This window comes from Limanda limanda, chromosome 13, assembly GCF_963576545.1.
Source record: "Limanda limanda chromosome 13, fLimLim1.1, whole genome shotgun sequence".
NCBI classification, from domain to species: Eukaryota; Metazoa; Chordata; class Actinopteri; order Pleuronectiformes; family Pleuronectidae; genus Limanda; species Limanda limanda.
In genome coordinates this window covers 4,373,163-4,445,251 of record NC_083648.1, presented here as the reverse complement: position 1 = coordinate 4,445,251, position 72,089 = coordinate 4,373,163, and the positions used below count along the sequence as shown (strand labels likewise).

The following is a 72,089-nucleotide window of genomic DNA, read 5'->3' as shown; positions in this document are numbered from 1 at the left end:
TCCCCTCCCCCCCAAGGTGAACACGCCCTCCTGCTCAGCGCAAGAGATCTCATTGGCCACGGCCCGACTCGACGCCCATCTGTACTGGTCCATCTCCAGCAGGCTGGATGAGGAGCCCACGCTGACCAACGAGGCGGCCAAGCAGCCGGACAGCGGCTCGGCCAGCAGCAGGGGGGGGGAGCCCACCTTCATTGTCGGGGAGATGACGGACATTCAGGAGCAATCAGGACTGGGCGAGCTGAACGGCAGCGTCGCCACCGACCAATCGGAATCAGAGGCCTAGAACAGAGAATGTTTACAAAGACCTTCAGTATATCGCCACCACAGTTAGTGTTCGCAGGTCTTTTATTTTGAAGGCAAAACCAGGAGTTTAGACTCAGTTCTGCAGTATACGCCATATCTTACGTCACCACATATGATTTTATTTCTCGATACTTTCGTCTTTTATTTCTATGTTGATCTTTGTTACAAGTGTACTGTACGTGTGCTCTTTTCAATTTGTTGTGTTAGCTAAAATCACCCTTGCCTATATAATACATTTAAACGACAATACTCTGCTTCAGGTGGGGTCAACAGTAGTAAATCCAGAGGACCATAATATTTTAAACAGACAGAGGTCAGACCAAAAAAACAAAATGGTTCATATGTGCAGAATTAAATACAAGGATATATAAATATAATCATATTTAAAGTAGGAACAGTGCAAAGACACGTTATTTTCACCTAAGCACAAATACCACCTGATAGTATTGAGATATAAAGTGGTATTGTAGAGAACTCAGCTTTGTTTAGATGCAACTGTTGTTCATAGTTTTATTCCATATATTGTATATAAAGATGGACGATGTGTCACGGAAATTAAGCCAAAAATATCTTGCAGACAAGTGCCGCCATTGTGCACTTTTCACGTCATTTGTCGTCCCGTCGATACACAAGCTCGACAGGTTGTGAGTCAGTCTCAGCTGTCAATCATCACCCTGTTTATAAAGCCTAAAATCAAAGCCTAAATATATAATAATAACTCTGATACAGCCTAAATGCACTCAACCGATTTAGAAACAAACACGTACAAAAATTCAGTGTGATAAGAACTACCTAAAATAATAGAAATCATTTTTGGGGAAAATGTATTTTACTTTTAGGTCCATGTCCTATATACTAACATGGAGGAGGCTGGGTCTATGACCTAAACTGCAGCCAGCCACCAGGGGGCGATCAAGAGTACTTGGCTTCACTTTACTGAGCTGTCATGTTGTCCATGTTTATATACAGTGTATGATTTATTCTCCATTAATCCGATGTTAAGATGTTGAAAAAAATATTTGACAAAACAGAAATAGAATCCAGTGAATTACGGTCGGTTCCCGGAGTATAAACACGTCTTATCATCAGGAGACACCGAGTATCATGTTTGTTAATAACACGTATATATATATTTAGATCTGCTGACACTCCTCCCTGCACACAGCACATTATGGCGAGTAGGATCTAAAACCTTTAACATAGAGACGAGTGTGTCTGTGGCTTTGTTTCACGTAGGATGTGTGTAGCACGAGGATTATCTCTCTTCTGTCCCCCAGCCAAGTAGAAACTAAAAGCACAACAGTGTCCCGCTCAAACGCCTGCTTCTGCTGCTGTGTATATATACATGTGGCCATTTTTACTTGATGTTTTTAATATTATAAATATAATACATTGATTAGAATTAATAAACTATAATATATTCCAGAGCAACTGTCTCAGATTGTGTGTGGTGTTCTGAGGGGAGGACAACGTGGATACAACCAGATTTATACATGTTTACACAATTGATAATTGTTACACATTCTGATTCCATTTGATGGGGAAGATATAAAAGTTTTATAGCCTGTAGATGAGCAGATAGGGAACCCCGGGCTTTTCCTGTTTATCATATCCAACGGATCCCAATTAAATATTCAGATCATGTATAAATACTAAATAAAAGTCTTAATTAAAACTTGAAATAGAACTACAGAGGTACTGATAACAGTGTTAAGATAAGAGTCCCTATATGGGGAAATGTTATAGCAGCGAAAGCTTCAGTAAACAAATCATAAATAAATAAACATGCATATATAAAAGAATGGCCATGTCAGCTTTATGGAATTGTATTGGATTATAGCTGCAATAACATATAAGCACAATTTTAATGCTGCTGTAACTATTGTATATAGGGTCCAGCTTTTATATTCCTGGGTAGTTTATAATGATCATTTACATGCAATATCTAAAAAATTAAAAGTAACTATCGTCAAGTGAATAGCAGAATATTTACTCCTGAGATGTTTTAGTATAAAGTAGCATGTACAAGTATCTGATAATTGTACTGTACAGGAGTAAATGTACTTGTGTAAATGTGCATCACTGGCAATTTGCACGCTCCATTAATCTCTCCCTCTCTTTTACCTGTAATAATCTGCCCGGGCACTTTCTTAATTGGCTTACACTGCATTTGAAAAACACACATTCACGATCATCCATCACTAACCATACATGTAAGCTCACAGTTTGACTTACAGCCCATATAAAACTTTTTATCTACACCAGGTCTGATGTAAAGCCACACGTCTAGTTATGAATTCATGGACCCTGGATCTCGGCACCAGCAGAAGTCAGCACATTGGGTTACCAGGCAGAATGTCGGCTTTCGAAAAAACCAAAAGGTCTTTCTCTGTTTCGGCTGCTAGATGGCGATAGAGAGCCTGCCTCCTCCAGCCAGTCACACGGCCCTGTTGGTGTGTAATGAGATGGGGTCCCCGGCTCAGCTGTCTCCTAGGCAACCAGGGCTGGGGACAGGGAGAGGGCAGAGTGTGTGTTGATGTGTGTGTGTGTGTGTGTGTGTGTGTGTGTGTGTGTGTGTGTGTGTGTGTGTGTATGCATGTGTGTTAATGTGTATTTGAACTGGACTTTCACGACTGATGGGGGAGTTTATGAGGATTGTCAGAGAGAGAGAGAGAGAGAGACATTTGAGTTTGATATCCGTGTGAGAGCAGGTGACGCTGGTGATGCACGGGTTGGGGGGGGCAGCTGGAGAAGAACCGATGCCCTTGACACTGAAACATCAGGCGCAATGGATTCTGACATTTTCGTTTTGTTTTTTTACCCGTCACAATAAAACTGGCCCAAATATCTCAAAGATCTACGAGTGGTATTGTCAAAATAAATCCTTTTTTGGTCAATAGAAAGGATGAAGAATAAAAGCGTATTTCTAGAGTTAACTAGAAATACGCTGACTCGAATAAGAAACTCAATCTAATGCTGGAAACATTCAGCTTCAGACATGCTTTTTTTGGGTTTGGGAGTTTCCAGCGATTTTTTTTCCGTTTGCCACAGAGTTGAACCCCATGTGCCATTTCCAAGTTCTAATTATGATTTTAATGAGAGGCTGTTTTTGCACGAATCCCCTGCTGAGTCGAAATCAATGCTTCTCCCGATGGAGGGAAGTCATGTCAGTTTAGTTTCAGTCTGGGAGGCAGGTGGAACGAAGAGGAGAAGAGGATGATTTTAAAAATAGAAGAAAGAAAGAAGAACGTGCACCAGACACAGCAGAAAGCAAAACTGATGGCACGGGCAGTTTAGAGAAACATCCGATCAATGGTGGGTCATTGGTGACTAGTGATGTTACAGTGGCTAGTCAACAATGCCCTTTAGTAGCTCAGGTATAAAACAAATGGAGAAGTCATTACCAAAACATTGTTAGTTACAGTTGCATTAATCAACATTTGCTGGTAAAGAAAATGATAAAATGCCAAATTACACACACTCATGAATATCAGTCCCCTAAACAAATCAGAATCAGAATCAGAAAGGATTTATTGCCAAGTAGGTTTACACCTACCTGGAAGTTTCTTTGGTGAAGAGGTGCATACATTTAACATAAAGCATAAAAACACAATAAGTACTTCCCATAAGAAAGAAATAACTGTATATAAACCAAATATGTATACAAGACATAAAAGTTAAATAAAGAGTAAAATGCAAAAACAGATATATACAAGATATAAAAAGTTAAATAAAAAGTAAAATGCAAAGCAGGAGAGAAATGGGGATGTGCAATATGCAATATACTGTTATGATATGTGTGTAACTGTAACACAGAATTGTCTAATTTATCATTTATTCTCTGAGAACTCAACCAAAATGTTGAAAATCGTCCTTCTCACGATGTTAAAAAGTGAAAAAACTATTCCTGGATCCACATCCTGATCCAGATCTGCACCAAAAATGAATGGAGTCTTCCCTGAATCCGTGGTTATCCCTCCAGCATTTTTCGTGCAATGCTGGTAACTAACCGACAAACCAACAAACGCAAACACACAATACCTCAAAGACTCCTGGTTGCTGTGGTTGTGGAATACTAATACTGTTTAGCCTTCTGTTAAGAAGTATGAGCTGAACATCCCGATGTGGAAACGAGTCAGACCTTCATCCAGCCTCAAACAACCGAACGTAAGATCTTTCCTCCTGCTGAACTGCTGATGTGAAAAACATGCAGCAACACCTTGTGTACGTGTAATTAGTTCAATCTACAGTGAGAGAGTCACCTCTGGGTAACAGCTGCTCCGAGAACAAGCACAACATGCAGACAATGTATAGATTGTTCGTCGTGAAAACCGTATTTCTATTAAAAGGTGGAAGCAGGACAGTGTTTAATCAAAGTTTACATCCTCTGCTGTCGTCCCGTGGCTTGTTCCTACACAAGCTCCTTAGTCCATCACTTTAAAAGCAGTGAATTAGAAGCAGACGCCTCTAATTTGAAAGTGAAAGTCAGCCTGCCATGGGAAGTGGAGCAGAGCTGATAAAGGTGTTAGACCTCCCACTGTAACACGCAGCAGGACATGAGAGGGGCTACAGAAATAAGAAAGTAGTTTCCCGTCTGTCGAATGGAACGATCCCACATCAGGCTTCCACAGAGGATCGATATAAACCACAGGTGATTTCTGAGTAAATCTCAAGACCACGGATCCAGATCAAGTCCTGAGCGGAGGTGAGAAAGTTAGAGTTCTGCTCCAGAGCAAGAAGGAGTTTTAAAGACACACAGATCTCATTTAAAACTTAATTTAGGTCTGCAGTTTTCAATCTTTGAACCTTTATACTGCTAAATACAGTGTAAAAGCTCATTCATGCTCAATGTTAGATACATATCCAAAAACCAACATGGCCGTCTGTACGTACGCTGCACTTTTCCCTCGACTATATCACAGATATATAAAGTTGAGTGTCTTCTTGCTCGTGCCTCTCAAGTCACGTGCACACTTCCTGCTCAGCTCCAGCAGCTCTGGTTTCATCCAATCACAACTTTTAAACTGTCAAAGTTTAAAAAATGTCTCAAGTAAAACCCACCTGCATCGACTGAGTCCGGCCTCCACCTCCCTTAGTGCAGCTCTAAAGTCGGCATGTGCTCAGGTACTGGGACTTATGAGCTTTCACCAAATAGTTCCCATGTTACCATGGAGACAGTTCTGGTGGTGTCTTGACAGGATGACAGGCAGCAGGAGAAGAGCTGATACACAGGTTTGTGTTCAGCACAACTTCTTGACTGACAGCCTCTAAAATGACCAGACCTCCCTCACCAGTTTATATATATATCAATATACAATCAAATAAAACACTTTTCTACCGTATGCATCATTATATAAATGTATTTCCCTTTAAAAAGCAAGTGAGCATTGCACAGTATAAGTGTAAGAGACAACAGACTGTAGGAATCTAATGAAAGACACTGAAACATAACTTATAACTGTCATATCTCCACGGTTCTGCTCAGGAAAGAAATCATTTTTTCCAGAGTGTGAAGCTGTGATCTTCCACTCGACACTTGAACTGTCAACAGAGACTTACGGTCTACAAGAATAAACACAGATCCATGGAAACCGCTGACGCATGAAGGATTCTCACCACCTTTTGTGTTTTACGTTTAGAACATGTTGTATTTAACATTAAATAACTGCTAAACATGTAGATTGAGCTTTATTTCTTGATAATTCTTGGAATAACCTCAGCTCAAGATCCACTTACTACTTTTCAAAGCTTCCACTCACATCTCAGGTTCATCTTCATCAATTTGCTTTGCTGAAAATAGCCTAAATAAGCTTGTAAACTAACCTTATTTCTCCTACAATTATTACTTATAACATGACATGAGTTCAGACAACTCCACTGGCACAGTGAAGTCATTATTGGCTGCAGTTTTTAGTTGATATAAAACAAAATTAAAATGTGTGGGCATTTCAAAGTTGTAGTGAAAACAATATCCTGCTCAACTAACTCGTCTGTTGTGTTTATGTATCATTTTGAAATCCTGCTAACCCAAATGTTCTATATCTTAATCACATGATCACCGGTTAGTCCTTTTAGGCTAATTGTATTTTTAGCAATTATTTGGTTTGACCAGAATAAGAATAAAAAGGGCATCGGCTTTTTAAATAAATGTTTCTTTCCTCCTGCCAGGGAATCCTGTTTAAACCGCGGAGAAGACAACGTGCAGTCGGCTGAACATAATGTACATTGCTGAGTTTGATGTTAATGATGTGCAGTGTCTTCTGCCTGGTCAGCAGATTTGTTGCTTCGCACCGAAGACGCGGACTCGGACAAATCAGGTGCAGTTGTCTGCAGTCGGGTTCTAGCTCCAGGCCATGTGTCAAGCAGGTGCATCACTTATCCTCAGTGTGACAAGGTGTCCTGGAATAAGGCCGATGATGAGGAGGTGTGACAGAGCAACGGTGAGCTCTGTGCACCGATCAGCAAGAAGGTTGTTGGTTTGAATCACAATGCGGTCAGGGCCTCTCTTTTTTAGAGATATATTAGGGGTATTTTTACATTTATTGATTGGAAAGTAAAAGAGTGAAAGAGGGAGAGAGAAAGGAGGAAGACACCCGGCAAAGGGCGAGGTCTGAATCGAACCCTGGGCCGCTGCAGGAGGAGTAAACCCTCTGTGTGCAGGCTGCCTGGGCCCGTTGGATTAGATAGATAGATAGATAGATAGATAGATAGATAGATAGATAGATAGATAGATAGATAGATAGATAGATAGATAGATAGATAGATAGATAGATAGATAGATAGATAGATAGATAGATAGATAGATAGATAGATAGATAGATAGATAGATAGATAGATAGATAGATAGATAGATAGATAGATAGATAGATAGATAGATAGATAGATAGATAGATAGATAGATAGATAGATAGATAGATAGATAGATAGATAGATAGATAGATAGATAGATAGATAGATAGATAGATAGATAGATAGATAGATAGATAGATAGATAGATAGATAGATAGATAGATAGATAGATAGATAGATAGATAGATAGATAGATAGATAGATAGATAGATAGATAGATAGATTACTTGATTCATCCCCGAAGGGAAATTAAGTCGTCATAGCAGCCGGTATATTTGAATACAATAAAATACAATACAATAGAATAAAATAAAAAATATTGAGGTAGAAAGAATAAAAACAGAAACACAAGATAAATAGGTAGATAAGGTGCAGTGGCAAGATGATGGTAATAGTACTGATGATATGATGGTAATGTTATTGTTAGACAGTATATACAAATAGTACAGTATATATAGTATACAATATAACATAATATATATATATTTATATATGATAGTAATTATACCAATATAATAGCAGTATATAGTAATAATGGCAGCAACAGTATATATAATAATAATAGTAAATATAATAATAATAATTATAACATGTACACATGTATAAATATGTGTATATAGACTTATATATACAAAGAATATACAGAGAGTATGATATAATATATGATATATAGTAGAGGTATCAATATAAGTATTTGACTATACAATAGATAATATAATATACTATGAGTGTAAGAATATGTAGACAGAGGGTGCAAAAGACAATATTATTGTATAGAATGATATATAATATCAATATGGTTTATATTAACAGACGTAGTGACCTGTCCTGGGTCATTTCCCCAATCATCACTTCTTATCTGTTTTTATAATATTCCCAATAACAACAATAAACTCTTCATAAATCCATGACAGGCAACATCTTACGCCTGTTGACCCACAGGCCACATGGCACTGGTTGTACTGGGCAGCTTTCAGACGTCAATGAATCCTCCTTTCCTGGGTTAGTGAAAACAGGGAGAGGATTGTATGGTGTCCGAGTCCCCCCCCACCCCCCCACCCAACGCTTCCTCCTCAATGAGTGGATCTCTGTGAAGTGCATGTTCCCGGTGGCTCCTCTGAACGAGGCTTCCCTCAGAGTGCAGCATGTCACAGTTGGCACGGAGAGGCCTGAGTCCAGCACATTTAATTAGCCAGGCTGTCTTGGCATTGGACGGGAGTTGGGGGACACACACACACACACGGTGACGAGTCATCAACATCACCCGGGGTGCGGTTCTGCTGCTCACAACCCGTACACACACACAATGCACATCCACGACAAACTTAGGAGGATGGGAAATCGATCAAATCAATCAATCAAATTTTATTTGTATAGCCCATATTCACAAATCACAATTCGTCTCACAGAGCTTTAACATGGTGAGACATCCTCTGTCCTTAACACTCAGCAAGAGTCAGGACAAACTACTAAAAACACTTTTAACAGGTAAAAATACGTAGAAACCTCAGAGAGACACATGTGAGGATCCGTCTCCCAGGACGGAGAGAAGTTCAACAGATGTCAAGTGTAGGAAAACATCATCGGGATTAAAGTTATTAGCAGCATCGATAGGGTAAACATTTTTGAAGGATAACTTCAATACTATATGTCCATATCCACATTTGTGGACATATGTTGGATCCACTATAGTCCACAGTCATTGTCCACTGGCACCAGTTAGGATCAATCATCAGTCGTGGTCCACTTCCAACCGGAAAGAGAGGAGATTTGTAAACAGGGATATTAAAGCTTTTTAATATTTCGAGGTCGTAGTGAGAGCAGGAGCACAAACAGCCGCTGACCTTTCCTGAGCAAACACAAACCTGCTCTGTGCTCCTGTCAGCTTCTTATCAATCAATCAATCAAACTTTATTTGTATAGCCCATATTCACAAATCACAATTCGTCTCATAGAGCTTTAACATGGTGAGACATCCTCTGTCCTTAACCCTCAACAAGAGTCAGGACAAACTACTAAAAACACTTTTAACAGGTAAAAATATGTAGAAACCTCAGAGAGACACATGTGAGGATCCGTCTCCCAGGACAATAGATGTCAAGTGTAGGAAAACATCAAGATAAAGTTATTAGCAGCATTGATGAGGGTAAACATTTTGAAGGATAACTTCAATACTATATGTCAAGCAGTCCTGCAGCAGCAAGATCAAGATCCAGCATCAGGATGGGATCCACTAGTCCACAGTCATTGTCCACTGCCGCCAGTTAGGATCCATCATCAGCCGCCACCTCGGTCCTGGTCCACTTCCATCCGGAAAGAGACGAGATTTGTAAACAGGGATATTAAAGCTTTGTAATATTTGGAGGGCGTAACGAGAGCAGGAGCACAAACAGCCGCTGACCTTTCCTGAGCAAACACAAACCTGCTCTGTGCTCCTGTCAGCTTCTTATCAATCAATCAATCAATCAAACTTTATTTGTATAGCCCATATTCACAAATCACAATTCGTCTCATAGGGCTTTAACATGGTGTGACATCCTCTGTCCTTAACCCTCAGCAAGAGTCAGGGCAAACTACTAAAAACACTTTTAACAGGTGAAGACACGTAGAAACCTCAGAGAGACACATGTGAGGATCCGTCTCCCAGGACGGACAGAAGTGCAAAAGATGTCAAGTGTAGGAAAACATCATCGGGATTAAAGTTTTTAGCAGCATTGATGAGGGTAAACATTTTGAAGGATAACTTCAATACTATATGTCCATATCCACAAATGTGGACATATGTCGGATCCACTATAGTCCACAGTCATTGTCCACTGGCACCAGTTAGGATCCATCATCAGTCCTGGTCCACTTCCATCCGGAATATTAAAGCTTTTTAATATTTGGAGGGCGTAACGAGAGCAGGAGCACAAACAGCCGCTGACCTTTCCTGAGCAAACACAAACCTGCTCTGCTCTCCTGTCAGCTTCTCATCAGAGACACCGAGACCTCGCCACTGTATTTATCATTCAAGTCAATATGCCACATTGAGATGGGGAGGAGGGGGGGAGGAAGAGGAGGGGAGGAGGAGGAAGAGGAGGGGAGGAGGAGGAAGGGGGATGACTGTTGCTATGAAAAAAAAGCAAAGTTAGGAGAAACAGTTTGGAAGAAACCATTTTGACACATCCCCTCCTCTCTCTCTCTCTATGTGGCTCGGAGAGGAGCCCACCCCACCTCCTCAGCTGGGGAGAGGGAGGGGAGCCCAGTGAGTCCAGGCAGCCAGCAACCAGCTCGTCTCTCTCTCCATCCTACCAATGGGCAGGCTGGGATCCGTGCAGCAGTCTCAGCAGCTGGAGCTGGGCGCAGGGGAAGTGCGACGGCCGATCCGAGCTTCATCCACCAGGTATGCAGCTCCGCGGCGCCTCGCCCTTATCCGCTTTTGCATGGCTCTTCCATCCTCCTGGCTGGCCCGGCGGCGTGGGGGGCTGCTGCTTCCCAGGGAGGGGTCGCCAGGGCTGGGTGTTGCTATTATTTTTATTTATTTATTAATTTTTTTTCTTGGGGTTCGGCTCACGTAGCGTGCACGGTAGCGCAGGAGAGGAGCAGCGGATCTTTGGGGTAAACACTCAGGATCTTCGACGGAGGATGCGAGCGCTTAAAAATATTTGGAATAGAAATCCAGATTTGGGCAAAAACACACAACCCGCTGACTACGTCTTCAACTTAGGGTGCGTGCAGGTGGAGAAGGGCTTTTTTTTTTTCTGGTACTTGCAGCAAAGGGCGAAGCAGGTATATACTCGGGAGCATGATTATAGAAAAAAATCATTTTTCATATAGCAGTGAATTCCATGCAGGCTGAGCCATATCACATATAACACTGCAGCAGGCTACAGTAGGTCACTCTGTATCCATGCATGCACCCATATCCCTTCAACTGGAGGATTCATTATTGATGGATGTGTGTTGTGATACAAGGGGATCTATTTCCACATCATTATTCATTCATTCATTCATTCATTCGGAGAGTTATCATTCAGGAGGGGGATGATTTTAAGGGTGAACTCGTCCTGGAGATGAGTTTTTCCTGCGCACCTCTCTCTGGTCCTGATGAGCCTGGTCTCTCCGGTGCTCTTCTTGTTTTTCCCTGTCACTAGGTAAAGATGTAGGTGCAGTTAGGGTGGTGCTGCCTGCCACTGCTGCTGTGTTACAGTGGCCACTACCTGTGCAGGAGGCCTGGCTGCACCTTGCCACCCCCCACTTCAGCTCCTGGGTGGGTGGTGGTCAGCAAAACTCCATTTTTAAAAGTACATTTAGAAAATAAAGTTGTGTTTTGTAGGGCTGCATCAGTCACAGCTTCCTAGTTCAATAACTGATGTGTCAAAAATAAACGCAGTGATTCATAATGAATAACACCAACTGCAACTTTCCCACCCGCATCACACTGTCGTATCCTATTGCATATCCATAATGTGCATGGAAAATATACGTGTGTTGAAATAAGGGATGGGAGTTTTGTTGTTGCTATGCAAAAAAAGGGCTCATGTGCCATATTTCCACTGCAATCACTTGAAGCTGTGACCTTGTCAGGAAGGGCCAGTGAGTGTCGGGGTCACTCTGGTTCTCGTTCACACTCTGTCAGAGGAAGGGACTTCTTCTCCTCCACCGGGTCGTTACTGTACTTCTAGATCTGGCTCGTTCGGGGAGTAGTTTGCTGCATTCACCAGGATGTAGACTCGGCCCCATGAGGAGAGGAGGGAGAGTTGGAGGACTCACACATCAGACGCTCGCCGCTTTGTTTCATGTTGTTTTCAGCCTCGGCTTCAGCTCGTCTAGTCAGGAAAGTTCCTATGACAGTCGTGTGTTGGCTGGTCCATTTTTCACATGTGGTGTCCTTGAAAGTATGAGTGTTGGTCTTGAGGTGGAGATGTTCAGCTTGAGGCTTGATACGTCTGGATGGTATTAATTGTCTCCAGGCTATAGACTGATCCGAGGGGTTACAGCCAATCAGAAGGTTTGAAACGAGCTCCCAGGACAGAGACGACCCCGAGATGCAAAGGCACAAAGTTGTGGAGGGAGAAATGTTAAGGTCACATTAAGGTCAAGAGGAGGGAAGGGGATTTTTTTAACACCATTTAAATGGAATTATATTTTATACAATGAATATTTTAAATGTATTACAAAATAAGCAAATTAAGTGATTCATTAAACTAAACATTGTTGTTTAGGTAAGTTTTTTAAAACTATTTTCTTACAGTCTGTTTTAAAGCTGCAGAGTTTTTTAATAACTTGATTAGTCAACTGAAAGAAAATTAATAATCAACTAATCTGATGATATTGTTTAAAACAAATATTTCCTTTCATATACAGTGTTTTTTTTCTACTATTTTTTACTTATATGATTATGTGATTATTGATTGAACAAAACAAGTAGATGATATCTTGGGACATTTTATATACTCTTCATTTCCATAATGATTAATCCATAAATCGTTAACTGATAGCAAGTTACTATTAAGGTTATTGTAAAACTTTATTTGTATTATCAGATTTCTGAATGATTTAAGACATTCTGTTGAAGTTATTATGTGAAATGCAAAGCCATTTTTACATGATCACTTTCATCAAAATTTAAAATCTTTGGAAAGTAATTAATAGTTTTTTTTAAATGTATGGATTTGTTACTCACATTGTTGTTCAATATGAAAACCTGTGTTGTACATATACACACACTGCGTTGGAAACTTCCTGGAAACTCCTGGAGAACACGTAGTTAATGCAGCCTGGTACATGTTCTCACTCTGTTGTCTTACTTGATGAGTTTACATTTGTTTGGATGACCACATGACACATAACTTCCATTTGGAAACAGAGGTGGAGTAGTTTGAATAATAATAAATACATAAATAATAATTTTAATGTGTTTAGAGGTGACACCTTCATAAGGGAAAGTGAGTAGAGATCCACGATTAGAGTTGAAATACGAGGAGCTGAAATGCTAATGTGTGCAAAGCCTTTGATCGCCGTGCTACTGTTTAACAACCGGGCAGGACAGACTGTTATAGACACTAATTAATACAGGAGACAGGCAGTGGTGCATTCACACACGTGCACACACATGTAAACACAAAAAGTAGTGGAACTCTGCAGAATGTGCTTCATATTTACGTTTTCGTCTGTTATCAAGGAGTAATTTATTCTTTTTTACAGGATATATTAGTTGCCTTATGTTTACACCTGAATGAACAGTTGATTGAATGATCAAATAATTGACTGAACTATTTTCAACAATCCCTTGATTCTGTTCTTCATTTGCGATGATTTGCTTTGTCTCATGTGAGAAGAACCAGAATAATCCTGTTGACCATTGGTTGAACAAAACAAGTGATTTGAATGACGTCTCCTCGGCTTTCAGAAATGTTCAAGGCTCTTTTTATTCACTTTCTGACTTTACGCAGACAAAACAATCAATTGCTTATTACAAACCAAAATTAGTTTTTGCCAAACACCGACAGTAAGTGTGATAAATCTTTTGAGTTTTACAGACACTGACTAAGGTCTCAGAGAAATGCTGTAAACCTTCATTTGTGTTTTGTTGTTGAACCAATTTCTGTGGAGGTCTACTAAGTTTGAGGTTTGGTTGAAAAAGTTTTAAGTAAATGAGGTAATACAGTACATATAATATGATGAACCCATCATTCTGTGCTTTTACAGAACTTTAAAAACATGATTTTCATTAAGATATGTATGATTTCTACATTTTAGATCATGTTACAGTTAAACGTGAAATTTTCAACTAAAGAAGAAAATTAAATGAGATTCATGTCAAATTTATACTTTAAATTTGTAATATTAACTAACACAGGTTTTTGTCAGACTTTGAACTGGTTAATGTGAATCAGGGGCTCAGTCACTTTAATTACATGTAATAAACGTACCATATTTTCCTTGATGCCGTTAAGACACAAAAAATATTGGCAACTTACCAACTTTCCCCACACATGCTGACACAGCACACAGACAAAGGGCAGTGTACATTATATTTAGTGATTTATATTGAATATTCAATTCCCTGTATGTGGGATCTCTGCAGAGTCGGACACAGATTGATAGTATGCTGAGGTATTTAATCTTTTATTTCTTTACTTAATGGAGGAGAATCTCCTTGCGGTGTCTTTTAGCATGCGCAGTTATTTTTGTGTATTGAAAGTACAGCATTTAATATCCGCATGCGTAGAATAGGGGCGATGTCCAGATGCTGCTCTGAGGTTCTGGAGAAGAACAAAGGTGATTATATTGACTGATGACAAATGTTCCTATAGAACCTGGAGGAGACATTCATCACTGTATAGATCCCAAACAATGTGTAGAGAAATCAGTATTTAGCCAGTGATTTAATTTCTTATGATATAGATATGTTTTTGACACTTATGTCTGTAGGAAGAATGAAGGGTGTGGTTATATGTTCTGTTATTCTTATTGGGAGAGACTTAGAAACTGTTCTTAAAATTAAAGTGAACCGTGCAGAGCAAGAATATTTAAAATGGATTTTAAATTTGTCCGTGTGCACCTTTAGGTCTTTATTTATACATTTCAAAGTTTCCTTTCGAGACAATAATGTGTGCACAAACTATTGAGTTATGTTTAGTGTTTTTAACTTGGGAAAGCTCTCGGTGATTGTTACCACACACGTAGCGCATGGTGAGAAAAGAAAAGAAAAGAAAAATGGCACATCCTCGTTTTAGGTGCGTCCAGAAATAATGTGTTCACACTCTCCTGTCCTCTCCTCAGTGATGGCCTCTGCTGAGCAAACCTGCTCCGGCTTCCACCAGCAGCAGCACTGCGCATAAGGCAACACACCCACCTTTGCCCTCCCACCCAGAAGTGAGACACCACCATGTACAGCGTGGAGGACCTGCTCATTTCGCACGGATATAAACTGCCCAAGAGCGGCCCTCCTTCTGCCACGCCTTACGACAAGCGTCCTGCTGACTGCCAGCGTGAACTTGTGGACAACCGGGCCGGCCGGGGGACGCTGAACGGGTACGAGGCGGAGCGGGGGGCTTCCTTCACCGGCATCTACGCCAGCAGGCAGGCGCTGGTGAAGTGCTACCCGGCCACAGACAACGAGGGCGGGGAAAGGTTCCAACGGAGGAAAGAAGCCGGCATCGGTATCCTAGGTGACGCTCAGCCCTTGGGTGATTCTCTCGCCACGGATAGTGGGTGAGTGCTTTTTTTTTCTCCCCCTCCCTCCCTTTTGCAATCCCCCACACCCTTTTCCCCTTTTTCCCTCTCTCCCCTCTCTTACCGGGGCCCTTCGGTATTGCATGCAAAACTGAGTCTGCACTGCGCAGGTTTTTTTTTTCCCTCCTCCTTCTTCCACAGCTGCAGAACAGTGTGGCTGCAGCAGCGCCACCGACATATAGATATAAAGGAATTATGAAAGGTGCCTTTGCCGCTCGGAGTTGTTTACATGGCTGCACAGAGAGGTGGCTTGTGTCTCTGTGGAGCCCGAACATCCGCTGGTATCTTCTCCACGAAGGCAGGCAGATGTAAACAGCAGCACCAGACAGCGAGCGGACTGAGGAGGAGCGAACATGCCTCAAGACAGGCGCGTAATCACTCCACTGTAAACACTGGCACACTGAATCACGCCCAGCACGTGCTCTGTGATGTAAGCATGTTGCTGGGCAAGTGTGCACAGCGTGGCTCCCCTCAGCCATACAGTAGCATGTGCTGCTGAGGAGGATCCATTGACTTTGCTGCTCGAACGTATGAGAACAGTGAGCTCGGGGGTTTAGTGCAGTGCAGATATGAGACGGAGCTCCTAAAAGGCTGATTGTTATTCATCCAGTTTTGGACTCCCTTGTTTTTATACACTGTAATATGTATGTATTATATAGATGTATGGTTATATTTCTGTTTATTTAAAGGAGCTAACTCCAAATCATGGTTGTATGTAGATATTTAATAAACTATCCTGAGGGATTAATCAATTATTGATTTATTTCATTTGAAGTTATATTCTAATTTCAAGAATTTCAAAATCTAAACTCGTTCCTTATTACTGACAAACATGCACGGATGTGACTGATGACCTGAGGATATTCAAGGATTCCAGTGCTGCTCCACGACAGCAAGACAATTACCACAACTGCTTGAGGAAATTAGAAATTACAGCGTATTTGAACAAATGACCATATTTAACACAGAGAAGTGAAGCTCGGATTTTTAGACTTAATCCGTTATGATATATAATGCTACTTCTGAGATAATTGTTTCAGCAGTGCAGCTATATCCTGCACTTAGGTAAATATGGATCTGTGACTAAAATTGTATCCAGGCAGCCGCGGAACCACAGTATTGAACCGTCACTCGTCACACAGTCGCCATTCCATGTTAGTTTAATAATGCATAATGATATATAGGGACAATATAAAATACCCACTTCTTCTTGTTTTGCATTGATTGGCCTGCCATTAAAGTTGTTAGCTGTATTTCCTAAAAAGGTACAGTTTGATATTATTAATTGATCAATTGAACAGATGGGGAAAAGTATTTTTTTGTCAGATCAGGTAATGGGCCACAGTCACTCTCCAAAATGACAAGCTTCTTAGAAAAGGTCAGCACAATTTAATATACAGATCATATTGCAGTAGCATCACCATTTCATGGCGTCTTCCAGGGACCAGAGAGCTGCTGACTCAAGCACTTTTTGTCTAGCTCCTCGATTGAGTTGCGATGGCACGGATAAAGCCAAACACATGCATGGACATCTTACTTCTAATATTTAGTAATCATCAAATCTCAAATGGCTTTTTTAAAGATTCAATGTTAACCTAAAGTCAGAGTCACCTCACTTCCTGTCTCTGACACTGTGGCGGTCCTAGTAACACTGAACGTTTCTGTCTCTGCAGGTTCTACGATGTTCCCAGTTTGACTTATTCCGAGCCGCTGAGCCATGACGAAAGGGACGTGTCCTACTGGCGGAGGCGAGGCCAGGACTTCAGCATCCTCCTGGACTACGCTGATGGCCGGGAGCTGAGGGCCTCTGCTGGAGCATGGAGGCCACAGGCCCTGATCGCAGCCGAGGAGCACCGGGCCGAGAGGCGAGCGCAGCAGCTATGGGAGGATATTTCCTGGCTACGGGATCCAGATGCAGCCCCTTGTCAGCTAAGGGTGACTGGGGAGAGGAAGTGCCAGAGCCTTGGTACAGAGGAGTGGAGACCTGCTGTGGGCCTGGGACGGCAGCTGTCAGATGGGGATGGGGACAGATGGGCTCAGGACCACTATCGTTTGAGGACACCTGAGGGTTTTTTTCACCCTAGAACTAAAGCAAAGTCTCAATCTCTCCCACGAGTTTTGTCCCCTGATAGGATTGATGGCCGAGAGCTAATTCCAGCCAGACCTAGCCTACCCGATAGACAGCAGAGGATAAACAGCACTGTCTTCTCTGGGCCCTATAGTAGGTATATCTATAGTGGTGGTCTTGGCAGGGAGCGTTGGGGTAGGAGTGCTGGGCCAAGCAGCCATGTTGCACTTTTACCAAAGCCCAGGTTCAGCCGGCCGTTAAAGCCGCCGTCATATGAGATTCACCAGCAGACTAGGGGTAGCGCAGAAATGCTTGCTATAGAGCAGGGTGCCAAACAAAAAGATAGGTCTCTCTATTTTCCAAGGGGCGGGGATCTCAGACAAGACTATTTCGCACAACACTCTGCCATCACTGGAATGGAGCCCCCTGGCTACATCCCACCCCCATCTTATAGAAGACCCCCACTCCCAAGAGCAGTTTCAATCAACCGCAATGAAATGGCAAACCTAAGATGGAGGGCGGAAGCTCTGCAGATGCATAGTTCAGATCCCGGAAGGTGGTTTTCCAGACAGGCAGGTGGTTCATGGCTGGAGTATTATGGAGATCGTGGGGCAACCTATCGAAAACTGGTGCATTCTGGACATGAAGAGCAACCAGGTCCTGCCCGTCAAATACCCACTGAAGACCCAAGAGCGAAGCAAGTCTCAGGAGCGTCTGGGGGAAATTCTCTCACTGACTCAGACAAGATCCGTAACATCAGCAAAGAGATTCCACCCGCGATTCCTGCAGCGACTCCTTCAGCGATTCCTGCAGCGATTCCTGCAGCGATTCCAGCGACGTTTCTAACCGCGATTCCACCCCCAATTCCACCCAAGATTTTAGGACAATCTACACATGATAGTGCCTTTCCTCCCCAACAGGGGCCAGCTCTCAATACGGATGGCCGCAAAACATCTCTTATAGAAAATGACAGCATTAATCGATGGTCTAGCAGGGGATTAATCAAAAAAAGTGACAGTGTAGGTCCTGAACAAAACCGTACTCAGTTCTTTCCTTCATCTATTCTGGGTAAACCACCACCTCCCCCATGCAAGCCGGTTGATCAGGGTGTCTCTGAAATTGTGGCAGAGGTAAAAAAGGTGGAGGTACCTGATCCACCAGAAAAAGACAAAAACAAAAATCTAAAAAAGAGACTTAGTGAGACAATTTTTTGTTTGGTGTCTGTCCCTCCTACTCCACAACTCTGTGGGACGATCCGTGATCAGAATAACAACAATGAGAAGTCACCAGACCCAGCAGACAGTCCAAGTGAGAATAAAACGGGCCACTTAACAAACCAAAGTCTCCAAAGCACATCTTCAGCTGAAGCTGAGCTGCAAGCACTTACTGGTAGCATAGCAAGCAGCAAAACAAGCAGTAGAGCAAGCAGCAAAATGTTTAAAAGAGTACCCTGTAGACCCCCTAAAATAAACCATTACAAGGAGCTGAAACTGTCTGGATCCTGGCCTTCAAACCAGTATCGAGACCAGGAGACACAAACAAGTCCAGAGGCCCAAAAACCTGCCCCTGAAAACAAGGAAGCACAACAAGAACCTGTCCCTCCAGACACTGAGGACCCTCCTGACAGCAGCTGTGTAGCGGGCTCTTCCTTCACTTTTCCTATTAAGGGAGTGAAGAGCCTGAAACTGTCGAGCAACAGCGCCTTCTCCCTGACATCCACCTTCTCCAACACGCTGAACAAGAGCACAGCTCAGCAGCCAGCAGTACCACCCTCAGGAAATGTGGAGGAGAACAAACCAGCAGCAATCACTGGGCCAGAGGCTTTGCCACCGTTGCTACTGAAACCGATTGTCCAGCGGCCATGGGATGCTGTCAAAGAGCTTGAGACCATCAAAAAGGAAGTCCAGGATCAGCAGCAGCCGCAGACCAGCAAACAGCCCAGCGTAGACAAGTGCATAGAGGACCTCAATGAGGCTTACAAAGACATCTTGGAGCTAGGCACTGCCAGCAATAAAGTCCCAGATGGTTCCGTACAAATCCCTGAGCGTATCAAAATCCGGTTGACATCAGAACCTCTCAACAAGCCCAGCAGCCTTAGGCGCAGTGCAGTAAGCTGGTCAGTTGACCCAGAATACAGGGAAGTCAAGAGCGCCTTCTCCAGGCCTGCAACAAAATCAGTGACTTTCAGCAAGCAGCTTCGGGAGGAACTGCCCGTCCCCCCCAGGGAGACAGGCTTCCGAGAATACAGGGTTCTTTCGCACCTTTCGCGCAGGCGGAGCACTGATGGCAGGACAGTCAAACTAGATCTGCCAGATGAGCCCATCGAGACACCACTTTGTGACTTCAGTCCAACAACGCACAGCACATCAGCTGAGGTACCGTGGGCAGACAGACAGCCCATGCAGGATGCCTCTACACTCACTAGTCCTCCAGATTACGAGGACATATGCCTGACTCTGCGTCATTCTAAAGACCCATCGGATGGCAATAAAGCATCAGCAGGCAATTCAAACCCCAATGACCCTGAGACTCTTCAAGATCTCAGCGCTGAATCAGAGGAAGACTGCCCTATTTGTAAAAGAGAGCTTGAGAATCAGATGAGACAGGGTCCATTGCCTCCACTTCACGAGGAGAACAGCTCGGACAGCTCGGCCACTCAAAATGGCAGTCCACCACAATGTGCTGCCTTGGAAAGTCCAGCAGATGATTCCCTAACTGAGGAGCCAAATGACTCGAGTTTGAATCAGTCTGGGTCTGAAACAAGGGAACAGAGTACTTTGACACAGGGAGGGAATGAAATAACAGACAATGCTCAAGCAGACAACTTGGACAATAAGGGTGCAGTTAATCCTGCCGAGAGCTTATTAACGAATGACGCTACAAAGGAGAGCGCATCCATAATGTTAGCAAATGATGTGCCTGCAGACCCCCAAGTCACAGAGGATCAGAGAGCTAAGGAAGCAAAAGCTAAGGAAGTAGAAGTGAAGGAAGCCAGTACAGGAGAAAAACCTGAAGGCAGTGCAGACAAACAGTCAGCTGAAGGGAAATCTGAGAATGAGATACAAGACAGTGCTGCACCTGAAGACAAGCAGGCGCAGGAGAAGAATCCTTTCGCCGCCCCAGAGCAGAGAGTGGTTCTACGGACTCATTTGGGTCGAGACCACACAGGGTTACCTGAGTTTCCACCAGATAGACTTCCCCTTTCAGTTCCCCTTAATCCGGACCGCAGGCTGTCCCTCAGCTTGGAGGGGGAGAGGAGGAGCAGGGGACCAGCTCACCGAATGGAGGCGCTGCAGAACAAGCTCGCTATTTCCCCAGGACGGGTGGCGGTCGAGCGTCTGGCCCGGATGAGGGACGTGGACGTTATGTATCGCATGAGGCGCCTGAGCATCAGGAGCAATGACTCTGGGGAAGGGGACGCAGAGGGGGAGGGGGAGGGAAAGGAGGAGCAAGTGGAGGAGAGCCACCCTTTGCCTCAGAGAAAGAAGGAGAATGACCAAGAGGTCGACAATTCACAGCAGGTCTCTGATGAGACAGTGTTACACAACGAGGAGGAGTCATCTCTCTCAGGTAAGATACAAACAATGAGAGGGAAATAAGGATCTTTCTGGTTGTGGAGTTTTGAGGACTGAAGAGAAATCATAGTCCTGTGTTAGCAAATGTTGAAAACAATACTGTTTATTGAACTCAAGTTATCGAAGTTGAAGAATCTGTCAGTGGACTTTGCTGTTAAAGACAACTTCTGCTTTTCTGCTTTAGATAATTTAGTAGAAAAATTATACAATATAGATAACATTGATATACAAATTTGATAAAGACAAAAATACACATTTTCTAAATTCACATTTCTCTTCTTTATATCTTAGAACCCCTTGATCCCAGCCGAGTGGAGACATTGTAGAGAGACTACGACCATCATGTCCATCTGAGGTTATTAGCTCCAACACTGTGACCTGGCTGCCTACTAGAATGCCTTCATCTCATTTTGACACTGAAATGGCCTTCTTGTCCGACAAGAGCATTGTGTACACCCTCACCCTCGGCGCTGCGTTGACTTCTGAGTGCTGTTCCACTGCCAAAGGGAGGTGCCCCCTTAACATTAGGGGCAACTTCTACCCCCAGAATCCTTCCCCAGCCTTCCCAGACTGACTTCTCCCCTACCCCACTTATCCTCCATCCCCCAAGCCCATCCTCTTATAGGGTTTCTACTAGTTAGTCTTCTTGTAGCGGCTTGTCCTTTCTATTCTATCCTCCCTACGCTTTTCTCATTGGCAGACATTATGCAATTCTGTCGCACATACTACAACTTCTGAAATGTCCATAGTGAATACAGTCGAGACATTTTTCGCATTCTGAACAATTCTGTTAGTTTACAGGCGAGTCGTTAAGGATATGAATGTAAGCATTTATGTTTAACCTAATGTAGAGATAGAAGGGTTACTGTCACAAACCTGTTCTGTTGCATTTACACCAAAATAAACTGCTCATCTGATTGTTGTGGTGAGGAGAACAGCTGTTTTAGAACTGGACATCACTGTCTCTGGCTCAAGAACTGTTTTGATTTTCAGATGAGATAAATCAGCCTTCGGTTTTTAGAATTTTCATCGACATTGAACCCTTTTTTCATTGCTTTTGTACACACTACAACCATAACCATAACACAAAGAGCTCTTCAATGAAGAGTGAGTCTATACCACATGACATGATAGATCAGTGACCTATTATACGATACACTGGTTCTACACTGGAGAGGGAGAGTTGCCTTCTTTTACCAGATGAGTGTTCCCTTGTTGGATCAGGTGAAGTCTCTGGTTATTTGCCTGGTCAATCTGGCCTGATCTGATTTATAACTCCCATTTCCAGGTAATTTCAGGAAGCAATAAAGGCACAGATAGAGATAAAATGGTGGTCAGCAAAATTGATAAGCATTAAAGATGGATATAGGGAAAAAGAACAAAAATCAAGGTCCATAGAGCAATACTGTTGTCCTATTGGCTCTAGTGGAGCGATGTGTAGGAACCATGGTCAGGAGTTTTAATGTGAACGTGTCATTCAAATTATACTACAGGGATATGGAATCGTGTCAGGGTATATGGGCAATTAACAGGGGGTGGGTGTTACTTCATGATATATAGTATATCTATGTTCATACATCTGTAAGCAAGACGACATTTCACGGAATATTTATTTTTTTTATCATCAAATTGTTAATGAGTTTGCATAATGTACAAAATAAAGTATATTTTAAATATTTTAAGAGATATTTTGTATTCAACCATGAAATTTTTATTTCTCCGCGCTTATATCAAGTTGAAAGTATCATGTGTCTGTAAAGTATCATATTTAGAGTACACATCATTTTCTAGTGCTTTAAAAGAGAGTGGTAGAGGAAGGGATGAGCCTGTGGTGTGCCTTGATCACACGATGTGGGTCTCAGTGAGCGATCGGGTTCATCCATGCGAGTGTTGACGTGAGGGAAGCTTTTTGATTGTGCCATGATTTCCTATTTGATAGAGCTTTTTCACACGCTAACAGAGTCAATGTTGGACGCTCCACGCGATGTTTGATACATAAATCCATCTCCATTTTGTTTCCGATGTTGAACTGTGTCTTGTTTATTTCCTTTGTGTGTCTTCCGGTTCAGATCATGTATTGTTCTGTTATTGGTTCTTGGAAATATGTTTAGAAATAAAAGTGGGATGTTTTTTCTTTTCTCTTCCTTCTGTCTTTCTCTCCTCCGCCCAATTCCCTCTTTATCTTAATGTGTTTCTTTCACTCAACAGCGTGTTCATTTTGTGTAAATTGTTCTGCTGTCTCTAACATTTATTGCACTAAAGGATACAATGTGCTCTGCTCTTCTTGGCTTAAAACCATGTATTTGCGAAAAGTATGACAATTGTTTTTTAAATACAGGAATTTTTGATAAAAATTTTAAATCGTACCTTAAAATCTAAATCTATTTGATGTAAACAGTTTTGCTCTTACATGGTTTTTCCACGCCAGCAGTGTTGCATTGCTGTAATGTATCAACAACAGATCTGTAGGAAACCATCACTGTTTAATCATTCATTCAAGTATCACTTAATTGTTATGTAGCATTTTACAGTTGTAGCATTTTATCAACTCAGAACTTTGTCTTGGTATTTCAAACATTTCTTGTAAATCTGGATCATGTCGCCTTATTACGTGTGCATTACATTATACTCCAGGCAATGCCAAATATTAATGTACGAAGCACTGTTTCATACCTTAGGTTTTTACAAACAACTTGCTGTTCTGCCATCCCTCTAGCTGGAGAGGTACAGTAGCATTGTGGATAGTTTCTGCTCTTCATGCTGTTTATCCGTAGGAACATTGAATCAAAGCTGTGAACTTCAAATAAGACAAAAGTGCATAATCATAAAAAGTACAGGATGAGATTCAGTGTTTCAAGACAAGCCCATTGTCGGCATCACAGGGAGGACAAGCTGACACGCCCCTAATTACTAACATCTCATTTTCAATTCATTTTGAAGACTGAAAGGCTTTGCCTCTGTCTTGTGTGTAAACTGCCCCTAACAACATTTAAATAACTATTTCAGTACATATGCCCCCCCCCCCCTAATAATTGGCATGTCAGGTACACTTGAACATAGTGTCATTAGACTCTTTGTACGGCAGGTTATGTGCAACATGAAGTAATTATGCACACTTGTAATATTTTATATTTTCATATGAGATTTAAGTGCTTTTTGTACTCACTGACATCTTTTTTTCTTCCTTGCATGAAATGCAAGAGAGAGGAGGAAAAAAAAGTTTTTCATAAAGTATATTTACATTTGGTACTCCAACCGTAAAAACCAGTGGGCAAGACATTTCGTTTCATAATTTAATTTACAAAACTATGCCAAGTATTTAGAAGCTATTTTTAGAGTAAATCAAAAGAGAACTCATTCATTTTCTTTCCTTTAACACATGCCTTTATCTTTGTATCTATAAATATGAGCATAATCCATAGTCATATGATTGTGCTACTGTTGTATGATACTGCAGTCTGATTCATAAATAAACTCTTTGCATGAACGTTGTTTGTGATCAATTGCTCAAAAGGGACCAACACAGGAATTCACATCTACAGGAAATGTTTCATGTCCTACAAACTTCCACTGGAGAAAATGTGTTGTTATTTACAGAATATTCTGGAAATATAACTTCCTTTTTATCTAAATTGTATATTAATATATGGGAACAACACAAGGAAGAAATACAAACATAAATGGCATTCAAAAGAAAGCTGTCAAAACAGGTCTCAAATTTTTCAAATCACAGATATTTCATTTCTGAAAAGGCTCACTTCTTCCCTTAAAGTAAAATTAAGGCAATCGAAACACAATGAAAGTGTACGTCCTCAAGTATGTGTTTCTTTTCACATATGTAGATTTGTATACCAGCAATTTCAGCCCAATTACTCTGCCAGGCTGTCACACTGAGCTCCACTTGCTGGATTAAAGCGTTGGCAAAGACTATACTTAGGCTGGACCTTGTAAAAACCTCTCAGCACGCTCCCTGGGACTTGGAGGGCGTCCATCCTCCGACACCGCACTGTTCCATCTTTCTAAAAGGAAAGTGTAAAGTCTGATCAGTGCTTCCTCTTTATGTGATACCTCATTTATTACAGTGTGCCCTGGTTTCACTTTCATCCCATTGCTTTGTGAGGTGACAAAGAGAAGTGGGATAACAATCTAGATCTGGACTTTGTTCAAAAAACATTTGTCAGTGCAAGTGAAGCAGTATTTTAAAAACGTAGGTCTACATACAGTGTTTCCGCAGTGATCATCCAACTTAATTTAAGAAGTTTAACACATTTTTAATACCATAAGGCTACTGGTCAGAGAATGCACAACAGTTTTTGCTCATAATGAGGTGATTACTTTTCTAGATGCAAGCAGCTGTACTAGTAAAATAAATAATACTGAATACCTTAAAAATAATGTGATTTAAAGCTTCCAAAGCCAATATCAAGCTATATCAAGCTATATCAAGCACATACTTGTACTTAAGTTACATTTACATACTTTTAGGCTAATTGTCTTGAATCTTACAAACTTTAACCTTTGTAATATTTTCAACACATACTTATACTTCAAGTTACATCAAGATACTTTTTGGCTAATTTCCTTGAATCCTGCAAACTTAAAAATAATGTGATTTAAAGCTTCCAAAGCCAAAACTTACATCCGAAAGAATAATAATAAGACTTTTAAACCCTTTTAACTGAATTTTCAAGACCCTGCAGATATAATGTTCATTACAGTGACAAGGCAAATAAAAGTATATACACGGATGAATTCACAATATTACGCTTGTGCTTTTTCAGTTGAGTTGTTTTAATAATAGTTCATTTAGTGTTGGTGAAGTCAAGGCCATAAACACACACATTGATTTAAAGAATAATCAAAGATGTATTAACAAACCTGGACCACTTTACATTGGTGACATTAGGACCCCTGCTGTGATTATAACATCTAATAATTCTGCTTTTACAGAACTATAGAGTATTTCTCAGTAGAATAAATCTAACAGATGATTTCCTCAGGATTATTATTATTGAACTGAACTAATATCAAATAGTAAAACGTGAAATTACTCAGATCTTCCACTCAGGTGTGTTGACTCCTCAGCACCTGTTAGCTAAACTCACTGTTAGCTGTTAGCTCCCTGGTAGCCTGTAGCATTCACTTATTGTTAACATAATAAGTAAACAAAATAACTAAAGTAAACTTGGTAAACAGCTTCCTCAGGTGTACACGTGTAGTGGTGTAATTTTTACTTTTGAACAAACCAACAGATAAAAGGGAAATAACTTCTAAATGCAGGTGTTAATATTTTCCATATAATATATAGCATATCAAGCACATACTTGTACTTAAGTTACATCAATATACTTTTAGGCTCATTGTCTTGAATCTTACAAACTTTAACCTTTGTAATATTTTCAACACATACTTATACTTCAAGTTAGATCAAGATACTTTTAGCTAATTTCCTTGAATCCTTCAAACTTTTACTTCTTATATTGTAATATTGTTACATTGTGGTATAAGTACTTTAATCCAAAATAATGGTCCACCACAGTTACACCTGCACTAACCTCTATGAAGTGATCATGAATTATTTGTGAATACAGTTGTCCTATCACATATGAGGACATGTGTTTTCTTTGTTTTCTGCATATCATATCATATTTCATATTTCATTGTGGACATGCAGTGTTCTCTAAAGGAAACAATATGCCACTCTCTGGCATCAATCTCTCCAGCTGCCCCCCCCACAGCAGCTGCCTCTGAGTGAGTACACTACATGTCTGTCGTTACTGTACGCCTGTCCAGCAAGCTGCTGCTCGGGGGGGGGGGGGAAATAAGTGAGTCCATTAATGTCTTAGTGTCAGTTGTCCTCCTTCTCTCCTCCAGTCCTCACGCACGGGCCACATTCCCCCCCCCCCCCCCCCCCCCCGTACCACACCCCAACTGGGATGGAGAAGGTCCAACTGTGTGAATGAGCATCTGCAGCAGCAGAGAGGTGGATACAGCACAGGAATGAAAACACTGGGATTAGTTCATACAGCAGGTGATGGGGGTGCATGAACCTGGTCAATGGAACTAGAAGAATCAGATGCTTGATAAGATCCTTTATTAGTCCTTTAACAAGGAATTACTCCATGCTAGAGCAGGGTAGTATGTCTTTACTAATGGATAGTATAAATAGGAAGCACCAGTATAAAGTAAATGAGTAGACAAACATGAACAACAATGCTAATACTGTATACAATGTAAACAATGTATAAAATACTCAAATCCAGAACTAAATATATAAGTAGTTATGTTAAATTACGGCAAATGTACAAATTGAGTAAATACTAACGGATATGGATTCATACATGTAAAAGCTCTGTAGCTTTTGTTGTGAGATAAAATATTTATTGCAATTATAAACTGTAAAGTAAGATTCATTCAGTTAGATTCAAGATAAGATAAAATAATACGATCCTTTTTTAATCCCATAACCGCTGAGGGGTAATTGTCACATTTCCCGACTGGGTATCAACATGCAGTAGCACCACTCTCGTAAATAATGTTTCTTACTTTTACCCCAGTTTCTCCTCAGTCTCTCTCCTGTCTACCCTACTCCTTCTCTCTCTCCTTCTCTCTCTCTCTCCCTGCTTCTCTGTCTTCTTTACTGAGCTGCTGTAGCGAGCCAAGTCCACAAGATGGAGACAAACAACAGATAAACAGAAATAGGAACCAATACTCAGTTCCTTCTCTTTCATTCGAGGACCTGAGGAGAGTGAAACCTGTGACCTGTTTATTATAACAGATAAAGCATATATCCAGTAACCTGATAAGTGCTTGTCATGGATATGCTCGCATGAAAGTGCAAAACTGATTTTACTGTTGTCGTCGTTGTGTTATGTTAAAGCAACTTTGGAAATCCATTTGTGGTTTTTGTGTAATCCTGCTGACAAACTAACAAAAAACAAACAAAAGTAAAAAAAAATGTGTATGCATGCTGATCTCTCTTCCCTTTCTGATGATAAGGACAATAGCTGCATAACTTTTAATAAATATTAACACTATGCCTCTCATGTGTGTTTGTGAAGGTGAAGACATCGACATGAGCGCCGTGCAGGAGACACCATGTTGTGTGCAACTCACAGATGTCCTGTCGTAAGGACTTTGGCAACAATCACGGTCATGTGGCATTAAATCACGAGCGCTGATATGTTATATGGAGGCTCCACGCTTTGTCTTTAATTTTAGATTCAATGAAGCACCTGTTGCTCGTGGCCTTTTAGAACCACGAAGCGTGACACTCGGATGATGCTCGACTTTAAATGTCTGAATTTGTGTAGATGCAGATGTAGTAAATATGACATTGCTGTTTTAAGGAAGAATGCCTCACTACTAAAGGCTCTATAACCGAGGTCCCTCTCTGTGCTGTCAGACCCTGTGTTGTGGTGTCGGACCCCCGGCAGCGTCTGGATCCCACCATGCTGCTGGATTGTAGTTTTAACAGCTGATTCGATCCCTGTGCACCGGGAGCCTGACGCTTCCTGTCTATTTATGGCCGATGCCCCTCTATCCAGGCTGCTCTCTTCAGTCCTTACATGGCTGCTCTGGGATGAGGTTACCACGCCGGTTTTGGCCCGCACGCCCCAAACCCTTTGGAAGCTGTGTTGTGTCGCCTCTCAGCGTCAGACCACACTCTGTCAGACAAGGATCCCAAACCTCTTCATCAAGAAATGGACGTTCAGGGGGAAACCACAGTCCTGACTCATGGAATAGTTTGAAGAAGCACTTGCTGTAGAGGTATTAGGAGAATCAGCCTGCAGTAGCACACCTCTTCTCCATTTTTTTTCTGACTTTCACCCCAGTTTCACCTCAGTCTCTCCTGCATACCCTACTCCCTCTCCCTCTCTCGCCCTCTCTCTCTCTCCCTGCTTCTCTTTCTTCTTTACTCGGCTGTTCTTGGACTCATTTATTTGACCCTGGTGCAGGGGAGCTGGTGGGAAAGCACCAGGCTATATCTGTCGGCTGCTGAGGTTGGACCTGCTTCATGGTGGATGACTTTGGATCATTTGTTGGGTTTACCTAACCCCCCCCCGAACAAGGTTCCAGTGAAACCTTTTGTTTGGTTTCATTCGCCTGAGCTCTCAACAAAAAGAAACATGGACTTCACCTGCAGAACGACTCTTTCAGTCCTGTATTATTGGACTTAAAGAATTGTAAGTATTGTTTTTCTGTTGCCCAGTTTAACCTCATTCATGATAATATATATATTATGTCAGCAATAAAGCATAAATGCTGTGTATTCTAAACTAAGAGACTGTTTTAGCTTCACACGTTAGCAATATGATATAATTTGATATCTGCCACGATGGAAATATAATAAGGGATTTAATAGCCTCACTGATTTGGTAGCCTTGGCCTTAAAACCATTGCATAGGTTCCTTGGAACACAATTGCCTTTATCCTTGTTCAGTAACATTGCTGCAGAATCTCAGAAAAGGTATTTTCTCCTGTGCAACTCTCCTTCTGGATTTCTCAGTGTAGAGATCAAATCCTCTCAGGTGTCATTGTTTTCATCTTTTGGCAAACTTCCTGGTAGAAGAAGGCAAAACGTTGAAACTCAGCAGTACCTCACTGAATGTAAAGTCCCAGCTGAGACCCCCCCCCACTCCCCCTTCATGTTCTGTGCCGTCTCAAGTAACCACATGGGTATTAGCATTCCAAGCTCCAGATTATGGCTGTATGTTGGCATGTGTGTGCAGCTGATCTATCGGCTGTGTGTCTGGAGCTGGTGTGTTGTTCCAGCTCGGGACAGGCGTCGTTTCTCCACAGTTTTGTTTTACCAGTGTGTGTGTGTGTGTGTGTTTGTGTGTGTGTGTGTGTGTGTATGTGTGTGTGAGAGAGGGAGACAGGGTTGTGTGTGTGAATACGCGCAGCAGTTGCTTGGTGGTCAGCACCTGCTGCACCCGTCAGTTTGAACAGACAGGTTTACTGACTGGCCTCATTGTTGAGCCGCTGCCACTTGATTCTATTCATCTGCATATCTACAGTCTTACTCACATTATCACCCATGTGACAAGTCTATTCAATTGATGGTTGTGATTTAAATGCAGAAATGCACGTTTTGCTTTGTCCTCTTCGTTGCACCTCTACGTTTTTATACAAAATAGTTTAAGTTCTGATTCCCTTGTAGAAGATAAGAGCACTTTTTGACTGTAGCCAAAACTGAAACATAGAGTTACTGCTCTCTCTTTTAGTCCTTCTATTATCAGAGATCATAATGATTTTTTTGTAGGTGGAGGGGCAGAGATTTAGTTCAAAGAACCGGCTGTGTGTCTTGTGGATGTGTCATGCACTTGTTATTCCTAGAGCACCATCTTTTATTGTCTCCACCATCTGTTTCCGTCAGCACCTTGTATGTCAGAAGGCAGAACTCAGGCTCCCACTGGCCTGGAAACATGCTGCCTTCTTTTTCAATATGTGATTGCTGTTTGGATTATATGTGGCACAAATCACTGATGATACTGAAATCACAGATTGGACCTAACCTCTAGAATGTTCACAGTTACTCACTATAACATAAATCTATATAACTCCACAAATCCAAACACCCTGTGCAATGTTAAAGAGGGTGAAAGAATATGTGGTTGAGTAATTGTTTGCGTAATCCTGCAAACTAACCAGCAGCACACAAGGAAAACATTGGTTTTGATGGGATTCTGCATCAGTGGGCCAGTGGACCCGTAATTACTGTGGTTATTTCACCATCTTTGCTTTCCACTACCTGGGTAAAGCCACGATAGCTTCTTGGTTGCACTGTGACAGACGCTTTTCCTTTCAGGATGTTTCGGCTCCAGGATGTTAGCTTGCTACGTCTAGGGGGGGAGTAGGGGAACCATAACACATGTTACTGTTAGGCTGACTCGGAGAACAACAAAACAGGGCACAACAGCAAACTGGATCAGTAAGTGTGTTTTATTTAGCCAGCGATCCGCCAAGGGGAATAGGGAACTATAAGCGGAGCCAAAGCAAAGAAAACAAGATAAAGTGACAACTAACTAGTGCACACATACAACCTAGCTAATACATACAGAGGGTGGCCCCGCTCCTAACCTGATGTGATAACAGAGTATGGTCTACGTGATGGCAGTGTAAACCCAAGGGTGTCTTACCTATTCACCTAAACCCCGGTGGCATCTCACAAACAAAAGGCAACAGCTCCACACAGCCCACACACAGGCAGACAATGGCCTCTCTCAATGGAGACAAAACAGGTGCAAGTTATCAAGGCCTGACGACACTAATTGGCCAACAGACAGCTCCCAGATTGGACAGGGGGTTGGACGATGGTGGAGGAACAGCCAATGGTGTGAGACCTGCAGAGAATGAGAGGGGAGACACAGGAAAACAACCACACACGTAACACCCCCACCCATAAGAGCAAACATCACACACGAGAAAGGGCATCCGCACACATATTCTCGGAGCCCTTCTTGTGACGAATCACCAGGTTGTACCCCTGCACAATCAGCGCCCACCGCATGAGGCGCTGGTTCTGATTATACATCCGGTGGAGAAAAACCAGCGGATTGTGATCCGTGTAGACCACAATTGGCCTAGAACTCGATCCCAAATAAACTTCAAAAAACTGGAGTGCCATCAGCAAAGCCAGAGCTTCCTGCTCAATAGTAGAGTACCGTGTCTGGCACTCATTGAACTTCCGTGAGAAGTAGCAGACCGGATGGTCCAGCCCGTTGGAATCCTCCTGGATAAGAACGGCACCGGCACCTACATTGCATGCGTCTACCTCCATCTTGAATGGCTTCTCAAAGTCAGGAGCCACCAGAACAGGGGTACTACATAGCAGAGTCTTAACAGAAACAAAAGCGTGTTGGCAATCTGGAGACCACGCAAACGGGACCAAGGGGCTCAGCAGACTAGTCAGAGGGGCGACAACAGAGGAAAAATTCCTACAGAACCCACGATAATACCCAGCCATACCCAAGAAGCGGCGCAGCTCACGCCGGGTGATGGGCACTGGGAAGGCAGTGATAGCAGTCACCCTAGCCTCCACGGGGCGCACCTCACCACCCCCAACCTGTTTACCAAGGTAAGTAACGGTAGCCCTACCAAACTCACATTTTGCCAAATTCAGCGTCAAGGAAGCCCTCGCCAAACGCTGGAACACTGTTGTCAAGGTATCTACATGAGCAGCCCAATCAGACGAATACACAACTACATCATCGAGGTAAGCAGCACAGTGTGGGACGTCAGCTAAAACACTATTCACTAAGCGCTGGAAAGTGGCAGGTGCATTCCGCATCCCAAACGCCATCACTGAGTACTGCTGAAACTTGTCTGGAGTGACAAATGCGGAGATCTCCGAAGCACGAGCAGTAAGTGGGACTTGCCAATATCCCTTTAACAGATCCAGCTTTGTCACATACCGGGCAGACCCAATGGTGTCCACACAATCATCAATACGCGGCAACGGGTACGAGTCAGGAACCGTGACTGCGTTCACCTTCCTATAATCCGTACAGAAACGGAACGTGCCATCAGGCTTGGGTACCAAGAGGCATGGTGAACTCCAAGGACTAGAGCTCGAAGACGCCAGACTATTCTCTACTAAATAAGACACCTCCTGCAACATGATCAACCTTTTCGTAGCGTTAATGCGGTATGGATGCTGCTTGATAGGTGCTGCACCTCCCACATCTATATCATGCTTCAAAACGTTGGTCAGGGAAGGAACATCACCGAACAGACAAGGGAACCCACGTATTAGGGCTACCATGTCAGCCCTACGTTCCTCATCCAGATAGGCCAGATGCGAGTCCAGAGATGACAGCATCCGAGAGTTCAACAACCGAGGGGTCTGTTGAGGAGCACTCCGCAACTCCAATCCATCCTCGTCACCCTCAGGAACCTGGTAGGAGCCTGGAACCAATACAGCTGGAACGGCAGACTTGACTGTGGGACCCGTAGACCCTTCTACGGAGTCCTCAGGAGGAGTAACTTTTGCATGATACAACTTAAGCATGTTAACATGGCAAACTCTTGTCTTGCGCCTCCGATCTGGGGTCTGTATAACATAATCTGTGTCACTCAACTTCCGTCCCACACAATAAGGACCGGAGAAACGGGCAGAGAGGGAGGATCCGGGAATGGGAAGCAGAACTAGAACCTGGTCACCCGTCTGCAGTGAACGTGGGACAGCCTTCTCATCAAAGTGACGCTTCATCCGCTTCTGTGAGGCGGACAGAGCTTCCCTAGCGAGGGCACAGGCACTGTGCAACCGTTCACGGAACCGGCTCACATAAGTTAACACATTTTGAGAAGAAGCACTACCCGAGATAAGCTGGTCTTTCAGAACTCTGAGAGGGCCGCGTACCGTATGTCCAAAAACAAGGTCAGCCGGACTAAACCCTAAGGACTCCTGAACGATCTCACGAACCGCAAACAAGGCAAAAGGAACACCCTCATCCCAGTCTCTCCCGGTCTCGAGACAGTACTTTCGCAGTATGGATTTAAGCGTTTGGTGCCAACGTTCGAGAGCACCCTGAGACTCAGGGTGGTAGGCACTGGAAACTCTGTGTGTAATAGACAAAGATGTCAGCACCTGCTCAAAAAGGTTAGAAAGGAAATTACTTCCTTGATCAGTTTGCACCACTTTCGGGAGCCCAAACGTCGAGAAAACTTAACCAAAGCCTTGACCACTGCCTGAGCAGTGATTTTCCGAAGGGGAATAGCCTCAGGATACCGTGTAGCAACACACATAATCGTCAATAAAAACTGGTTACCAGTCTTAGACTTAGGCAATGGGCCAACACAATCAACTAACACGTGCTCAAAAGGCTCACCTAACGCGGGTATCGGACAGAGAGGAGCGGGTGGAATAACCTGGTTTGGTTTTCCTGTGACCTGACAGGTATGACAAGTACGACAGAATGCAGCTACATCACGTTTCAGTCCAGGCCAAAAGAAGTGCCTTAGAATCCTGTCATAGGTTTTCGTGATACCTAAATGACCAGACCATACGTGACTATGAGCAAGTGATAGAATATCCTGTCGATATGCAACAGGCACTACAATCTGATAGATCACACTCCAGTCACGTTCTGAATCAAGAGATGAAGTCCACTTACGCATGAGAAGAGCATTATCTAGGAAGTAACCCACCTTACCGTCGATATCCCCACCCGGAGTAACAGCCTTCCCATAACACTGCTCCAGTGTAGAATCTATCTTTTGCATAGCAACCAGCTTATCACGAGTTATCGGTAGAGGCAATGGGTCGAGACTAAGGCCAGCACTCTCAACGGCACTGTTCTTATCAGGCTGTGGAGGGGGCACAGAGGTAGAACCAGTAACCTCATTTACGTCCCCCACTGGGACAAGAAAGGAGTCAGACAGGTCAACCACATTACTCAATGGTCGGGACTGCGCCCGTGTAACAGCCCCCACCGGAAAAATCCCAGGGAATCTCTCGGCTAACTCATCCTCAGCGTTAGCTTCGGGACAGTCCAATACCTCCAACATAGGCAGCACTCTGCCTCCAGCAATATCATTGCCCATGATAAACTGAACGCCTTTTACCGGCAGGTTATGACATACCCCGACTTTGAAAATTCCACTGACTAAATCACATTTTAAATGTATCAGGTGCAAGGGGACTGGCACAAATCCCATCTCTATGCCCTGAACCAAAACACTGGAACCACAGAATGAATCACCTGACAATGGCACTGCATCAGAGAGGATAAACGACTGGGCCGCCCCAGTGTCACGGAGAATCTGAACCTTTTGCTGTTCCTTTGGATCACCGGTCAGTGACACAAGACCACTCAAAATGAATGGTTTGTAGCTGGGGTCAGGAAGGTCAGAAATGCACACATTCGGCATAACTGCCACAGAGCGAGAAACTGTACTTATCAACCCAACCCCCTTTTGTTGTTGAACGGGCGGTGGATGATTTCTCATACGAAGCTGACAGTCAGCAATTAAATGGCCAAATTCATGACAATAATAACACTCCCGTTCCTCCCTAGAACGTAAAGGTAGCGAAACTGACCTGCGAAACTGAGTGGTTGGAGAGGTAGAGAACGAATGAGCGGGCTTGTGGGTGAGTACAAACTCGTCCGCTAATACAGCTGCCTGGGACATTGACACCACTTTTTGCTCATTCAAGTATGTTACTATACGTTCTGATACACTATTCTTGAATTCCTCCAGCAGGACTAATTCTCGAAGAGAGGAAAAATCTGTAGTTTTAGTGGCGGTGCACCACCGATCAAACAAGGTGGCCTTCTCTCGAGCAAACTCCATGAAAGTACGATCAGGAGACTTTTTGCAACTCCTAAATTTTTGTCTATATGCCTCAGGTACTAACTCATACGCACGAAGAACAGTGGTTTTAACAATTTCGTAATCTAGACTGTCCGCCAACGAAATGGACGCCAACACCTCCTGAGCTTTACCAGTTAGTTTACACTGAAGCAAGAGGGGCCACACCTCTTTAGGCCACTGCATAGAAACTGCGATGCGTTCAAACACACCAAAATAAGAATCGATTTCCGATTCCCGGAACTGCGGAACCAACGCCATTTGTTTAGTCACATCCAATGTGCAAAATGAGCTAGCTAGTGGAGAAGAGAGGGTGGTTTGGGGTGAACGTGCTGCACTTGCAGCCTCCAATTCCAACCTCCGTAGTTTCACCTCCTTCTCTGCCTCAATCCGTCGGATCTCCAGATGGTGCTCACGCTCAGCTTGCCTCTCTCCACGCTCAGCCTCCATTTGCAAGCGGGCCAACCTTACTTTCAGACGGGCGTCCTGAGACGACATTAATAAAGTAGGTGACAACGGATTAAAGCGTGGTAAGGTAGCGGGTGGCTTAGCCTCTGCCCCAGCCTGCATGTCCTCCCTATCATCACTACAAGGAGAAGCCGCATTCACACCAAGCACCTCCTTGCCCACCAGCATATCCACGACACACTCCTTAAGTCTCGCTTTGAGCAGGGTCCCCTGAACTGGAAACTCAAAATGAGCCGCTATGGCATATAAATCAGCCTTCCGGCATCTGTCAATTCGATCCATAGACGGATCAGCCAAAAAGACACCCAAATCAAAAGCCTCCATAACGAGCCCTACAAAAACAACTACTGCCTATCTTATACACACAAACCAGCTACACTATGTGCACACCTGCATCGAACACCTCTAAGCCAGCCCGACGTGGAGTCCTACAATGAGGATCCCGGATGAGCCCCCAAATATGTTACGGCTCCAGGATGTTAGCTTGCTACGTCTAGGGGGGGAGTAGGGGAACCATAACACATGTTACTGTTAGGCTGACTCGGAGAACAACAAAACAGGGCACAACAGCAAACTGGATCAGTAAGTGTGTTTTATTTAGCCAGCGATCCGCCAAGGGGAATAGGGAACTATAAGCGGAGCCAAAGCAAAGAAAACAAGATAAAGTGACAACTAACTAGTGCACACATACAACCTAGCTAATACATACAGAGGGTGGCCCCGCTCCTAACCTGATGTGATAACAGAGTATGGTCTACGTGATGGCAGTGTAAACCCAAGGGTGTCTTACCTATTCACCTAAACCCCGGTGGCATCTCACAAACAAAAGGCAACAGCTCCACACAGCCCACACACAGGCAGACAATGGCCTCTCTCAATGGAGACAAAACAGGTGCAAGTTATCAAGGCCTGACGACACTAATTGGCCAACAGACAGCTCCCAGATTGGACAGGGGGTTGGACGATGGTGGAGGAACAGCCAATGGTGTGAGACCTGCAGAGAATGAGAGGGGAGACACAGGAAAACAACCACACACGTAACACAGGACTAAATGGAACCCATATTCTTTTTCTACGAATGCTTAGTTTAATGGTGCTGGATAGAATGCTATTGTGAAATTGATGCTTGTAAGGAACCAATCTAAATGTAGATGGGGGCGTTTTTCAGTAGCCATTACTTTTGCAATCAACATTTGCTTCATAGCGTGTTTGTAGTATTTTCGTTATTGGCAATGTTTCTGGATTTTTTTTTGATATTTCAGAAGAAATGAAATAGAGTCAGTTCAAGTTACATCATAAACGGTTAACATTGTACATGTATAGCACAGTATGAAGTGATGTGGTTGCAGGAGGATTCAGCTGAGTCATAATGGTGATAATGTCCCAAGCACACATGTGATAAGACATTTAAAGAAAGTGCTCGGTTTGGTGATATTAGTTCTTTGGAAAAAACGTGTAGAAATGACCTCTGCTCCACTGGGACACAGTTAACTTATACTTTTGTCTGGTCTTGAGTCCAGTTACATAACCTGAAGATGTTCCTGGACGATGTAGCTTTTCAGAAAGTGCAGCCAAATCCTCCAGCTCCCAATCTGTCTTTGTCTCTCACCCCCATTTCCCTCCCTGTCTCCTGCTCTGGCCTAAGAGCTGGAGAACTTCTTCAGTGACTCCCCTCGGTGGCTCGGTGCTCATCGATATCCATATAAGAGCAGAGGAGGCAGGTTTCTGTGCCGAGTGTCCGGCAGAGTTGATGCAAGGCAACGGAGAGGAATGCAGATGCGGATCTAAAGATGGAATGCCAGAGTAAATGTTTAAGAAAAGGAGGGAGGATGAAGGTTCCTGGTCTGCTGTGTGTGAGTGAGAGAGAGAGAGAGAGGGAGTTTCAATCATACACTTCTTCTGCATGTGTTGACACCAGTGCATGTGTGTCTGTGGCTCCTTCATCACTGAGACAAATCTACTGTTTGCATGTGGTTAGCAAGTTCAGCACCAAGGATGGTCGGGAGTTTTGTGAGTTAACATCACGGCTGTGGAGCTTGTGAAATTGAAACAGACGTTCGTGGCTGAACTTCAGTTATTCTACTCAACCCAGTAAATCTCAGTATGTATAAAGACGACAAACTGAAACAAGCGATGTCCTCCACAGAGAATGAAGTTTGATTCTGAGCTTCACATCTTAGAGATTTGCTGCGAGATGCTCTGATGCTGAGTCACCCGGCGGTTTGTTGAGGCCTCATCTCGTGGTGTTTACATGTTTTCCTGGGTGTTGAGTTTTGTGGCCTGTTTTGTACACTGACTGTGTTGCAAGATTATACCGTTGCGTTGAGTTTCACATTTCTATAAATCACCTCTCTCTGACCTCATGAAATCAGAGAGCAGGTGGTCCCAGATATCTACTGGGTGGAAACATTGAAATCAGAAAAACCAATTCATCCTCTCACAGAGAGATTCACTGGGTTCAGGAGATGAGGCTGCAGGCGTGGTTCATTAACAGATCAACTAATAGAAAAATACTTATCCTACATTCTAAAGGTGTCTGTTTTATCAAGATATTTTTCCTATTTAATAATTTAAAGACTGATGAAGGGGTTTAAATTAAACTGCTTAATTGCAAATGACTTTTACATTAAGGAGGTAGGCTGCAACTTGTTGTCAACGACTCTGTGTTCAGAGTCCACCTCAGTGTTCTGACTTGGAAGTGTTATTTGTGATGCCAGTAAAGTTTTCAACTAAGAAAACCTTCAGGGCGACAGAGATCAGATGGAGAGCAAGTGACTGAGGATGTATCATGAGTTGTTGTTGTTGTTGTTGTTGTTTTTGAATTGGCAAACAAGAGAAGAGGAAACATGATAGGAAACATGGAGATAAAGAAAAACAAGCAATAAGAGAAAGTGAAAAGGAGTTGAGGAATGAGGAGGACTGATCGGAAGGAGCAGGAAGGGTCAGAGGAGAGAGAAGGAGACGGATGGTGAGGGTGACAAATCTGGGGAAGGAGAGGGAGTGAGAAGGAAAACAAGAGACGGTCCCTGGTAAACAGGCCGGCGGCTGACAGGGTGACCTCGCTCCCTCAGGCAGCCACTCACAACACATGTTGCCTTATTAGGGGCGTCTACAGGCAATGTGGGCAGACCAGGGAAGGTGCTGGGGGGGGTTTGTGTGTGAAAGGGAGAATAAGCATCACACAGAGGAGGTGAGTTAACGTGCAGGCAAGACAGTTTGTAACGAGATTAAAGAGCCGGAGTTACTTCTGCAATGCAGTTCACTAAATACTTTATCCTGCAACAAAATGCACTTTGCACATCCATGCATATTATATATAATCTAATATTATATTTAGAAATATAACCTGTTTCCTTTCATTGTGGACTGAAATATCTCCTTTTGTTGTCAATCTCTTAAGAGCTTGTTTGTGTTGGGGTGTGTGCACTCAAGTTTCATTACCGCTGTCATGAACAGAAGAGGAGGCTATGTTACTGTGAATATTTTGACCAGCAGTGTCTTTGTGATTTCAGGTTATTTTTTTAATATTTGTAGTTGTCAATCTCCAATTTGAAGTTGAAGATTTCAGAGGGACATGAACAGAAGACCCACAGGAGTGGAATGTGCTCTTCTCACAGAGGAATATTGGGGTCATGCAAAAGAATGAAAATTAGAGGAAGACTTTGCTTCGCCTTTTGCATTTCGAGCATAAAATTAAAATGTACAAACAAAAATTCACCATTTTCTCAGTAGGTTTTAATTGTTTTCCACCTGCTCAGATGTGGAGCAGAAAAAGACTTGCTCATGATGTGATATTTAACCGTTGAACAGAGTATTCTATCTAAACTGGCATCAAGTCAAGGATGTAAGTTAAATCCTTACAACTATAAAGAATTGTATTTCCAGGGGTAACCTGAATTTTTACAATCTTCGGACCCCCATGCTTCCAGAGCTAGAAGGTTCCTGGTTTGGATTCCAGTTGGTGATGTTTCTCCCCGTGTCTCCATGGGTTTTCTCCTGGAACTCGGACTTCTCCCCAAAGTCCAAAACCATGCAGATTGGGATTAGGTTGATTTGAGACTCCAAATTGACTGTAGGTGTAAACGTGATTGTGAAAGGTTGTTTGCTCTTGTGATCCCCTGATGACCTGTCCAGGATGTTCCGCCTCTTGCTCACTGTCGGCTCGGTTTGGCTCCAGCCCCCCGCGACCCTCAAATGAAGGGCTGTAAAGATAATAGATTGATGGATGGACACATTAAAAAAACAGAAAAAGTAAGATTTCACAGCCAAACTATCCGAAAACTCCATAGTAATATTTTGATTAAATACAGTTTTTGGACTTTTCCTTGCACTCTTGACTGAAGCCCACCTGACGGCTTGCGTGCTTTAAGGATCCCGTCTGACTCCCAGTCGCCCTGGACCCCATACCAGCCCTGCTGCCCTGCTGGCACCCTCCTCCAATCCGGTTCCAGAGTTTTTATCATCAAGGCTAATTTCTGCCTGTAATCTGATTAGGGCTCTGAGCTGCTTTAGCACCCTGCTGTGCTGTCTCTCTCTCTCTCTCTCTCTCTACCGTCCACTCCACTGACACACACACACTGTCTGACAGCCAGTCTGTGCAGGCTGTAGCTCGCTGTGTAGCCGGGGCAGTCACTGCACTGTGGCTGTGTGTGTGTGCTCGTGTGTGTGTGTGTGCTTGTGTCACCACTTTCATCCCAGCCTGTCTTCTTGCCGTTAGCAGCCCTCGCCTCCGCCGGTGAAACTCCTGCTGTCCAACGCCGTCACCACTGCTGTGACACCGGAGGGGAGTCGAGCAGAGAGCCTGTCTGCTGTGCACCTCCTTAAACATGTTTCGAAACCCATGGATCTCTAGTTACCATGTGAACCATGTCCAGCCCTGTGGCCAAGGTAAGGCCTGTAGAAGGGGAAGGCTTGGTTATAGGATGACTTTCCTATCTGCCCCTATCTCTATAGACTCCCTGGTCCATGCTGTTACTGAGCTAAAAGACCCATTATTGGTGGATTTCAGTCATATTGCAGAGGGAGACTTACTAGGAGGCTGTGGACATGTCTCATTCTGATCATACCTGACTAATTCACCTGAGGATTTTGCATTTTAATGAGTTGGGACAGAAGGTTTGATTGTATTTCGGTTGCTGAGTTTAGATGTTAGCATAGAGGCTGCTTGGAATGAATGTAGCCTATGGGTTAGTAGTGATACCACTTATCTGGTGCTGTATTTTCAACAGGTGAATGCTACTGTGTGTGTCTCTCTGTGCTGTTTTACCTTGACTATGTTTAGTGTGCTTGAAATCCTCCTCAAGGTGTATCTCTGCCCCCTGAGGTGGAAGACGGCCGGTCCTGTTCCCCCATCAACCCTTTCCACACAGATTGTGTGCAAGCAAGGGGCCTGTTGACTCAGGGCGTCTATTTTGCACCTCTTGAATATTTATAGAAATCCTTCTCCTCAGTGCGCTCGCTTTGGGACGTCTGGCACTGCCCCCCCACCCACCCCTGAGCCTGGTGCTGCTTGTTATGTTGACAACCTGCAGGCGTTTCCTAGGAAGAGCCGGGTTGACTTCTGCACGAGGGGCTTTCCAACCGAGGAGTCAGACTTGTGAGGTCATTAACAGACAGATACGTGAACGCACTCCTCCACAAGGGTCCCGTTGGCTTTTAAAAGAGATGCTGCTTTTAAAGGTTATGAAATTTATTGATTTAGAGTATGAAAAGAGAGTTATCATTGCCATGTCTTCTTCTGGGATGTGATCGTTACCAACATAAGACAAACGTGTGATGGGGAATCACACCCATGGTGCAGAGACTTCCAACTCAGATGTCTGACCTCTCGGATGTCTAATCCTGACTTGACTTGTCCTAACATGTCCTTCAATTTCACCAGGTCAGTCACTGAAGCCTTGACCTTGATGTCTCACTGATCACATGGGACTTTTACATCCTACACTCTCAGTCGTGTGGATGGTTCTGTGCTGTTGACACATCGTCTTTAGTGGCCAAAATAAGTCCGAGGTGTCTGGAGCAGTAACAAGATCCGTCTCATATACTGGAATCCAACTTTACAACACGCTGCCCTGACCCGAGAGTTAGAGGGTCAGCGGTCAGCAGGGAACCGGGACTTTCTGAGTAAACCTTTTTTTGTCAACTGACTCACAGTGAGCTGTAAAGTTTCTGTCACAGATCTACATGCTGTGGCTGCAGTGGATTGATGATAGTCATTACGTGTGGAGCTTATGACAAAAATAGCAGCCATTATAAATTATTTTGATAATCACGCTGTTATGAGCTATAGTTACGAGCCCACGTGAAGCGTCTCATTAGAGTTGTGAATGGGCTGAAGTTTATTCTCGTCTGTGACACCTGTTGTTTTGTGAATATGCAGGATCACTAGTTCGTATGTTAATTTTATAATATTAGCCTCGGTGGAAAGCAAGAGAAATATAAAAAAAAAGGTAGAAAAGGATTTCTTTCATTCAAGCTCTTGACTGAGTCTCGTTTCTTTCCTCCAGGATCTGGATCCAAAGCTGCGGCCAAACTCTGCAGCTCTGCCTCGTTTCCATCCGAAGCCTTAAGGTAAAACTCTCACAAGGAGACGTGGGTCAAATGGCGTGAGTGGAACTAGGGAGATGACGCGCAGCCTTTTCTAAGAGCATTTGCCATTCCTTTCATTTGCCTGGTCATCAAGACGGGGATATGCAAGGATATAGGTTTAGTGCTTTAGCTTATCATGCACAATAGGCATTAAAAGCTGAAGATGCCTGGAACAGCTTATCCTAAGACACTTTTTTCTTCACATGGTATTAGAGCCATAATACCTCTTTCCGGAATCCTTTACACCAAGCCTCTTTTTGCTTGAATTCAAAGTTTCCTCTGGTAGTTAGTTAGTTCAGTATAAGATCTTTATTACATTGGGAAAGTGTAGTTTAAGTGTGTGCTAGTGTGTGTGTGTGTGTGTGTGTGTGTGTGTGTGTGTGTGTGTGTCTGTGACCGGCTGTTGCTGAGACGTAAAGCCATGATTGTCTGCTTCCACTTGGACGAGAGTCAGGACTTGATGACCTGGTTTCTAAGCTGGATCCTGATGGAAGTAACAGCAGCTGAGCTTCACCTTTACCTGCGTTCACCTCTTAAAGACGACTCACTTAAAGCTGAGTCGCAGTGAAGCCTCAGATCAGACTCCAACATATGACGTCTGGCTTGTTCTTAGTTTAAGAACCAAATATGACGGCGTCCACACTAGTCCACACTGGTTGTGATTTTCACTTTCAAATACATTATATGTTGCAGTTAAAGGTTTCAGAAAGAATCTTACTGCTGCTACCTCTTTTTATTCGAGCAAATTTAAATGAAGTACCTTCACCTATTAATTTTTCCCTCAGAGGGAATCCAGAATGAAACGAGTTACATGCTCACAACAGGCTTGTCACTTCTCTTTCAGTTTTCAGAGTGACTTCCCCTCGGGTGACAAGACCGCCTTGGTCAAGAGCGTTTCAGATACAGATGCCAAACGTCTGGTCGTCCTTCCCAAGGGTTCGCATTGCTTCTCCCATAATAACATCAAAAATACTTACTTTTGACAAGTTTTATAATATTAACTTTGTGTTTTCTGATCAAACAATCAGTTTCAGAGTTGAAGAAACACTTTGAGACTCCTGTCACAAAGGATTTGGAGATGAACAGGTAGGCTCATGGCTCATTACACTGAATTCTCACACTTCTATTTCTTTAACTTCCCAGCTGCTAACCTTTTTGTCTCTTGACAGGAAGGAGAGGATAGCCCGGCGTCTGGAGGGGATGGAAAGTGACGCTCCTCCTGCTCTGGTTCCCGGTGGTTTGGTCGCCAACAGAATGCTGGAGGAGGATCCGCCGCGGTACACCCGCGCCTCAGACCCCTGTGAGCCTTGTGGGATGGGTAAGCATGGCACGTCGCATGGCAGAACGATGGTGATGGGGATGCACTTTGTGGAATTGGATTGACGTTCCTGAAATGCATCTCATCATATTTCAAAAATAACCAGTTAATTGTTTGTTAGTTGGTTTTTGTAACAAGTAGCTTGAATTGTTAGCCAAATACTTTCACTGTTGTTGAAAGATATTTGTGTCCTAGTTCCTTCAATGGAGTTTCTCAGTGACCAACACTTGGTATCTGTGCATCTGTCCTGTAGGTGTAATGCATGTGACAGTGAAAATAAAGCACAAACAAATCTGACAGTTTAAGCATGGTGTTCATTTTGTAAGACATGGACTACCTCATTCACATTAATGTGTGTGATGTGTTTTGTTAGATTAAAACCCCATTTTTCTGATTACCTTCTAATGGAGGTAAATCAGAAATTGGTTCTCACAGTAACTCCCATGTGACACAAGTTTGCCACAATTCATTAATATTCTAAAAATGTTGTTGACATAAATTGAGTATTTTCCCTTTTTACCACAGTGAGGCGCTACAGTCGAGAGGATTTTGACGCTCCCCAGAAGAAGATGTCCTCCTCAGAAAGGTCACCTCAGGTCAAAGGTGGAGTTGGCAGTGGACGTCCAGACCCGAAGCTGGTGTATGTCGACCCAGTCACGTTGTCCACCTCCTCTACACCCACATCCGGCCCCACAGACCCCTCCAGCCTCAGTTCCAAGGCCGAGCGCATAGCCCGCTACAAAGCAGAGCGCCGCCGCCAGCTGTCAGAGCGCTATGGCATCCTCCTGGACCAGGAGGCGGACACCGACTTCACACCGAGCCACCGGTCCCGCCGAGAGCCGGAGACCTCGGGTCGACAGACAAGTGCCAGGAGAGACAGAGACGGACAGGAAACAGAGGAAGTGGGACGGGACCCCAGGGTGCCATACCGCTCTGGAGTGGGAAAAGTTTACATGAGGACTCATCCAGACGCTGCACCTGTTAACACATCAAACCCCGCCCACACAACCCCAGCTCCTCCCCCCACACAGGAAAGACAGAGCCGATATTCTGAGCGGGAAAGAGCGATGAACATGGAGAACTACCGGCGTGGAGGAGCCCAAGAGCGCAGAACCGCTTCCAGATCCAGAACCCAGGAAGCGCATCCGCCCCAGCCCCAGCCCCAACAACCACAGAACCCCCCACACCACCAAGAAGCTGCCCACCAGGAGCCAAGCCCCGCCTCCACAAGGGATTACAGCATCGCAGCAGTGCCCAACTCTCCTCGCACCGCCCGCCGGGCGTCCCTGCCCTCCACCCGCTACGGCATCTCACCCGGGGATTTATTCATAGAGCAGCAGGCCCAGAGCATCCTCAACAGACAGGGGTGAGTTTATAAAAACATTCATGTTCACAAAACACATCATGATGGAAGGTTGTTTGGTCATCAAGTCTTTTATACGAAATAGAGAGCAAGTATGTGACAAAGTGCTTTAATCCAAAGAGATAAAATAAAGAACTTCTACTTAGCAAACCACTTGAATTTTTGCTATTATTGTTTGAGACGATAAAACTTTAGATAAAACATCTAAAGAAATTGCAAACTTCATACAGCTTGGGAAGTCGAGTGGCTGCTGAGCTAGCTAGCTGCTACTTTTACCCACAGACTAAATCTTTCTAGCTGTGTCATGCTTGTCCTGCTCCAGTTTCACATGGATAGATGCTCTGGGGAGCTCGTCAAGGAAAGGCTATAGGGCGAGAGGGAAAATGGCAGGATATGCTTTTGGAAGGGATATGATTTCCAGACTTGTCCCATGAGGTAACCCTGATCTAACAGCAGCTTGGTTAATTAGCTAAGTGCTACATCTCACTTTCTATTATAAACCTGAATATGCTACCAGAAAAGGAATTGGAATTGTATTGGTTCTTAAGTACAGCAAATAAATAAGACTTTGACTTGATGGCATTAAGGCAGGTGATGAATTGGACGATGAGCTAAAGGCCATAATTATTTTTGTTCATATTTACGACCGTTGAAATTACATCACCAACATAGATCTGCGACAAATGTCTTCAGCTTGTCTTCAAGGAACTGTCCACGCGACCGGATACATGTGTTTTAAGCTGGCAGCGCTCAGACACTCAGGGAAGCACTGGTCATGAAGCACTGATCTGTTCTTAACAGGGTTATCATGTGTCTAGAATTAAAGGAAGTGGAAATGTCTTAAATGAGATGATAAATATTTGTCACATGTAAAAAATTTGAATTGCAATCAACTACAGGAACGACTTTCAGTAAAGCACAGACCTCTACCAAGGCCCAACAGTCACTTTAAATTCTCCTAATTTACACACTTGTAGATGTTATTTTTATTTAAATTTTTAGACCTCAGGCACTGTCCTGTTTGTCCTCTTAAAACATGGCACCATCTTTTTGAGCCAAACATCAGCCTTAAAGACTTGCACTAAGCTCACAAGAGAACAGTTTGTGGAAACAGATCAACTTCATGACACAAACATGACCATACCCAGAACTCTGTAAAACTGACCCTCTGCCCATCATCCCCAGCACCTACATTCTTGTTGAATTAGTGTGACTGTGTGTGGCCTGGGTTTCGTCAGCACACGAGTGGTGAACCAGAGTTGATGGGCTGACAACACTTGTCAGCTTCAGACCCTGACTCAGTCAGTCGCAGACATCAGCACTCGTGAGGAGAGGCTCTATTCACATCTCCGCAAACTCTGGCCTATTAATCCCTCAGAAATTACATCTGAGTCCTGAACCCTGTTAGTGATTTGGATAATGTCCTGGCCTACAACATGCTTCTCCCCTTGAGAGCTGCAGGAGAGCTCCTTGCATGTATGGATTTTACATTAATTTTACTCATAGGTTTGTGCAGCTTTGTAGAATGTAGAGTGAAACACATTACCCATAACCTTTGATTGATTTATCTCTGTATTCCTGGAAGATCTGCCATCACAATTTGAGGTCCTTGGTTGTTTATTTCTGGACCAGACAGTGGCCCAGATGAATGGCCTAGTTGGCCTGCAGAAAGGATGAAGGTCCATGGCCTGTCTTTGAGCTCTATGGACAGGTGGACTTCATAAAGACATGGATTTGTTAGTGAAGCTTGAGTTGTTTCATTGGTGCATAAGGAATAGTTTTTCTTTGCTGGTTTGCTTGCAAAACGTAAGTTTATTCCAAAGAAATCAAACCCTCTCTATGTTTATTCAATTTGTTTTTAACAGCTATTTTATCACAAATTAGGATATTCAGATTACACTTTTTTTCAAGTCTATTGTATTCCGCTGGCACAGACAGCCTTTGTGACCTTATCAGCTGCTTGTGCTAGCTAGTATTAGCGTGTACTTGTGTAGCACTAGCACAGTTTAAGTCCTTCATGCCATGTCAGATAAACCAGAGGCCCATCAATTATGTCTGGCTTAGTGGTCTACAATGAGATTAGAGCAACCTTTGGATACCAGAGGTCAGAAGGTTATAGATGAAAATAGTTTGGCTTACTTTTTGGCACAGAGACATTCGAGCGAGAGAGAGAGAGAGAGAGTGAGAGAGAGCGAGAGAGTTGTTTGAACTAAGTCTAAAATCTAAACCCAGAGCATGCTGCTTCTTGACCTTGCTGCAAAGCTATTGTAGGATTTGGAAGATCAAGTTGGTCTCATGACAGTCTCAGGTCGTAAACTTTTATTTCACAAGAACACATCACAGATGAGATTTGTGTAATGCCAGAAAATGTATATCTCTAAAATATTTTAAAATTTTAACCTTTTTTCATTGTCTGTCCTACCAGAATTGAAGGCACCTACTCAGTTCAAATTATATAAGATTATTAATTAATTTACCTGCCCTTGTATCCCAAGGAGGAAAATAACATTTGGCATATGTCTTTTAGATCACCTCTTGTTTGAGTTTGGAGAGTTTCATAGCTTTTTACTTGAGCTGGAATCTCAGTGTCCCTTATCCATTCCTTTCCCCAAGAATCCGAGCAAGGGAACGATTGTCCAGAGATGAAACTGCCCAGAGGCCCCCTGACTGGAGTCCAGACATGAATCAGGTTGACAGACACCGTACTCAAAGGAACACTGCTCAGTATACGCCACAGCACGCAGAATCCACCCAGCAAAGGACTGTTCACCAGCCTCAGCCCAGCCCTGGCCACCATCCTTCTCACGGGCAGACAGCCTACCCTTCCACTCCTCCGGAGTACAGACATTCTGTTCCTGAAGTGGACTCACAGCCCTATTTGGGTATGCCTGCCCTGGTGGCTACTGCCAAACTTCCTGGACCTCCTGAGGTACTACCACGACGGAGAGTGAGTGCCGACCAAATCCATGCCGCTCACAAGGAGGCAAGACTAGAGGCCAGGCAGGCCCTGAAGGAAGAGGCCCACACAGAGGGCCTGCTTAAGAGTCGGAAAGCTGTGCTGCCTTCAGAGATCCGCCGAAGAGAAAAGAGTGTGGATGATCCTCACAGAGGCCGGCATGAAGATATGGACTGGCAAAACTACAGCCCAGAACAGAGGAGGATGAGTCAAGGCGAGGAAGACTGGGATTGGGACAAAACAAGGGAGAGGGGGAGAGAGAGAAATGTTGAGAGGATGAGGGAAAGGGGGAGACAGAATGTTGACAGCCAAGAGGAGAGAATATTTAAATCTTTGCAGCCGTCCCACTCATCCGAACGGCAGCAGCCCAGGGAGCACCGATCCTCAGAGACTATGTTCCATCAAGAGCCCCAAATTCCATATGAAGATCCCCCAATGCAACAACAGTATGAACCCAGTAAGAGGCAGCATGTTGCTCAAACTCAGCAGGCAGACCCACAAAGGCAGCACCAGTATGACCAGTCGAGACAGCCGCAAGAGCCTCAAAGACAACAACCCTTTCAAAAAAGGCAGGAGTACATGCTCCAACAACAAGAACCTCCAATTCAGCAACAAGACCTTGAGAGAAGACCAGATCCAAGACTAGACAAAGAGTTTGAGCCTCAGAGGGCGCAGCAGCAGGATCCTTCAGAGCAGCAGAGGTTTGACTCGGCTGTCTACCTCCAGAAGGGATCTTCTCTGCCTCAGGTCAAAAGCAGAAGCATGGAGCTCGGCGGAGGTCCCAAACCCAAGACTCGAACACGCTCCATGTCAGATATAGGTGTTAGCGAGCATTCGGCTATGTATCGTATGGAGAGGGCAGCAGCCAGCCGGGACGCATCCAGAGCCATTCCATCTGCAGGGGTGGCTAACGGGGATTTGGGCACGCTGGACACCAGGGTGTCGGTAGCACAGCTGCGACACTCCTATCTGGAAAATGCCAACCGGAAACCTGAGTTGTACGTCCAATAGCATGGGCACTGTGTGGCATTGCTGAATAACTCTTCTTACTCTGCATTATTGAGCTGTTGCAGACAAATAATCCAACGGTGATTCATGAAAATAACGCAGATAGAACATGAGGCATGACATCTTAGGTTCAATTTAGCTTAACTTACTTGCGCAAGTTCGCATCAGGTCTTGCAAGTTACCCTTTGGCAGTTTTCTGCATGTTAACCTCGGGTCATGGCTGTTCACAGTTGAGTTGCAGTTACGTGTGTGCAGCTAAGTGTGTGAGGCCCTGTTCTTCTAATTCGAGTGGAGTTTCTTGTGCACTGTTAATCCACTAAAACAAAATCAAAACCAACCATTAGTAACATTTTTTTGTCCCTTTTTTTGTTGTCTTTGTCCGTCCGTCCTCAATGACCCTCGACTCCAAAAAGTGAGGCCACAAAAGTAGATCTGTCAGCAGTGGAGGTAGATCCAGCTAGTGGCAGTGATCGAGACAGGCCCGCTCGGAAGCCTCGTCGCTACATCACTCCGGGAGACAGTCGCTTGTCGGAGAGGTTTAGGACCCAGCCCATCACCTCTGCAGAGCGTTTGGAGTCTGATAGGTACAGGAGAAGCTCTCTGATCTGCAGGAGCTCTTCAGAATCCTTCTATTTACAATGAACAAAACACTACATGGAGTGGAAGGGCATGGTTCAAGTGTGGCATGCAGATCACGATCATATCTAGTGGTTCCTGAAATCACTGACGCATACATTTGTTCTCTGCAGGTCACGTCTCAGCCCATCACAGCTACAGGATCCCGACGGTAAATTCAGTGTATTGCATATATAACAGTATGTGTGTTTGTGTATGGATGTGATTTTCTGTTTAAGTACAGTACATGACACGTAACATTACTTCTTTCGGTAGATGAAGAGAAGCTTGACGACAGAGCCAAGATGAGCGTGGCTGCCAAGAGGTCTCTCTTCAGGGTACAACTCCTTTTAATGAATTATCGTTAATTATATATCCTCAACCTCAGCTGGACCAAACAGTCCTCATATTTTTCTTGACATTTTCCTTCAGGACTTGGAGAGGACATCAGACGGGAGCGTTCCCAAACCACGTTCTCGAAACGCTGCTGTGGACAGACGTCTAAGAAGAGTTCAAGACCGATCACAAACGCAGCCTGTCACCAACAGGGAGGTGGTCAATGCCTCAAGGTAGCTCCTACATATTGCTTATATAGCTGTAGTTTGTATCATATAATTTAAAATATACCATGAACAGTATGTTCTGTTCCCTTTCTCATCTTTTCAATCGTCTGCCTTTTTGCTGACTCTTCAGAAAACCCTGTTAACTTCTTTCACAGAATAAGTGATGTATATCTAACTCTTTCCACTTCTACTCCTTTCTTCACTTTAAAGTGACGCCGACACATTGCCGCAAGCTGTGGACACTCACACAGCTGTAGCTTGCATTCCGAGCTCCACTGTCGTCAGCACAAGTCGGACAAACACCAGGTACAGTCGCACTGAGCTGCTTTGTATCTGTGTGTGTTTGACAGTGTTGTCTACTTACTCAGATAATATGTGTGCTCTTTGCAGCACTGTTGTGTTTATGTTTGGTTCTGTTATAATTTTAACTAGAGAGTGTGTCTAATGGATGAAAACAACCTTAGGCTCAATGATTTTTAAGATTTCAGTAGAACGATTAGATGAACTTCACTGGGTTTATAAACTACCAGTTAATGAGCTTGAGTCTCGTATTTATTCATTTAATGAATCAAACATTTTTAAGGACATAAGTTGACCTGTTAAATCTTTCAAACTTAATTCCTCACTTGTACTGATTCTGATCAATGTGCTATACAGATGCATTTAACTCTCCATCTCCCTCTCCTGGTTGCAGTGGAGATCTGTTCATCCAGTTCCCTCTACCTTGTTCTTTCTGTCCCCCTTAATGTGCTGCTCCTGAGCTCAGTGCACCTTATACGGGAAGACAGCCAGTGTTTACACAATAACTCTTTCAATATTTTCCATGCACGGTTTCCATGCATTCCTCCTGCAGTGATTCCCACTTGCAGGTCACACATGTCAGTGAAGAGTTAGGTTCCAAAGGTCAGGGGTTGAGCCTGTTAAAGCCCTTTGCGAGTCGGGGGTTCACGTGTCCTGCGTGTTTGTTTACCAACCCCAGGTTTAACTTAGCACACTGCGGGGAGATCATCATAACACCCTGCACACATATGAGTGCATTATATGATTATCTGGCATATGTGCGCTGATCTGCTTATGTCTTTGTTGCTGTGATTATAATCTGACACGCCTCTCAAGAGTTAGTCACCTGCCTGGTATCTGCATGCAGGTTCATCTGTTTAATACTTAGGGAAGGAATACATTAGCTTATAAAACATTAAGACAACACCCTTAGTAAAAACTTTATGTAATAAATAATGTGTTTGTTTGAAGAGAGACAGGTTAGTTAGTTATATTCTTAATAAAACGATTTTAATTAAATAATTAAAAGAGACTATATTTCCTATTTAGTCTGTCCTCCTATTTTAATGGATAGATAAGATCTTTTATCACTTATAATATTTTCACTAGTCATTTATTGCTCTTTTCATGATGTTTAAACACGTTTCTGTCTAGAGGTGGACTTAAGGGGTGAGCTTTTACATAAAGTGGCTATTTGAGGACTGACACCCCCCCGTGACTCCCCCAGCATGCAGGCCTCCTCCCAGCCGGACTCAGCGGTGCAGGAGAAGGATGCGGAGGAGAACCAGAAACCAGCTCCGGCTCCTCGTGTCGGGGGGGCAGGCGATGACCAGGAACTTGTCTCAGACGAGCCTGACCTGTCCTGCCTGACCCTGGCGGAGAAGATGGCCCTCTTCAACCGCCTGGCTCACATTACAGACAAGCCCGGTGAAGGGGTCCATGGGGACACCCGGCAGCGGAGAGCCAACGCCCGCTTCCAGACCCAGCCCATCACTCAGGGAGAAGTGCGGCAGGTACACACATTCTACTCAAAGAAGTTAACACAATGCTGAAGATCAACGATGATATTTAATGCTGTATTTGTACATTTGTGGGGATTTATTTCTGTGAGTTATATTCACCACCTATTAGAAGGATATGTTCAGCCATCATAAATGAAATCAATAACAGTGCATCTCAGCATAACTTGTATCTAAGATCCTCTCATCAGCCCAGAAGCTACCGACAACTTCCAGGTCATTCACTCTGAGTCAGTGTTTTGCAGTGTTCCAGTTTCCCTTTGACACTTTGTGGATGGAGGACACGAGTCTCTGTGCTCTAGATATGATCAGACAAACAGAGGACACATATTCTATATATATATTTATAAATCGTTTCCATCTACGTGGTTAAAACATCACTCAATATGTCACCGCTCCAGCCCATAGTCCTCACATTGTCCTTTAGACACAGAATCAGATACTGGAGAGTGGGTGGATCTCACCTCCACCATATTCTAATCATGGTCAGAGACATAGTCAATCCCTGGTGTCCACACAGGAAGCTGAGCGACCTGTGACCTCTGCAGCGGGTAATGACGACTTAAAGGCCAATCAGAGAGACCATGTAAGACGCCTGCTGCCCGAACAGCTTCTGATCGGCTTCACTGATTGATTGAGTTTTTGACGTAGACGTAATTTGGCATTGATTTAAAGTTCAAGTCGCTTTGCTGATCTTCTGCTGCTTACTTTTCTGTGACATGCTTGTTTGTTGCATAACAAGCATGGGGATATGTGAAGGCAAACAGTGCAGGCTACTTTATTCAGGCCTCCTCCCAACCTGAATAAGACTAGCAAAGAAAATGCTTGTCCAGGGAATGAGAGTGGGTGGATCTGGCCTAGAATTGCAACCAAAAGATCAGTTGATATTTTGGTTTGGAGTTTGAGCATCTTACAAACGGCTGCGTTTTGCAAACCTTTATGTTGTTGCACTGAACAATGACAACAACTCTTTGCTGTGTAGAGTAACTACAGGAGAAGAGAAATATGGGTCATATTTCATTATGCAGTAAAATAATATGAAAGCTTATAGTGATGCAGCTTTAATGTTGCATGTTCTGTGCTACAAGTAAGTAATTCAACATTGTGAACAAACAGACATTACTACTGAATGTCTTTGTCTTGGAGATCTGATTATTAATCATACTTATTGAATATTGTCTGAAAGTGTCAAAAGTAACTTTTTCTGTCACTTTATCAGTACAATAGTAATTTAATACCAGTTTAAATTTAGCTACTGCTCCTTGCACAGGGAAACAGCAACAGTATGTGTTCATGTTGCTTATTTATTCATTTTATTAACTTTGTTCATTCAGGCATTCCAGCTCTTGTGATTAAAATAGTTTATGAATGATATAGCTTTCATATTTACAAGTGTCTGTGTGTCTTGCTGCCATTTTGTGAATGACAGCGTTGCCATAGAGACGCTCCTCGTTGTGATTCTCTCCGTCCTGACTTCTGTGACACGTCTCCTGCTGCTCCTACAGCTGAAGCACGGAGCCGAGATCAGAGTGGAGCCTTTGTCAGCGTCCCTGGTTCGATCGGTGGCAGCAGTCACCTCCCAAGCGGCCGTCGCCACGGTAACCATCAAGCCAGGCAGCAGCAGCGTGTGTGACGATGACGGCCTCCGTCCAGGGAAGTCCTCCGCCACCATCCCCTACATCCCTGCCCAACAACAGGCTTCCAGCAGCACCAGCAGCCACCAGGAGAGAGCGCTGAGGTATTTCTCCATGACCCAGAGTGGGGACCCCGGCCCCCCTGAGCCTGAGCTCACCTCCTCCCCTCTCCTCCCTGAGAGCCAGGAGAGAGGGGGGGCTCTCAGGCAGCAGCGGGAGGCTGTGGAGGAGGGCTGGAGGGAGTACCAGGAGGAGGAGGAGGTTAGGGGTAGACGACAGGGAGGAGCCACAGAAGACAGCCAAGGCGGCAACATTAAGGAGAGGCTGCACTCCCCCGACAAGGACTGGGACGGCAGGCAGCATCAGCATCCCCAGCATCAGCATCCGAGGGGCGAGCCCGAGCCTCTGTCCAGCTGGAGAGCTGCAGACAGGGATCCAGAGGCAGGAGGAAGAGGAGGAGGAGGAGGAGGAGGAAGAGGAGGCTACCTGAGAGAGGCTGCAGCCGTGCACAGCTCCTCCACTCGGGAGCAGGAGAGGAGCAGCGGCCGGAGCCAGGGAGGCGTCTCAGGTAGGAGGCTGCACTGAGAACTTAGACAGACGAGAGATGGAGAGATGGAGAGAAAAGATAATGAATTGAAAGCTAGAGCCGAGGCTGCAAAGAGGTGATGATTAAAACAGAGAGGACAAAAAAGAAGAGAGGGAAAGGGAGTGTCAAAAAAGAGGAAGCACTGTGTAGGGAAGGGTCTGCTTTGATTATCCTCATTGTCTCATGCAGCCGGCTCCCACGCATGATTGCAGACTACACACACACACTCTCATAAACACACACACACACACACACTTTTCCCAGCTGGGGGTATTTGATTTGGCTCACACAGAGGGAGAGGGTGTGTGTGTGTGTGTGTGTATAAAAGAGAGAGAGACGTCTCAGCCTGCATCTGATTAGCATATTTTTCCATGCATTTGCCTCGTGGCTCCCTTTGTCTGGAGGAGGCTCCAGGAAGCAGGTTCCTGACGAGCTGATGCTCAGTGAACACACAGCAGAGATCTCCCCATTGAACCGGGCCTGTCGTGGCAGAGAGGGGGGGGGGGGCTGCGGTCCCCTTGCACCAGATCACACTCGTGCTCAATAGGACAGTATAATGGGCCTGACCTGTTTTTATGTGCTAATGCAGAATGTGTCCAGGGGTGGTCCTTTCCCATGCATGCACACAACTAGTACACAGAGAGGAGAGCACTCAGCGAGAGAGTCCAGGACAAGCGGCCCCGGCACTTACATGAAGCAGGTAGAGGACAGAGAGGACACAATGGAAGCCTTGTCTGCAGGCTGTCCTCTTGTTTACTTCTGCATGGGGAGATTTGAACCAAAGTTGAGTCCATTACACGATGAGGGTCGGGAGGACTGGCACTGATTTACACAGATTCCCTGGCACTCGTCACCTCAGGCCTGACGTCAGCGGAAGACTTACAACTTAGATGATGAGGAAAAGGGTTTTGACTTCTTCCCAAATAGAAGAATCCTCATGTCAACATGCACAGTGTAATTAATGCAGACACATACACAGACACCTAATCAGCAGGCATGGCTTTAATTACATTTTCCTGTGTATGCATTTGTTAAAGGGATGAGTACACAGGGGATTTCAGGAGTCTGATATCGATCTGTGTACAGTGGTACATGTGCACATGTAAGTTAATGTCTCCAGACATCTAAACTAGATAATCACGGACATGATGAATGCTCATATCAAAGGTTTTGCATATTTGTATTTATATAATACATAAAAACAACTGTTTCTGTCTCAAGTTGTTTCTAATTCATCCTTTTAATGTGTTGAAGATGCTGCAACAGAAATGTGTCGGTTAAAAGTTGAAAATGGAAGCGATCACAATGTTATGCTCAATTAAAATCCATGTTGTGTTTTGATTTTGACGATATTTCATCCTTTTCTTTCAGATCATTCTGCACCCCTGAGGCCTCTGGCAGCTAAAGTGTCCTCCAGGACAGTGTCTCACGTGTCCAGCAGCCAGCAGCAGCAGCAGCAGACTGTGAACCAGCCTCCTCAAACTCTTCCCAAACCCTTCACACAGCCGCCTCCTGCAACCCAGTCCAAACCAGTTTCCATCATCCAGCCCCAGCCCTACTCCCAGCACTCCCAGCCCCCTCCAACATATCCCAAACCTTTCTCCCAGTCCCCTCAAACTCAGCCCAAACCTCAGGGATTCGTCCAGCCTCTTCCCAAGCCTTACCCCCAGACACCCCCCCAGCCTCCGCCCAAACCTCAGGTGCCTCCACAGACACCCCCCAAGCCCCAGTCCTTCCCCAAGGCCCTGGTCAAGTCCCAGTCCCTGCCCCTGGACAACAGTGAGGACTTCAGCAGGGACAGTGTCCAGTCTGGAGACCTGCTGTCCCCCACAGACTCTGGAGATCTACTGTGTGACGGCATGTCCAGCAAACAGATGTCCATCCGGGAGAGGTGAGTGGTGACTGAAGCTGAGTTACTGTCCGTGTACTGTGGGATTCTCAAGTCAAATCTGGAGCTTCAACAGCTACTGTAATATATATCCACGATCCCTCTGGAGCTCGTCCTCCTACAAGGTGGAAACAGAGACTTCCTCAAAGATCAGAAACTTACAGATTTGTTTTGTCGGCTGAGTCAAATTCACACAGTTTGACAGAATAAGGGAGAAACGGCCTGTTCTTCTTTATGAAGCTTCATGTGGGTTTGTCCCACGCTTTCTTTTCTGGAGGTGAGAGAGATCCATTTTTAGCATCACTGCCGGAACAGACCTGTACAGACCGGAGAACTCCTCTGTGATTTAGTGGAAGCGTCTTTATGTCCTCATTTCTGCTCTGTCCACAGTCTCCACACTGAGGCAGAGGAGATGATGACATACTTTATTTTCACCCCTCAGCCATCAGTTCTCTTCGTGCTGTCTGGACTCCTCTCTGTAAAGCAGAGCAGAAATCTGACCTGGTTTTTAAACCCTGAAGGATGTTTTTCTTATGACCTTGATGGAAATAAAGGAAATATAAACGGCCGGGTGACCAGAGTCAGATTCAGACATTAAAATTTGAAATGACAGACAAATTAAAACAAATATCACTGAGCCTGTCTGTGGTTTTCAAACCCATTATATAAAAATGCTGTTGTGGCACAATAAACAATTTATTTATCATTACGAATATCTTTCTTTTCATAACTAGTTATAAATATCACAACTTGCAAAGATTGTGAAATAGATTTAACAGTTTGAACCTGACTTCACCAGAGACATTTCAATCGTAAGAAATGATCTTTAAATAAAGGAATATTGATACCATATATAATATTGTCTTTTGCACACTGTCTAACAATAACATTACCATCATATCATCAGTACTATTACCATCATCTTGCCACTGCACCTTATCTACCCATTTATCTTGTGTTTCTGTTTTTATTCTTTCTAACTCAATATTTTTTATTTTATTCTATTGCATTGTATTTTATTGTATTCAAATATACCGGCTGCTATGACGACTTAATTTCCCTTCGGGGATGAATAAAGTAATCTATCTATCTATCCATCTATCTATCTATCTATCTATCTATCTATCTATCTATCTATCTATCTATCTATCTATCTATCTATCTATCTATCTATCTATCTATCTATCTATCTATCTATCTATCTATCTATCTATCTATCTATCTATCTATCTATCTATCTATCTATCTATCTATCTATCTATCTATCTATCTATCTATCTATCTATCTATCTATCTATCTATCTATCTATCTATCTGTCTGTCTGTCTGTCTGTCTGTCTGTCTGTCTGTCTGTCTGTCTGTCTGTCTGTCTGTCTGTCTGTCTGTCTGTCTGTCTGTCTGTCTGTCTGTCTGTCTGTCTGTCTGTCTGTCTGTCTGTCTGTCTGTCTGTCTGTCTGTCTATCTATCTATCTATCTATCTATCTATCTATCTATCTATCTATCTATCTATCTATATTCAGTTAATTCTTTATCTGTTTGTTCATCTTACCTTGAGATTTCTCTAGATTTACATGGCTGTATTATAAGCTGAGCAAAGTGTTTATGGAGAAGAATAAATCTCCACCTTGAAAACAAAAGCATGATCAGGTTGCAGAAATTAAAAGAATCAAATCAAGAAGAGGACAACAGGGATTATAATACGCTTCTTTTTCTCCTTGTGTCAGAGTGGCGCTGCTGAAGAAGAGCGGTGAGGAGGACTGGAAGAACCGGATCAACAAGAAGCAGGAAGTGGTGAAGGTAGCGTCCGCTGAGCAGGAGGCGCCGGTGTGGGAGCCGGAGCCGACCTGCCATGAGAAGGTCAGTCTCCACACACTATATCATCAACAACCACAATCTTATTTTGTGATTAACTCACACATACATTAATGGCATCACATCACATCGGCAATAACCACAATAACCTCAAGCTTATCTAGTAACACACATATTTGATCTGGGGCTTGTGTTTTACATCCCTGAATAAAAGAGTGCCACCTTTTAACCCCCCCATCCTCCACCTTGTCCCTGCCAGCTCTGGTCCGACTCTCTTTCAGCTAACTGCTCCTTTCATCCCCCTTTAGTCCAAATGTGGTTTGATCCCAGTCCAGCTCCGATAGACTGTAAACACCACAACATAAGAAACAGTTGACTTGTAGAATTCTAAGTTGATAAATTATTTTTGCATGAACTTCAGGAGGTAATAACTTTTTGAAAGCTCATTTCACTGAGAGAAATTATTCCAGGAAACCTGTATTTTTAAACATCAGTTTTAGTTTTAAGTGAAATCTATAAACTTGTTGAACCTGTGATTTTAGGATTTGGGTCTCTTTGTTTCCCGCAGCTCATTTACCTCACATTAGTATTCTGCAGGGCGCCACTGCCTGTTTAGAGCCGGGATGCTAATCCTCCAGGCTCTCTCTCTCACTCTGAAACCCATTAGAGCAACAATGGCGTCCTCCCCCCCTTTCTCCCTCTGACTGAGTACTTGCCCTGTTTTTAACCCCTCAGGAGGAAGAGGTGGTCGTTCAGGACTTCTCTGCTGTGTCTGTGTCCGAGCAGCTCTGGGTAAGAACTGTGGGCAGCCGAGCACCGACCCCTCGACCAATCAGCTTCACGTGTGTTGTCCAATCACATTTCTGTTTGGATGCTGTGTGATGCTGCTCTCCGGAGCCGGGGGAGTTGTTTTGTTTTGTTTTGCTGATTCTGTCTTAAAGGGGCATTCAATATTAGTTCTTTATCTCTCAAATAACAATCTAGACAAATGTTCTAATGTTCTAATAATAGAATACCACACCAAGGCAATTTCCTGTATGTGCAAATATACTTGGCAATTAAAAGAATTCTGATTCTGATTCTGATAAGTTGGCATATCTTTTTATAAGGAATGTCCTGTAACATCAGAAGTTTCTTAATTATTATTATGTTGTAGCCACACATTTCAGTTAAAGAGAAAACACACAGTTTCATGAAAGAACAAACTCATAATTATTTGAGATTTGAGAACAAAAAGTCTTCAAGTTTAAAAAGAGCAGTTTCCAGAGGCACAGACGACTTAGTACATTTCTGAAAAAACTTTATTATCTAATATAGTGTAGATCTGAAGTGGCATGATATAATTACTAACAGTTTGCACCTTAGTGACCATTAACACTTTTTATGGCTCTTTGATATGGTTCCTTTATTTTGAAAGGCTTTTGTGACTTCTTAAAGATACAGTAACACACATATGAACTTATATGATAAACCTTTAGAAGTAAAGCGAGTTCCCAGATTCTAGCCTCAGACTTTCCACCTTTGCATCCATCCCTTTTCCTTCCATCAACTGCATGTTCATGTTTTTCTTTCTTCCATTTCCCCCTTTTTTACTTTCCTCTCTTCCACTTATCCGCCCCCCCTCTGCATCCTCCAGGAACCCGTCTTCTCCTCCACCTATTCTCCTCCTATCTCACTTGGCCAAAAGTGTCAGTATATTGAGCATCCCGGTCAGGTAAGGACGTGCGCCTGACACGCTCCCATGGGCTGCATGTGCTGGCGTTTCATTTTACCCTGCTTGGTTTGCGGCCCCCCCACCCCCACCCCGGTGAAGGGCACTATCTGAGCTGTTGAGATTGATTCGATTTCCAAAGCATGAGTAGAGTTCAGCGTTCATCCATCACTTTTACGGTGGAGCAGTCAGGATTATGGAAGGACGTGTACCCAGCACGCTTCGACGCATCGAATCATTTTATATCTGCTCGGTTTGATGCTGTTACTACATGAATAATTGCTTCAGAGTGAACGGAAGAGTCACATGGAGTTATAGTGACTGTGTCAGAAGTGATGCACTTCTCTCAGTGTTGTAGAGTCGATGCTGTGCTGTTTGGAAGCTTCTCATTTGGCTCCATGGTTTCCTTTTAGGTTTTTAAACCTATCGAATGACTCCAAAGGAGAGTTTTGCATGCAGGACACGGCTCTTTAACTCTCTGATAGTCTGAGCATTTTGTCTGATCTCCTCTCGTCCATGCAGAAGGTTGGAGAGGACGTTGACTCTCAGATGAGCATTGAGGAGAGGAAACTGATGATCTCCACTCGTGAGGATGCCTGGAGGTCAAAGGGCAGAGGAGCAGCCAACGACTCCACCCAGTACACAGTGGCTGCTCGGATGGTGAAGAAAGGTCAGTGCACGAACACTAGTGTGTGTAACGCTGCTTCAAAAGAGACCAAAAACCTTTATTTCTGAGAGTTTAAGGAGCTTATTTTTCAGAGAATAGTAGGTGAACAAATTATGATTTGGTTTGCGATGTAACAACATCACTAAAAACTGAAATATATACTCGATTAGTTTGATGTCTGTTGTCATTGTCCATTTTATTTATTTATTTTTTTCTTTGTCTTTGTGAATTAGTGGCTGTTTGAGGGGATATAAATGAAAATGTTTGTAAATTCTGCATAAAGTTTGATATGCACTTAAAACTTCAATAAAAATTATTGTTAAAAAAAACAAAAAAAAACTGAAATATAAAATGTTATGGCATTAATTTATTATTTATTTATTAAAGTAGCCTATCTGATGTAAAAAATCTCTCAGATATTGTCCTTGCTTGTCGTATCTCTTGTGAATTTCTGTCCTTTGTGTCCTCAGGCCTTGCAGCCTCCTCCTCGGTTATCAGTCCCATCCTGTCACCGGTGTCCACCAAACTCAAGAGCAACATGCCGGCTGTCAGCAAACCACAAGAGGGTGAGAATGATCAGCTTGTCTGCTGCAGAAATCCCTGTCATTCAAGCTTTGAACTTGGACAATACTTATATACTGATTTGGTTAAAGCCCCAAACAAACAATTTCACAAATAACGTAAAAACTTTAAATGTCACTAAATTGAATTATTTCATCTCCAGAAATTGAGGCTCGGCCCGAAATGGAATCGGATAAGAAGCTTGACAAGTTGGAGAGTTTCTTGGGACGTCTCAATAGCAAAGGTTTGTCCTTTAATCATTACTTTAAGCTCATATTTTATATTAAACAAAATTTTCTGTCATCTTCACCTGTTGTAGACATGTACAGAGTCTGTAAAGTTGTAATTTATTTATTCAATGAGGTTTTTACTGAGCATTAATTAATCTCATTCTCTGGCCTGTTTCCTTTGTGCGTATTGATTTTCTCCCTGCATTAGAGTCTAATCTGGTTTCTCTCTTGTTGCTCAGTGGCAGGTCTGCAGGAAACAACCATTACAGTGACTGAGAAGGCCGTGAAGGAGGTGATGAAGCTGGACGACGAAATCTTCTCCAAGTTCTACCGACGCGTAGCTGAGTTTCCACGCATGCCCACCAGGATCGAGATCAGTGAGGACTTCGATAGCATCTTCGGCTCTCAGGGTCCCAAGTAAGGAAACTGAAAAATCCTCTAATATGTTGCATTATGACTATTTGTATTGGAAAGATGTGGGGCAGGAAAGTTTTAACTTGATCACGACTGATATCAATACCAATATTTGGGGGTAAAACATTTCTGATACGATATATAAGCCAATATTTATATTTTTTTTAATTGACAATTATTCCCAAGAGGCTTTTATCAAACCCTTATGACAGAGGAATGTAATTGATGGTGGGTATTTTATAGGTTAACCATAGGCGTTATTATTATATATAACTATAAATAAAACTAAAATACAAATAAAACCAAAAATATAGAGATTGAATTAAGAAAATAAGAATACACATAAATACTATTAAATCTACAAAAATCGTAATAATCGGTCGGATTCCAGAATTAACTCAGGAATCAATTAGTTGAGGTTAGCTTAGCAAGCGAGCAGACATCGTATCCATGTACAGTATCAGCAAGATGTTTAATATTACAAGGACTTTGCATTATCCTCATCCATCTGCTCTGCCCCCCCCCCCACCAGGTTAACTTCAGCCATGGTGCAGCACAGGCGCTCGGTGCGTCCGTCCAGGAACGTCCAGTCGTGCAGAAACCCAGTGAAGAAGCTGGCGGCCCGAGAGGACATCAGACACGAGTACACGGAGCAGAGGCTGAACGTAGCTCAGCTGGAGAGCAAGAGGATGAAGGCTGAGAAGAGTGAGTGCAAGGACCACACTGTGTGTTAATGTGTGTGTGTGTGTGTGTGTCTGTGTGTGTGTGTGTGTGTGTGTGTGTGTGTGTGTGTGTGTGTGTGTGTGTGTCTGGGGGGGGAGCCAGAAACACTCGGTGATGCTTGATATTAAAAACACTGCTAGATTCGGTTGTATGTCAGTGGTCAATTTGAAACAGGTTTTTTTAGAGATTATAACCATCTCTTTGATTGATATATGCATAAACTCATACTCTAGCAGTGTTTACAGTAGGAATCTTATTGCACTTATTTTCTTTCTTCCTGTTTAAGTAAAGCCCTGTCCTCTCTCGTTGCAGTGACTAAAACCTCAGAGTACTCTGAAGCTGCTCTGGCAGGTCTGGCCAGTAAAGAGAACTTCAGCAGCGTGAGTCTCCGCAGCGTCAACATCTCGGAGCAGATGTCCAACAACAGCGCCGTGCCGTACAAGAACCTCATGCTGATGCAGGTTAAAGGTAAACACACAAACTTTGTCGACTGTGCTGAGCTGCAGTTGATTGTTGGGATGTGTTCATAGAACCTACAGGAGGCTCCTTTCACTGCTAATTGCACATAATTGCACCATTGTTGTTCTATTTTTCTCTTCAGCTGTATATATGTATATATATTTAGATATATATATTCTATTTTCTATTTTCTATTTTGATATTCTATTTATTCTATTTTTTAGTATTTCTATTTTATTTTTTATGTTTTGGTTGTAATTACTTGAGCAGTGCTAGAAGAGAGCCTGTGACTTAAGCATTTCATTGCCAGCAACTGCGTAATGTTATTGTTGTGCATTTGATAATACAAATCTTGAATCTTGAATCTTGAATCTTGAATCTTGAATCTTGAATCTTGAATCTTGAATCTTAGTATATCTACATGTGGGATACGACTAATAACTGAAAAGTAGATGGTAATAATGGGGAAAAAACTATGTTGAATCACTTATGAGGAAATTTGTTTTCCAGGTCGTCGTCACGTTCAGACCAGACTAGTGGAGCCCAGAGCGTCCTCTCTGAACAGCGGAGACTGTTTCCTGCTGGTGACTCCGGAGCACTGCTTCGTCTGGATAGGAGAGTTCTCAAATGTGATCGAGAGGGCAAAGGTGAGCGCTGCACCGGGACTACCACAAACTGTGACAGATAAGAATCCTGTATTTGTGTCTGTGAGGAACACTGCCGCAATATTTTCATTTAAACAAAGATGATTCATTCATGATTCCCTGCACACACACACAAACACAGGCTGGCACATATGCCCGGGAGTGATCGGCCATCAAACACATGCTTCCCTCCCAGTCTACAGCGCTTCCATTTCCCCAAAGGAGGTTTTCACACCCACTCTATAATAAATGTTTATTTTTCTACACTGTCTGCTCGTTCAGAGACGATTACAAATATAGTTTTTTCTCTTGACAGAAGCATGTTATGTCTGTCAGTTCACTGTTCCTATGTTAATCAAGACAAATCAAATTTCAGCTTCCCCTCTGTGCATCTTTGTTTCTCGTCTGCAGGCGATAGATTTGGCCACTTTCCTCCAAACCAAGAAGGACATGGGCTGCCGGGCCAACCAGGTGCAGACTGTGGAGGAGGCGGTTCACCCACAGGGTCCGGACCACCAGCTCTTCTGGAGCATCTTAGGAGGACAGTCGGCTTATCAACGTAAGAACACAAGTTTGATGCCTTTGCTCCACAGTCATTTTTAAAGATCCTCCTGTTTTCCTGATTGTTGCTTCATGGCTTTTTCTTTTCTCGTTGTTCCACAGCCGCGGGTCCACCGGAGGAGGATGAGCAGTTTGAAAACGGCATCGTGGAAACCAACTGTATCTTCAGGCTGCTGGACGACAAACTGGTCCCTGATGATGAAGAGTGGGGGAAGGTCCCTCACAACTCGCTGCTGGCTTCCAAGGAGGTCTGTGGGAGATAACCTTTTCTTTATAGGTCACAAATTTCAGAAGAAAAGTGATGGATTTCATTATGACATTTTTATAAAGTGGCACATTTCATATTTGCTATAACTCACACCTGGAGTCGCTCCTCTGTATTTCTATTTTTCTCTATAGCCACTAGAGCCAGATTCAATTCAGTGCTTTGCAATCAAGTGAAATTGAGCATGATTCAAACAGTGTTATTCCCTCAAAGAGTCGAATAAAACCACGTGATAATGGAAGTTATCTTTAAGGGAATAGCCTCTGATCATGAGGATATTTCAGTGGAGCTCTGTGCTTGGATCTGCTTTTAATTTGTTGACGAGCGCCTCCTACATCCATCTGTGCTCGGCTTCTGCAGAGAAACCTGAAAAGGGGCCGAGACCAGGGAATCCACTGTGTCTACTCTGCATAGAAATGATGGAGTATCACAAGCTTTCTGTGATACTCACTCTGCATCTGAACGGTTTATAGAATACTGTGATTTAGTTTTTCTTATTTAGAATTTAAAATGAGAAGAATTCTGTGTATTAAAGTGACCTTCCTGAAAACTAGCACAGCCTTTCAGTGTTTGCTGATTGTTTCCCGGTGTTGCTGCGGCTGCAGGTGCTGGTGTTTGACTTTGGCAGTGAGGTGTACGTGTGGCACGGGAAGGAGGTGACTCTGGCCCAGAGGAAAGTTGCCTTCCAGCTCGCCAAGCACCTCTGGAACGGAACGTTTGATTACACCTGCTGTGACGTCAACCCGCTGGACCCCGGCGGCTGCAACACACTCATCCCCAGGTGAGAAAACACCCAAGTGCTTTTAACACACTGTATGTGGTATAAAATTACAACAATATCCTTCCTTACCTAACTAAACCAAATGCCCACACTTTGATTTAACACTTCATCCGCTGGAGGGAAGTCAAATCATGTTTTCTCTTCTTCTCTGCGTCTGTTTTTGTGTAACTCCACACAGAAAGGGCCAGGGCCGTCCTGATTGGGCGATATTTGGCAGATTGACAGAGCACAACGAGACGATCCTGTTCAAGGAGAAGTTCATGGACTGGACCGAAGCGAAGGCGGTGACACCAAAGGAAGTCGGCGAGCTGGTACCTGAGCAGAAGGTGCAGATCAATGTAATTACACAGAGTCACAGACATCACAGACCCATCTGCTGATTTATTAAACTGCGGCTCACAGTCATTTTCAGTTAATGTGGCCAGAACAGTTTGTTTCATTCTGGAACTGGAAACAGAATAAGAGAGCACATGTCTTTGTGTGACTGCTGGACAAAGCTTCATAGAGAAACATGAATCTCCCTGATTCAGCCTGTTATCTCTGGCTCACAGTTCTATTATTACCTCTAAATATTCATAATAATATAATAAATCCTCTCTGTGATCTGGCCGTATCTCCCAGGAGGCACCGGGGCGAGAGTGCCAGCCCTACGACGCCACCCTGATGCTTCCCTTCCTCCAGTCGTCCATTTCCACCATCGTGGACGGAGTCAACGTGGGTCGTGGTTACGGCCCGGTGGAGACCGAGGACCACATGAGGATCCAGGAGCTCAGCACGGTGTCGGTGGACGTCTGGCACATCCTGGAGTTCGACTACAGCCGCCTCCCACGCCAGAGCATCGGTCAGTTCCACGAGGGCGACGCCTACGTGGTCAAGTGGAAGCACATGGTCAGCACCTCAGGTTCGTGATGAAGTATTCAGCTCCACCTCTGCATTCAAATAGAATCTAAGTCATTCTTAAAAGAGCTAAGATTTGAGAAAATACAAATCTAGAAATTAGTACATAAAGCATTAAGTACTCAAAAGGCAATTCTGGCAAGAATGAGTGTTATAATATGGGAAATATATTTAAGTGTGTATTTACAGACGTCAGTATTCATGATTGAAAATCCACAATTACTATATATTATATCACCTCAATATTAACAGCTATGTACCACTTCAGATTGTCCAAAACATTTTGTTGTTCTTTCATTGTCATGTTCATTCAGACGACACTGGTCTTCAAATATAATAATATATAATAACGGCTATCTACATTTCATTTTAAAATACAATATTATAAAGTTAGAGGGGAAAGCAGCATTGAAGTCAGCAAGTATCTTATATCTGTGGTGCTCGTGTTTCCCAGTCGGTCGCCGGCTGAACCCGGAGGCGAGGAGCACCGGACCGGGGAAAGAGAAATGCTGCTACTTCTTCTGGCAGGGCCGACACTCCTCGGTCAGCGAGAAGGGGACGTCAGCTCTGATGACCGTGGAGCTGGATGAGGAGAGGGGGGCTCAGGTAAGATAGAGGAGAAAACTCATCATCAAGCAATCAGGAAGCAAAGTGTGCTCATTTATAAACTCATGAGTATAAGAAAACCTCCCTAACCCCTTTCATGATCCATGTTGTGTGTCGCAGGTTCAGGTGCAGCAGGGGAAGGAGCCTCCGTGTTTCCTTCAGTGCTTCAACGGAGGGATGATCATCCACGCTGGCAAACGGGAGGAGGAGGAGGAGAACACTCAGAGTAATTGCTTCAACTCTTGTTTCCTCACGTTATCAATTATTTACAAGTTTTGATTTGGAAGGGAGGAGCGAGGGCAGAGGGTTATTCAATCTGTAAAATACACTGATGAATTATATTTGAACCAGTTTAGTCATTTTCACTTTAAGACACAGTTAAAACAGAATAGAATCTAAAAATCTGTATTATATATATTAGATGTCACTGTAAGCTAGAGAGACAAGAGGATTTAGGTCATTATAGTTTGAATAAAATGTCTATTTTTAAAGAATATGGATCAGACAATTAAATAAAACACATTCAAAATTCATATGAAACAGCAGAGTCAGACCACTTGTATTTAAATATTGATCCCAAGTGACTCCACTGATCAGATTCACTGGTCTGTGTTCAGGTGATTGGCGTCTGTACTGTGTCCGGGGCGAGGCGCCGGTGGAAGGCCACCTGCTGGAGGTGGCGTGCCACTGCAGCAGCCTGCGCTCCAGGGCCTCCATGATCCTGCTGAACATCAACAAGGCGATCATCTACCTCTGGAACGGCTGCAAGACGCAGCTCCACACTCGCGGCGTGGGAAACACGGCTGCTCTCAAAATCAAAGAACAGTGAGTTTCAGAATCAGGGACGTTTGGCCTCTGATCTCCACTGGGTTTCATGAGACCTCATGTTCTCCATCCTGTTGCTCTCAGGTGTCCTCTGGAAGCAGGTCTCCACAGCAGCAGTAAGGTTACCATCCATGAGTGTGATGAGGGGGTGGAGCCTCCAGGCTTCTGGGAGGCGCTGGGCAGGAAGGACCGGAAGGCGTACGACTGTATGCTGCAAGGTGCAGGAAACTCTCTGGACTGTAGAATACTGTACAAACACATCCAAACTGGTCATTTACATCAGATAATAAGTTTTGGAGGAACGATGTATCTCATATCATGTTGGTTTCTGATTTTCTTTTCAGATCCCGGTAAATTCAACTTCACCCCACGCCTCTTCCAGCTGAGCAGCACATCTGGAGAGTTTGTGGCGACAGAGTTCTTCCACCTGTCCAGAGCTCCGGACCTGGTCAGCTCGCTGCCTTTCCTGCAGGAAGACTTGTACAACGCACCACAACCTGGTGAGACACAAATAAAGTCTTAAAAAATCACTTTCATGCTCTTATTTTGTCGATCTTGTGGGGACAATTCAACTAAAATGCATTCCTCCCTCCGATCACAGCGTTGTTCCTGGTGGATAACTTCCATGAAGTCTACCTGTGGCAGGGCTGGTGGCCTCAGGACAGCGAGAGCACCGGCTCGGCTCGGATCCGCTGGGACTCGGACAGGAAGTGTGCGATGGAGACGGTGCTGCAGTACTGCAAAGGTACGGGAACAGGAAGCAGCTGCATGAAGGTTTCTAATATGCTGTAAGATAAAACATTCTACGTGTGAAGTTGTAGATTTTCAGCTTGATAAAATGGGGATAAAGATATTTAATTTATTTATTGTGACAGCCAGATAAACGTTACCATTCAAACCCAACTTTTTATTTCTTCCTGTAAATGCTGACATGACAAAAATGTTACTGTTTAAATCTGAGGTCAGAAATATTGATTTAGCTGATTTTTCCTTCAGAGAGAAACGAGAAGAAACCTCAGAAGTCGTACCTGATACACGCCGGTCTGGAGCCGCTCACCTTCACCAACATGTTCCCCAGCTGGGAGCACAGGGAGGACGTGGCTGAGATCACAGAGCGGGTCAGCAACACACACACAAACACACACACACACATCTAATATGCCCACGTGTCGTCTCACGTGTGGTCTGCTTCATGCGTGTTGTCGTCATGTGTCTCCAGGAGGCGGAGGTGTGTCACCAGATCATCCTGGTGGAGGACGTGTTGGCCCGGCTCAGTCAGAACTCCTTCCCTCTGGATCAGCTCCAGGCCCGGCCGCTCCCTGAGGGGGTCGACCCCCTCCGGCTGGAGCTCTACCTGTCCGACCAGGACTTTCAGGTCAGTACTGAAACCAGAGAACCTCCAATGATCTGGAAATGTTTTTGCTGAACTGTTATTTGGGCTCCACTGGACATTCTCCACACAGTTTAATGGTGGTTGGAGAAGTTCTGGATATTGTCTGAACATTTTAAGCCTCATTTACAGCCTCATATACAATTTGAGTAAATTATTATCGACCCACAATATGTCATTCACATAAAGGGTTATTTTAGTTTTATGTCAAACAAGTATTTTGTATTCTAAGGTGTTTTCTCAATCTTCTCATCTCATTCATATCATCCATGCTAACTCCATTTAACTCTCACTTTTCAGACCAAGTTGTAGGTGGATTCAGGTAAGAGGAGCCACTCGTGTGATTGTATCAACCTCAGCGACCTGTTCTCTTTCTCTCCAGCATGTCAGCACTGTGTCTCCTTCCCTGGCCTGATTAACAAACACTGTGTAACTCTTCTGTCTGTGAAGTGTGTAGCTGGTTGTGGAGGGAAACGTTTTGTGCTCGACTGAACAGTCACGTCTGAAAACATCATGGTGATGAGTCTGAGGACGTGACAGTCGGTCGAGTCCCTTCACATCGGCTGCTGCCACAGTTACCAACAGCAGATAGAATAAAGAAAGGACTCAGGGCTCACACTTAGATAACATTCCTGCAAGAAGAAATATATATATTAAACAAAAAAATGAAATAAGAATATTTGCAAAAACACATAAATAATATGTACAATTTGTTTTTATTCGCACGATTTTAAATTCTCTAAATTTTCTCAGAGCTGGAATGATAAGTTGATTATTTGTTTTGTAGCTATTTAGATCATGTTTAAATGGTTTCAGTCGTTCATCAAACAAAGATACTCCTCATGGAAACCCAGTAGATTCAAGACTCAAGATGTTCTATTGTCACACTGAACTAAAATCGAGTTGCAGGGAAGCTCTAAAGTGGCAGAAATGAAGATGTTAAATATGTTAAAAAAGAAAATCAGTTGTTTTCACAGGTTGTTGCACAGGGTTTATCTGACAATCGTGACTATTTATGGAATTAATTGAAGCATTAGTTATTTTTGCAGAAGTTAGAGGAGTTACTGTTATTTAATCAGCTCAGAGATCAGTTTTTTATCACATGAACAACTGAGGCTGTAAATTAGACAAATTAAAAGAGTTACGATACAGTTACGATCACTAAGATGTTTTATTGTGTAGCCTTAGTTCCTCTGTACTCCTGCACTCAACACCTTCAGCTACACCACCTCCATGTACCTGCACTTCTCTGCTGCTGCTGCTCTTCTCTCTCCACTCACACACACATCACCTTCCACCCAGTGTAAATAAAGCACTTGTGATTCACCGTCACCTCAGACTGACTCACTCTGTGCAGCACAAAATGGAGGCATGAGACCATAACACTGTCACACACAGGGTTTACTGAGCGTACACTCTGACATCACACGCTTTGTTTATTAATACAGAGACAAAAATATGTACCAGACATGTCAAAGTTCTCATTAAATCCATAAAGATTTCATTTAAAGCATATTTTCCAAATTGTCCTCTTAGTTTAACCTCTATGTTTATAATTACCCTGGTAAGAATGTTTGTAATTTGAAGGTTTAAAATATTCTTATTACTGTTCATTGTCATTTTTTTTCTTTTGCATTCTGGACCTTTTATCAGCAGTAAACAGAAATAGCACAGATGGTACAACTAACTATTTTTACCACAGTATTCAGTCAAACACTCAAATATCTTCAATGTTTAAACTTCACCCAACAAGGTGTGGATTTTTCATTCGTCATTTTTTCCTTCATGAACTCTTTTGTTTTGTTTTCTGTTCCGTCACAGAAAGCGTTGGAGATGAAGAGAGAGGAATACGAAGGTCTGCCAGGGTGGAAGCAAGTGAACCTGAAGAAAGCCAAAGGACTGTTTTAAGTTTGAACCCAAGATGGCGCGTGAAGAGTGGAGCAGCACAGATGGAGAAACAGGAAGTGTCACATGAACCTTTAAAAAACTTTAAGTGTTAACTCGTGAGGACGCTGGTGACGGAGAAGTTCAGCGAGTCCCGAAGAAGGAAACCGGAACCTGAGGAGAACCTGAACCTAAGGAGAACCTGAACCTGAGGAGAACCTACACGAGCCCGGAGACGCACTCGCCTTGCTTATAGTCACGTTTTACTTCTCAACTTTGTTATTAAGTAACAAATCTAAAACTCAAGTGGTTTTAACCGAAGGTACAAACGACCTGCACCTTGCTCTGGTTCCTACTCTGTGTTTCTTTGGAGTTTCCTCCGAACTCTTAACGTCACCTCTCGTGGACGCTCGGTGTCAGAGTGCCATGCTATGATTGTGTACGTACGTGTGTGTGCGACTGTATATAATGTTTGTGAGTGTGCGTACTGGTCATTTGTGTAAATGTGTGTTTAGATGCGTTTTTGTATTTATGTAAGAAAAAAAAAGAACAATCCTGTCATGTCAGGTGTTGTGTTTTATTTTGTCTACAGTGTCCGGATACCGAGAGCAGAGTTGTAACTGAACGCTTTGACTTTGACGAGAGGAGACGCAGCAGCTCGGTGAATCAGAATGTATAGTGCCTTGCTTTTTGTGTACAGTTTATATACAGAAATTCTAGTCTGCATTTTTAAAGACTTTCTTTGTGATATAAGACATAGTGAAATAAAATCACATTAAGGCTCAAATTAAGGTTTTCTTTGTCTCTTCCTACATTCACTGCATTAAAACTAACCATTCGTCGTGGCACAGTGATAAAGTTGTGGGTTCGAATCCTGCACCACAGGTCAGCTCAGGATGTTATTACTCACCAAGGCCACTAGATGGCGATACAGGCTTTTAATCTGCGAGCACAGCTGCAGTGGAATATCCTGGGTCTATTGAATGTACACAGTCAACTAATATACACATATACATTATTGCAATTTAATATTCAACACATACTCTGTGATCAATAGTATAAAAGTGCAGCCGGAGGAAGTGTCACTTAGATTTTTCAGGGACTGACACACACACCAGAAACGTGTTAGAAGCAGTGGTGTATAAAGTACTTGAAAGCCATACTTGAGTAAAAGTACAGATATCTTACCTGAAAGTGACTTCGGTAAAAGTAAAAGTCACCTGTCAGAAAATGACTTGAGTAAAAGTCTTAAAGTAGCTCATATTAAAAGTACTTAAGTATCAAAAGTATCTGGTGTTGAAATGTACTTAAGTATCAAAAGTAAAAGTACAAGTACCAAAATTAAAAATGCAAAGTGCTTTTTATAGTAGGCCTATACAGACACAAAACAACCCAAAATGTTTCTCCTCAAGATTTATCTCAACTGACTGAAAAATTATAACAACAATATGAATATAATGTATATAATGTATAATTTTACAAATGTTGAACCCTAGATGAGAGAGAGAGAGAGAGAGAGAGAGAGAGAGAGAGAGAGAG

At 43.5% G+C, this 72,089-nt stretch overlaps 3 protein-coding genes across 3 annotated transcripts in view; all 3 read left to right on the top strand.

The window, feature by feature from the left end:
• The window catches only part of kcnj9 (potassium inwardly rectifying channel subfamily J member 9), a 9,823-nt gene extending 9,540 nt beyond the window's left edge, over positions 1 to 283 (top strand). The window contains exon 7 of the mRNA XM_061084736.1: positions 17 to 283. Within this exon, the coding sequence (XP_060940719.1) occupies positions 17 to 283 (267 nt within the window). The remainder of the gene's footprint in view (positions 1 to 16) is intronic.
• A 14,745-nt stretch (positions 284 to 15,028) lies between these two features.
• On the top strand, positions 15,029 to 21,344 carry LOC133018757 (junctional cadherin 5-associated protein). The gene is made up of 4 exons (XM_061085188.1): positions 15,029 to 15,354; positions 17,049 to 18,220; positions 18,314 to 21,013; positions 21,310 to 21,344. Exons 1-4 carry the CDS (start codon positions 15,029 to 15,031, stop codon positions 21,342 to 21,344), a joined length of 4,233 nt encoding a protein of 1,410 aa, XP_060941171.1.
• A 19,284-nt stretch (positions 21,345 to 40,628) lies between these two features.
• LOC133018366 (supervillin-like) lies at positions 40,629 to 70,574 on the top strand. Its single transcript, XM_061084722.1, has 41 exons — positions 40,629 to 40,698; positions 40,906 to 40,917; positions 42,324 to 42,372; positions 43,235 to 43,326; positions 43,419 to 43,476; positions 43,560 to 43,708; positions 44,234 to 45,074; positions 47,685 to 49,025; positions 49,449 to 49,619; positions 49,785 to 49,831; positions 49,927 to 49,988; positions 50,083 to 50,219; positions 50,424 to 50,519; positions 51,721 to 52,006; positions 52,533 to 52,598; positions 53,518 to 54,214; positions 55,604 to 56,123; positions 57,845 to 57,977; positions 58,668 to 58,724; positions 59,569 to 59,646; positions 60,166 to 60,313; positions 60,781 to 60,876; positions 61,035 to 61,115; positions 61,341 to 61,518; positions 62,048 to 62,220; positions 62,551 to 62,706; positions 63,208 to 63,344; positions 63,753 to 63,900; positions 64,005 to 64,150; positions 64,773 to 64,948; positions 65,127 to 65,274; positions 65,570 to 65,849; positions 66,300 to 66,451; positions 66,572 to 66,677; positions 67,069 to 67,276; positions 67,361 to 67,494; positions 67,621 to 67,776; positions 67,878 to 68,021; positions 68,273 to 68,394; positions 68,496 to 68,651; positions 70,488 to 70,574. Exons 1-41 carry the CDS (start codon positions 40,629 to 40,631, stop codon positions 70,572 to 70,574), a joined length of 8,094 nt encoding a protein of 2,697 aa, XP_060940705.1.
• Positions 70,575 to 72,089: the final 1,515 nt, after the last annotated feature.

Coding starts and splice junctions, on each gene's coding strand:
- LOC133018757 (XM_061085188.1), top strand. CDS start 15,029: ATGTACAGCGTGGAGGACCTGCTCATTTCGCACGGATATAAACTGCCC. Junction 18,221..18,313: donor CAGCAAAGAGATTCCACCCG/CGATTCCTGCAG, acceptor CCCCAATTCCAC/CCAAGATTTTAGGACAATCT. Junction 21,014..21,309: donor GGAGGAGTCATCTCTCTCAG/GTAAGATACAAA, acceptor TTTATATCTTAG/AACCCCTTGATCCCAGCCGA.
- LOC133018366 (XM_061084722.1), top strand. CDS start 40,629: ATGTTTCGAAACCCATGGATCTCTAGTTACCATGTGAACCATGTCCAG. Junction 58,725..59,568: donor CTGTGTCCGAGCAGCTCTGG/GTAAGAACTGTG, acceptor TGCATCCTCCAG/GAACCCGTCTTCTCCTCCAC. Junction 62,221..62,550: donor GAGGATGAAGGCTGAGAAGA/GTGAGTGCAAGG, acceptor CTCTCGTTGCAG/TGACTAAAACCTCAGAGTAC.